This window comes from Nesoenas mayeri (assembly GCF_963082525.1).
Source record: "Nesoenas mayeri genome assembly, chromosome: 22".
NCBI classification, from domain to species: Eukaryota; Metazoa; Chordata; class Aves; order Columbiformes; family Columbidae; genus Nesoenas; species Nesoenas mayeri.
This window is the reverse complement of record NC_137572.1, coordinates 2,406,899-2,466,896: the sequence shown is the minus strand read 5'-3', so window position 1 is coordinate 2,466,896 and position 59,998 is coordinate 2,406,899. Positions and strand designations below refer to the sequence as shown.

General features: G+C 53.3%; 3 protein-coding genes across 5 annotated transcripts; all 3 read right to left on the bottom strand.

The window, feature by feature from the left end:
• Positions 1–3,989: 3,989 nt before the first annotated feature.
• Positions 3,990–7,894, bottom strand: SC5D (sterol-C5-desaturase). 2 transcript variants are annotated; one of them, XM_080357959.1, is made up of 5 exons: positions 7,834–7,894; positions 6,952–7,169; positions 5,863–5,995; positions 5,533–5,633; positions 3,990–5,354 (listed from the first exon to the last, which is right to left on the bottom strand). In XM_080357959.1, the coding sequence occupies exons 2-5, from the start codon at positions 7,159–7,161 to the stop codon at positions 4,929–4,931; spliced, it is 870 nt and encodes a 289-aa protein (XP_080214085.1). In that variant the 5' UTR covers positions 7,162–7,169; positions 7,834–7,894; the 3' UTR covers positions 3,990–4,928. The 2 variants fall into 2 exon arrangements, with proteins under 2 accessions (XP_080214085.1, XP_080214086.1); XM_080357960.1 differs by lacking the exon at positions 7,834–7,894 and adding an exon at positions 7,490–7,547.
• A 6,064-nt stretch (positions 7,895–13,958) lies between these two features.
• On the bottom strand, positions 13,959–37,693 carry TECTA (tectorin alpha). Its single transcript, XM_080357825.1, has 24 exons — positions 37,602–37,693; positions 36,650–36,714; positions 34,180–34,313; positions 32,927–33,214; positions 30,832–30,969; positions 29,970–30,135; positions 27,603–28,015; positions 26,119–26,689; positions 24,687–25,279; positions 23,964–24,537; positions 22,847–23,457; positions 21,976–22,537; positions 20,827–21,026; positions 19,766–20,149; positions 18,849–19,135; positions 18,483–18,763; positions 18,211–18,321; positions 17,701–17,903; positions 17,343–17,506; positions 16,979–17,227; positions 16,360–16,522; positions 15,793–15,880; positions 15,239–15,355; positions 13,959–14,797 (listed from the first exon to the last, which is right to left on the bottom strand). Exons 2-24 carry the CDS (start codon positions 36,711–36,713, stop codon positions 14,697–14,699), a joined length of 6,462 nt encoding a protein of 2,153 aa, XP_080213951.1. The 5' UTR covers position 36,714; positions 37,602–37,693; the 3' UTR covers positions 13,959–14,696.
• Positions 37,694–37,846: 153 nt separating this feature from the next.
• On the bottom strand, positions 37,847–54,963 carry TBCEL (tubulin folding cofactor E like). Of its 2 annotated transcripts, XR_013923154.1 has the most exons (10): positions 54,830–54,963; positions 54,010–54,159; positions 52,283–52,422; positions 50,103–50,284; positions 48,989–49,245; positions 46,806–46,932; positions 46,294–46,410; positions 42,440–42,772; positions 38,609–38,758; positions 37,847–37,962 (listed from the first exon to the last, which is right to left on the bottom strand). XR_013923154.1 is itself a non-coding variant. In XM_080357824.1 (8 exons), exons 2-8 carry the CDS (start codon positions 54,140–54,142, stop codon positions 42,454–42,456), a joined length of 1,275 nt encoding a protein of 424 aa, XP_080213950.1. In that variant the 5' UTR covers positions 54,143–54,159; positions 54,830–54,963; the 3' UTR covers positions 40,594–42,453. The 2 variants fall into 2 exon arrangements, 1 of the variants encoding a protein (XP_080213950.1); XM_080357824.1 differs by lacking the exons at positions 37,847–37,962; positions 38,609–38,758 and having other exon boundaries at positions 40,594–42,772.
• Positions 54,964–59,998: the final 5,035 nt, after the last annotated feature.

The window sequence follows — 59,998 nt, the reverse complement described above, 5'->3', positions numbered from 1 at the left end:
CAGGTGCTGTGGGCTGAGCCAGCACTGGGCCCTTGTGGCCAGGAAGCCAATGGGACCTGGGGTGGGTTAGAAGGGGGTGGTCAGTAGGTCAGAGAGGTTCTCCTGCCCCTCTGCTCTGCCCTGGGGAGACCACACCTGGAATCTTGTGTCCAGCTGTGGCCTCTCAGTTCCAGCAGGACAGGGAACTGCTGCAGAGAGTCCAGCGCAGCCACCAAGATGCTGCAGGGAGTGGAGCATCTCCCGTGTGAGGAAAGGCTGAGGGAGCTGGGGCTCTGGAGCTGGACGAGAGGACACTGAGGGGGGACTCATTCCTGGGGATCAAGATGGAAAGGGGCAGTGTCAGGAGGATGGAGCCAGGCTCTTCTCGGTGACAACCAATGATAGGACAAAGGGTAATGGGTGCAAACAGGAGCATAGGAGGTTCCACCAGGGATGATGTGGAGAGTGGTTCTCTGCTGCTCGCCTCCATTCCAGAGCCGTGCCTTGCCTTTGTGGAAGGCAAAGATGTGTTTATGGGTATAGTGATGCAGCTGAGAAAAGGCCTCACCAGTATTTTGCCCTTGTTCATTGCAGAGGTGCTGGGAGCACTCTCAGGCAGTGTTTTCTCTGCCTCGAGAGCCGTACTGGCATTTCTAATGCTGTCTGGAAATATTTACGGTAAAAGGATGTCACTTGGCAGCAAAAGATTTGAACCTTATAAATCCCAGGGACAGCATCAAGGCGGCCGCACTCCCCCTTATTTTGTTTGTTTTAGTAGCAGAAATGTTGTCCGGAGCTATCCCAGAGGCGCTTTCATCAGGAAAAGTAGTCCGTGTATTTCAGTATTTGAGTCAATACAATTATAAGGGCTCCTAATGAAGCTTTTAGTTATCTCAAGTCAGCATAATGTCCCTTGGGAGGACCGGAGGTCACCATGGGTGAGGGCAGAGTCAATAAAGGAGCCTTATCGTGCAGGAATCCCTAGAGGGGGTCGCTCTCAGTTGCAGACGTGGCGGGCAGGTGAGAGAGGCTCAAAAAGGCTCGACAAAAGCACCATCGCGTCTGTGAGTCCATCCTACTTTCCACAAAATGACCCCCTCTGCCCCGCCAAATAGCCCTGACAAGAAGGAACAGAGGAACGAGGGAATAAGAAAGAATTAGGAAAGAGGAGCTGGCTCCGTAGCAGTTTCTAAAGGGAGGATCTCAATGCGACAGGGGGTTCACTGTCCTCTTCTTGGCCTCCGTTTTGCGCTGAGAGATGCAATAACTCTCGCAGGGATCGGAGAAGGGACCCCCGTCCCCCCCAGGTCCCCACAGAGGCTGCCAGGGAGGGGACGGTCACGAGGACCTTTCAGGAGAACCTAGAGCTGGCAAATGCTAACAGATGAATAGCTCTTTCTTTGCAGAAGGAAATACGTTTCCTTTGTCAAGGTATTCCGTGTGTCTTGTAAAAAGCACCCGTCTCCTGCCGTAAAGGGGAGGGAGCACAGAGCAGAGCGTATGTTAAGGTACATCTGGATTTCATCAGCAGCAAATGCCGTGTACTCAGAGTGATGCGAGGAGCCCCTTGGCCCCCAGCTTTCCTTCCTCTCTCCCCCTTGCCTTTCCCCAGCACAGCCCCGCAGGTCTCGGAGGGTTCGGAGGATTGCAGGAGCCGGCGGAGGCATTTTCCACAGTGAGAGAGATGATAGAGTCATTTGAAGGAAGTGTTGCATGGAGTTGGAGCCGAGCTGGGGAGCAAAGCAGCTCATCCCACCATCAAGTCCAATCTTACAGAGAGTCAGGGTGCGTGTTGAGCGGGCAGATCTCAAATCAAGGTTTGCAATTTGCTTTTGTTCTGAGTTGTCTGAAGTGCCAGAGTGTGGCTCTTCCGTGAGAGCGGTCCCTTGTCGTGGGGTTGTAGGACAGAGCTTTCAAGGAGCAAATCGTCTGGTGTCAGCAGGACCTGCCTTTGAACCACAGGTCTCAGGGGACAGGTCCTCCAAGCCTTCTCACCCCCTTTGTGCTTTTGGGATGCCACATCTGCCAAAAGAACACAACTCGAGGAGCAACCCTGTCCAGCATGGCCAGGCGAGGGGCACAGAAGGAGGATGCGGGGCCAGACGTGGTCCCCGCCGCAGCTAAAATGCCAGCATAGGTATTCAGGAGTGCAGATGGATGTGCAAAGTCACTCTGGAAATGATGGCCAAACCCATCAAGACAGACACCAGGGTCAGCATCTCGATGGCATTCACACGCCACCAGGGGCTCGAGGTCCAAGGCAAAGTTCGCCCCGCTCACAGACACAGTGTCAGAGCCTTCATTGGAGGCGGTTGGCCATCTTGAGGTTTTGGTTAAGAAGTTCCAGCAGTGGCGTCTGAGCGCTAAGCTGGTGCGTCGTGTGTCACTTGTCGTGCCCGAGGTCTTTCGGAGAAGGGTGGTGTGTCGTGTGCGGTGTAGGGGACACCGATGTGTCTCTAAGGGGCCACCTTGTGCACGTCCCCCTGCAAAGCTGCTACTGGGAAGCCGCTCTCGCCATTGGGTTCCATGCTTTTGGGGCAACGAGGAGGAGGAAGGGAGGAGGAAGGCTGTCCTCCGAGGTGCGGCTCATGGTGCGACATGCCACGAGCAACATCTCCACCTTGTGGTGACAGCAGCATCAGGGTCCCAAATTCAGAATCGTGCCTGTTCACGGTACGGCGGCCCAAGGTGACATGTCAAGGGAACGTGGCTCTCAGGGTGCCCCATCAACGTGTGTGGCTGGAGCTGTGTCAGGTTAGAACGCGCGTGGGTTTGTCCCTGTTTACTTCCCTTCAGAGCCGTCCTGCCTTGAGAATGTGACCCACATACCGTGCGTGCTCCGAGCTGTCATCCCATCCTGTGCGCAGTTGCAGGGAAGAGCAATTAAACATCAAAACAACGGTTCAGCCACAAGTTGTCAAATAGCCGGTCAAAGCGATGTGTTTTGTAGAGGGTCATTGCCTCCCCACCCGAGGGTCAGGGTCGTGCGTGCACGGCAGGTGCCATGCAGGCTGTTCAGAGAGGCGAGAAAAGAAGGGGAGCTCAGAAACCAAGGATGCTTGAGGCATCTTAATGGGTGCAAGCGACAGCATTGCTGAGCCACCGTGGGGAGCCAAGAAGGTCCGGCCACATGTTCACCCATGTGAGCATCAGCAGCTGGCCGGGCATCGGCAGAATGAGCAGGGAGGTAGAGGAAAACACCACTTGCACAGTGCATAGAGGCACAGGCGTGAGTGACGGTAGAAATTAGGGGTTTTGTCATGGCCAGATGGAGCCACAGGGGTATGTCAGACCTCTGTTCTATGGCATGCAGCCAGTCCCCAGGGTTTTCCAGCCAGGCAGGTCACCCATGGGAGGGACAGGCGGCAGGGACATCTCAGCTCTCGGCATGCACAGCCGGGCCGGGTGATGACCATACCAGGTTCACTCCAGGTTGTGATGTCTCGCACATCTTACCAGGGACAGCGAGGCCCAAGCCAAACACATGCCAAGGCCCTGGCCGTCACAGCCAAGGGTTTTGGGCACACGGTGTTCCGGCATCGGCCTTGCTGAGGCTCAGAGATGGGGCAACAAGAAGCCTTGGGGCTCATCCCAAGGCCCTCGTGTTGGGTTAGCACAGTGGTTTGTAAAGGTCAGCAATGCTCACCATGTGTGCGCTCTGGGACTTGCCTTGACCCTGGGCAGTTTTTGGGGCTCCAAGTTAATCAGTAATCAGAGGGCAGGGCTCCTGCACACATGGGGCAAATCAGCAAGGCAATTGGCCTCATCCATATCCACGTGAAGAGGGGACGAGTCCTTGCGGCCGATCCAAGGGAGGAGAAGTTCAGGGAGCATCCCTTTTGCTATTTTGGCAAGAGGGGAGCGGGGCGATGTACCCAACACTTGTCAATGCGGCGCAGGGTAAGCCCGTCACGGGTGTCATAGGGGAGCAAAAGGGAGCCGCGTTAGGCTTTGTACAGCACGGGGAGCGAGGGCAAAGCAGCAAACAGCGGCCAAGTTGGCAAGTGAGATTTATTGAACGCGATCCCAACCCAAAGGCAGAGCAACCGCGTTCCAGCAGGACGTTAAAGGGGAAAGCCGGCCACGAATCCTTGAACAAGGAGAAGCCCCCACCCCTCGCCTTTGGGCTCCCCTACCTCCCATTTCCGCCCCCCAGAGTTCACGGGGAGCCAGAGGGACCCGAGGGACTCAAAGTACATCTTTGTCCTTCAGATTATTCATGGGAAGCGTCCGGTCAGCACTATCCCCCAGCAAGAGGAAGACGGGGAGCGCATCGAGGAGCCGTCGGGAGGGCCCGCGCCGTCACCACAAGGTAGGAGGTTGCTTTTTCTTTTCACGAAATACAGCATCAAAACAAAAAAAGTGGCATCGTCAGCCTGTCAATTCAATGAGACTCGACTGGTCACGACAGAGTCCGGGACATCGATGGCGAATTGGCAAGGACGGCGCGCAGCACGGACCGACGGAGACCACGCCACGTGCCACGTTATTGTTCTATTTGTGCCACAGTATTGTTCTATTTGTGCCACATTATTGTTCTATTTGTGCCACAGTATTGTTCTATTTGTGCCACGTTATTGTTCTATTTGTGCCACGTTATTGTTCTATTTGTGCCGTAGTACTTCTCTTTTTGTGTGCGCCACAGTATTGTTCCTGTTGTGCCATGTGTTGTTTTTATTTTGGGTAAAGCACTAGCACAGCACCAAAGCGGGGCAGGGAGCTTTGCAGAGATCCAAAGGGCTGGAAGGGGGAGCCGAGTCTCAAGGCATAGAGAGAGTTTGTAAGTAAGCGGCGAGGCCAGATGCCACCCTTTTGGGAGCACCGACCGAGCGTCCTCCTGCGCTTGTGGGGTCGGAGGCTCTTCATCCCGTCTCACGAGGCCGGGCAGGAAAGGCAAGAGATCCAGCCGGGGAACCTTCTACCCGAGAGCGGCCAGACCAGGGGGAACCCTACTCGGTTTTGGCGGCCGGGGGCCCGTTGGGCGCCCCGGCGCCTTTTTCTCGGAGCTTGCGCATGTAGTCGTGGGGGCCTTTTCCCTCGAAGGACGTGGGGCTCTTGTAGGAGCCGCCGATCTTGTCCCAGAGGGTGAAGTACTGCCCGTAGTTGTAGTCGAAGTACAAGTGGTGGTCGGTGTGGTGGGCCGAGCCGTTGATGATGTGGCGCAGGAAGCGTGGGACGCGGTAGTCACCGTCGTGAATGGAGATGGTCCAGACGTTGACGAAGATGTAAAGGCCCAAATAGGTGATTTTGTGCAGGGGGAAGAGGAAGGGGTAGATGTGGTAGGGCAGGCTCTGCATGAAGCCGTCGACGGGGTGGAAAGCGTGGCTGGCGAAGGGAGTGGCGATCTTCCAGAGGTGGTGGGGCTTGTGGAAGCGCTGCGGGGAGAAAACATGCCGTTTAGGGGGTCACCGTCACCGCCACAAAAGCGGGAGAGGCACACGCATTCAGAACGGATCCTAATGGGCTCTCCATTCCCGTCGTGTTGGAGACCAAGCCCCCCTACCCCTCCCAGGGCGGGCGTTCGCGGGGAGGGGCGGTGGGGCCGCGTCATACCTTGTAGAACAGTCTGTGATGGAGCCCGCGGTGTATCCAGTAGATGCCCATGTCAGTGAAGAAGAGGAAGGACAGCATGCTGAGGAAGACACCCGACCAACCTGCAGGAAGAGGGACAGTAGGGATGATGTTGGCGAGGGCCAGAGAGGAGCATGGAGAAGACTGGGAGGAGCCCTCCTTGCGCGGTCATGATGGGAACATGCAACCAGGGCAATTAGAAGGGAGTTGCTCGAGGCAGGGGGATTTGATGGGGGCTAGTCTGAGTTGTGCTATGCCGAGGTGAAACAGGGGGACACAGTCAGCCAAAGGAGGCAATGGGGAGCGGCTCACCGTACGGGGAGTCCTCGATGTTGTCGTACAGCTTGCTGTAGCCGCGCACCTCGGCGAAGAACAGGGCGACGGTGGGCACGCTGATCCAGGGGAGGGAGCGCAGCGCGAAGGTGATCTCCCGACGCACCTGGTTCTGTGGGAGACAGGGGTCATGGGGAGAATATAACAAGAGCAAGTGTAGGGTTTTGCATCTGGGTAGGAACAACCCCAGGTTCCAGTATAAGTTGGGGAACGAGCTGTTGAAGAACAGTGTAGGGAAAGGGACCTGGGGGTCCTGGGGACAGCAGGGTGACCATGAGCCAGCACTGGGCCCTGGTGGCCAGGAAGCCAATGGGACCTGGGGTGGGTTAGAAGGGGGTGGTCAGTAGGTCCGAGAGGTTCTCCTGCCCCTCTGCTCTGCCCTGGGGAGACCACACCTGGAATCTTGTGTCCAGCTGTGGCCCCTCAGTTCCAGCAGGACAGGGAACTGCTGCAGAGAGTCCAGCGCAGCCACCAAGATGCTGCAGGGAGTGGAGCATCTCCCGTGTGAGGAAAGGCTGAGGGAGCTGGGGCTCTGGAGCTGGACAAGAGGACACTGAGGGGGGACTCATTGCTGGGGATCAAGATGGAAAGGGGCAGTGTCAGGAGGATGGAGCCAGGCTCTGCTGGTGACAACCAGGGACAGGACAAGGGGCAATGGGTGCAAACTGGAACACAGGAGGTTCCAGTGAAAGAGGAGAAGCAACTTGTTGGGGTGAGGGTGGCAGAGCCTGGCCCAGGCTGCCCAGGGGGGTTGTGGAATTGGGGTGATTGGAGTGGATGATCATCCGAGGTCCCTTCTAATCCGTGAAAGCCTGTCATTCTGTGATCAGAGGAAGGAGAGGGGTGTGTGATGGTTGTATCTGGCAGGGCCAGGCAATTATCAGGTAGGAGGGTCAGCCCCATTTGGAGCGAGAAGGCCAGGTGTCGTAAAGACCCGATGTCAGTGACGAGCTCTGAACTTGTCTCAGTGCCCCTGCACTTTCTGTTGTTTTCTAGGGGTTCAGTTTGACAGTCAAGGGGTTCTCACAGGCACAGGGAGTCAGGGGGGCCAGCACGGGGAGCACCCACCTCCAGGAACTGGGGATGCTTCATGAGTTCATGGTCAAAGACGAAGTAGTAGCTGAGGGTGGCGCAGAGCAGGTAGAGGGCCAGCGCGCCCAGGTTGGTGATGACGAAGAGGCTGAGGAGCTGGCGGCAGGGCTCGTGCTCGGGCCAGCCGGCGGGGTACACATAGGGTGTCAGGAGGTGCCGGTCCGCGACGTCCAGCACCAGATCCATGGCGGCTCCTGCAGGAGAGAGAAAGGGTCAACAGAACCGCTCGCAGAAGGGGTGCAGAAGGCGTCTGTCCCTTGTGTGTGTTGCCACTGGGGTCGCAGGGGCCTGGTTCAATGGGCTCAGAGGATCGGATGCTCGTTGGATGCCAGGCAGGGCAGGTCACCATCTGCGGGACTCACAGGCACGTCAGGTTGTGGAGCAGAAAGCGTGTGTGTTGGAAGCTGCAAAGGCGTGGGGGTCAGCGTACCCCCGAGATGGCACATTCAGCGGGGTCCCACACCGAGGAGCGGCTGGCAGGGAGACACAGGTTTTGGGGGCCAAGGTCTCCTACCGGGGCAGCCTGCGGGGCACGGAGACCACGGCGGCAGCGCAGTTTTGGGACCCGTGGGGCAATTCCGGCGGCGATTCTCGCTGGTGCCGGTGCAGAGACCCGACAGCAGGGGGGCAGAGAGGGGGCCCGGGGGGTCAGAGAGAAGGCGGCGGAGAAGCAGGCGGGGGCAGCCCGGTGCAGGGGGGTCAGAAATGGGGCGTCCCGCAGCTCCAAGCCGGTCGGCGCGGTGTCGCTCACGGGAGCGGCGCCGGGGACGCGACCAGCGGCCAGAGCCGCGTCCCAAGGCGGCCCCGCGGGGCTCCCGAGCGGTGTCGCCCCCCGCGCCCCCTCCCCGTCCCCGGTACCTGCGTGCGGGTCCCGTCGCGGCGCTTTGCGGGACCGCGGGGGCGGGGAGGCGCGGACGGCGCCGCCCGATAGCGCCACGCGACGTCAGCAGCGGGACGTCACGGCGGGGCGGGGCCGGGGACGGTCCCCGCGGTGTCGCCGGGGCGGGCGGCGGGGCGGGACGCGCCTCCGTGCACGGGGGAGCCGCCGGGGCTGTGAACGGGGGGAAGCGCCGGCGGTGCCGCTGTGCGAATGGGGTGAAAGGAATGAACGGGATGGACAGCGAGGAGGCGACCCCGGGGTTTGCAAGGGGCCGTGAGAGCGATGTCAGGGCTCAACCTATCAATGAAGGTCTGGACAAACAGACAGAGGGACGCAGAGGTTGTTTCTGAAAGGGTCCTGCTGAAACATTAAGAAGCAGAGGCTATGGAGAACTGTGCAGCCGGGTTTAGAGGTTCTGAATGGAGCTCCTCACTTAGCCTGTGCCTTACAGAGCTGATCTGAGGCTCTGTATGGTCTGAGCGTTGCTATCAGCAATCAGTTCATGTCAATGGGTAGAGATGCAAGGCTGAATCAGGAAAGCAGAGGTTCTAATGAATAGTAATGAGTAGCCACATGGATGGTTAATGTGTCACTAGAATCAGTCTTGGCCTGCAATTCATGTTAGGAAGGCCAAAGCAGTTATGGCTCCACTCATTTGTGGGGCAACTAGAGGGCTTGACAGCCCAACCCCGGCCTTCCTCTCCTTCAGATTGTGAACCAGTTTGCCACCAGTCCAATCCAGGAGCTGAGCAGCCTTGTTCTGCATCATGGTGTGAGAATCCCATCAGATGACGGGCGAGATCTGTGTGGGCATGAGAGCTGGAAAGATGCGGAGGTGCCCAAGCGTGGCAGGCATCCACGGCAGGCATCCCTGGCACGAACTCCGGCATTCAGCCCGTGCCACCAGCCGTGGAGGTGGGGGCAGCTGTGGGAGAGCGGCACCCATCAGACGCGGGGCAGGTGGGGTCGCCTCGGCTCACGAGGCCAAGCGGCTCCGTGGGAAGCGTCGCGGAGGCAGAGGACGGACGTGGAGGCAGCAGGGCGGACCGTGGGACTGGGGCTGCCCCAGATATTTGTACGCACAGCAGCCCCGCAGGGTGTTGTTATTGCAACCTGGTTCCAGGGAGCAGGGAGACAGTTTTTGGGAGGAGCAAGGTCACCATACTTGGTGGCATGATTCTGGGCAGTGTGGAGGAGTGGTGCTGGCCCGGCAGCCAGCGCATGAGCTTACTGGCTGTGGGCCAGGCTTGTGGCTTGCACAAGCTGTTTGCAGCGTTTGTAATAACGGGTTTGCAGGCAGCAAGCGAGGCAACGAGGCCGGGAGACACCGGAGCAACACACAGTTTGTTTTGTAGGATCTAAAGCGACGACGCTGTCGAGGTCTCATCAGGGTTCCTGGCTCCCTGTCCCAACACCCAGACTGTGGGGCACACATGTGGGCAGCGAGTCGCCAGGGGATTCCGAGCAGGCTCTTACAGGCCCCATAGCTTTTTGCACGGCAGGTGTGGAGCCCAGCGAAGGAGTCAGCAGCAGCCCCTTTCCCCCATCAGGTTCGGGGGCTCTGGACAGGTCAGGCCCAGGAAGAGGCAGCGTTAGGGTGGTGGCACGGGTGGGGTGTGGGCACAGGTGTCGAGGGACAGCGATTGCGCAGGTGGCTACGGTTGGCATTATCTTGTGGGACTGTATTTGTGGAGGAGGACGTGTCAACGTGAGTGCGACGGCCGGCATCCCTGTCCAGTGCATCCATGGGATGAAGGCAGAGAGGGTGATGCTGCGAGATAGAGTCTCCGCACAGAGAAGCGTTGGGGGACGGGACAGGAGGCAGTGAGGTGTGGTCGGCCATCACTTGGGAAAGCAACGGTTTTTAGGTCACTGTGGGGGGAATTGTGGCTACAAGGTCAAGGGAGGGCACGTGTTTGCTGGGGCCTGTGTGTCCTAAACCTGACTGGAGGTCTCCACCCCATCCTGGGCAGATCAGTTCAAGAAAGACCCAGGCGAGCGTGCATGGAGGAGAAAGAGGGACTTTGGATTGTGTTGGACACGGTGGGCTCGGAGGAGATAAGGTTTTTGGGAGACTGTGGAGCGGCTTGTCTGGTTTAAAAGGTGCTCATGGGAGGGAGGTGGGGATAGAAGCTATCAGTGTCGCTGGTGGGAGGACAAGGGTTTGTTGTTGTCAGATGTTGAGTGCATGGAAGCACAAATGGCATACAAAGCATCGCCTGGAGTCAGAAGCTCAGGGAGCTCAGCAAAGTGGGCCAAGTTCCCATCTATGGGGGCTGATGAGTATCTTGGTGGGTAGGAAAGGAAGGACAGAGTGTGTAGAAGAGTGAGGAAGTTGGTGTTGTGGTAAATACGGAAGGTGTGCAATGGTAAATATGGAAGGTGTGCAGTGGTAAATACAGAAGGTGTGTGGTGATAGCCTGGTAGGAGTGAGCGTAGAGCACCTGGAGGGTAATGGGCTGTTTTGAAGGAGTTGTTACCATGGGCAGTAGGACATGGCGTTGGTGGTGTGGAAGGCAAGGGGGATCTCTGTGGGTCCATGATAGCGAGACGGGGAAATCTTGATGTATAGTAAGATGGTGGAGTGGCGTGACGGCAGGAGACCAGCTCGCGGTGACGGGGAGCTCCTCTGCATTAGGAGAGAATTTGGAAGGCTGTAGCAGAACCTTGGGCAGAGCAGAGATTTGTTGGGTGAGAGCATGAGGAAATCTGCGGTAAAAGCAGGGATGAGGAAAGAAGAGTGCTAGGAGCACGGGGAGGGCAAAGGGCCGTAGCCAAGCGACCGCGAGGGCACACGGACATCTGATAGATTGGGAGGAGGCTGAGGTGGGGCCGGGTAATGTACATCGCAGTCTCCAACTGTAAGGAGGTCAATCAGAGACCGAGGGTTCTGTAGCTGGATGAGCGTGGCAGCTAACGTGGTGACTTTGTGAGCACGAGTGCTACCTTTGTGAGGGTCTGCTGGGGTCTTGTATAGGGGATGGAGGGGACGTGTGTATGGCCAATGGAGGAGCGGGTCTGGCCAATGTCAGAGGCTGACACACGTCTGCATTGTCTGCACGGTTTGGGAAGCTCCTGGGCAGGGTGAAGGGATTGAGGAGGCATTGGGGGAGCTGGTGGATGAGAAGCCGAAGAGGAGCGAGCAACGTGGGGCTTAGAAAGCCATCCACTCTATAAGGGTCCCTAATCGGAGCAGTGTTGGGTTGATGTAAAGAATGGTCTGAATAGACATACTTACCTGTGAGACTTAATGTGAGGGAAAATAGGATGCAAATGCTATGGGAATGATTGACAAGCAGACAGGAGCGGGGTGAGGGCCGAAGGAGGGTCTCCCCTGGAGTGAAGGGGTTCAGAAACAGACCCCCATTTTGATAAAGTTATTTGCAGGCGGGAGTTTGGCCATGGCAGGCTCTGAGTGAAATCCCAGAGCCAGGAAACAGTTTTAGTTTAGCAGACATAGGGAGTAAAGGCAAACGGGAGAGGGCAAACGTGCGCAGTGACGGCCAAAGGGATTGACACGTGGAAGTGATAACAATTCTCTAGGGCCCCGGACTCGGTCGTTCCAGAGTCCACATCCCAGGCCTCTTGAAGCAAATATATGGGCAGGGAATGTTAGGGAAAGAAAGCAGGTAACGGATTAGCAGCAGGGTGGGCTCCAGCCAAGCAGCCCTGTGGAGGTACCAGCCAGAGGATAGAAGTGTCAGGGTGAGTATAGCAATGTATTCGTGTGTAGCTTATCGGAAGAACTGTGGCAGAGTAACGCAGAAGGGAGCCATGGATAGCTTAGGGTCAGGATTCCCTCTCCATTGCAGACCGGCCTCGAGGTGGCATAGCCGTAGGCATCAAGGATGGTCCACGGCGGCTCTTTGCTGGCCTGGAAGGCGCCATTTATATTGTTTCTTACAGAGTGGCGCAAGGGTGGTTGCTGGCTCGAAGACACTCTGGTCGAAAGACAAGTAGCAGTCAGTAAACAGGAAATGTTATCAGTAGAGCTCAGGGCAGTTTCAAAGAGGCTGTGAGTTTCTCGGTGTATATGCCACCTATTAATTTAGGAGTACCATGAGCAATGTACTGCTCAAGGGTACTGTTTGCATTACAGTTGAGAGAGATGTGATGTGTTGTGGCAAGACACTAGTAAAGACCAGTGCACCTTTCAGAATGTCCGAAGCCTCACGTTTAGTAGGGTCTGCAGGTTGCAACTCAGTGTTTTGCAAACGTCGCTGTGTCGGTGAAGGGAGCAGACTGTCCCACAACGAAGGGGGTTTGCAGGGGAGGGCGTGAGCTCACACAGAGAGGACGTTTGGGGGCCAGAAGGGTCTTTGCAGGGTAATATCTGAGGTTTGGTGCGTGTCGCTGGAGAAGCGAGATGATGCTGTTGGGTGTAGCGTCAAGAAGCACTTACTGGCAGTGAGGCTGGTAGACTGGATGGTGGTGGCGGTCAAGCGGAGCTCTGAGATGGTAGGTTTGAGTATATGCTTAGTGCCGTAGTGAAGCATCAAAGGTTGTGGGTCGTGGAGCAGGAAAAGAGAGGAGGAGAGTTGTCGGGTGGCGGCGGGGAAAGGCGGGAGCAGTCAGTCATGCCAAGAGGTCGGTGTCTGGGCGGGAGTTGCTTTGCTTGTGATGGAGGAGTGGAAAGGCTTGGTTGTTAGTTAGAGTTTGGTTGTTAGTTAGAGCATGGCAATGGAAAGGATTGATGGAGAGGAAAGCAGCGTGGGAGCAGCAGGGGTTAGGCAGGAGCAAGGGGGCTCACCATACCTGTCGACAAGGGATGGTGTGCCAACATGAGGGGGAAGCGTAGCACCGGGTTTGTCTGTGTGTGGTGAGGAACATGTGTCATATACGTGCAGTGAGGCTTTTGGGCAGGCCTGGGCATTATTTTCAGCAGTCTGCAGTCTCAGTGTTGGAGATGATAGTGGTCAGGTTGTTGCCTGCAAGTCTGCCAGCACACAGGTAGTGCGGAAAGCGAATAGAAAGAAGAGCATCGAGGGGCAGTATGCAGCACGTGCGGTATGATGGCAATACGAGTGAGCTCAATGTAGTACAGGGAGATGCACAATGTAGTATGTTGGTTCTGATGGAGTCGGGCCAGTCCGGATGCAGGCCTGAAGTTAGCATAGCAGGATGAAAAGTAGCGGGCACTGTAGACAGAGCATTCTCACTACTTGGGGCAGTTTTAAGGAGTCCGTCAGCAACACAGCAGGGTTGCGCTTTCCAGCATCTCTTTAGTGTCTAAGGAGCCATGTTAAGGGTAAGGACAAAGTATTGAGTAGTGTAGAGATAGAGATAGAGAGCGGAGATGCAGCCAGAGTCAAGCAGGCATGCGGGTCTCAAGAAGGCTGAAGCTGCCAGGGCTGCAGCGTCTGTAGTTTGTGAGGCGTGTTTAGCAAGTCCATATTATTCTAGTCAGAATAATGGGAAACTGAAAGGAAGGGCGTAGCGTTTGGTTAACTATCACGTTCAGGATTGGGGCTGGAAAGCAATAAGGACAGCGGAGGCAGAGGAGGGGAACACGAGCAAAGGAGGGCTTTACGGGTGGGATTGAGCGGCTCCAAGGTGAAGCCAGGGGCCGAGGCGATGGAAGGGAACGCAGGTTAGGCTGGCTATACGGTGGGCCATTGTCATAGCTGTTGGCATTAGGCGCCGTCCAGGTTGGGGCAGGGTAGGAGATCAGAGTCTAGCAATGTGGGTGCTTGTGGGCACATCCTCGAGGTCTCATGTCTTTAGAGGGTTGTTGACAAAGAATCTGAGAGCAGCGAGGCAGAGTCGAGTCGGTAGCTGGAGTTTGGAGCCATATGGAAGTTCCAAGAGGGAGTCGTGGTGTGTGGGACTAGTCCCGTGTTTAGAGGAATGAAGCCCACCCTCACCTCCTCCCTTCACCTCCAGCCCAGACCCTCACCTCTGCTGTTCCCCGTATGTGGCCCCTTGCCCTGAAAGCCCCTCGCTCCCCGCAGCTCCCAGACCCTCCTGCCTCGCGCCGTCCTCGACCCCTTCCCAGGACCACACTGCTTACGGAGGGTTACAACACTTTTTATTCCCACGCAGCCGTTTCAGAGTACAAACACAAGAAAAGACACCAACGCAGACAGCTCCCCCAGGTCCCCTGAGGCCGTTCGCGACCGATTCTCCCCGCACCCATGGACCCCGATCCCGCTCTCAAAGTCTTCTGCTGTGGTGCACCACGCAAACACAGGAGGGAATTCTGCCCCCCATCGCTCCTCCTTTCCTTGTGCCCAGCAGAAAGCACCTCTTTCCAAACACTGGGACCAGCTTCTCGCTACCACATTGCACAAGCAGTCTTCCCAGACCCGCACCTGCTGACAACGTGCTCCCAACATGACGTCCAACGATGACCCCGTGGCACGACACCCACCTCGATCCCAGCCCGTGTGCTCCCGAGACACCGACGGTGGCTGCCGATGAACTTGGAGAGCTGTGGGCGCTCTGTCCCGAGCCACGCGACCGCCCGGGGTGCGAGTCCCCTATGGTGCAGGCTACGAGGGACCGCCTGGGAAAACACTGCAAAAAAAAACCCCTCAAACCCCACATCTATGATGACAACCTGTAAAAAATATCCGAAGTCACACATTGATGCCAGAAAGCTGCAAAAAAAAAAACCCAAGTCCTGCTTCAATGCTGCTAAATGTGCAGCGCTGCCTTGCTTTCATGGTGACTGCCACATTCTGGGTCCGTGCCGGCTTTCACTCCAGGTTGAGTCCCTCTCTTGCCTCCACACCGTGGGACGGGTCGGTGGTGGCCTGGCTGCTGCGGGGATGCTGTCTCCTACCCTACAAAGACACTGGCTGGCGTGAGAACAGTCCTTGGCTGAGCGGTGGAGCGGTGCCTACGAGGTCGGTTCCTGCGGAGCTGCGCGCAGCCACAGCCACAGCTGGGCCGCCAACAGAAGGGTGGCTGGGGCGCGGTGCTCCCCTGAAGAGCTGGAGGCTGCCGACAGAAACGGGATAAACGTGAGCTGGGTCCTGGCGCTAACACAACGGGTGACTCTCTCCTCCTTGATGCCCGGAGGCCCTGTGGGCTTCACCCATCTGGCATCCTCCTTGTCTTGTCACCACGCTCTGCATCCCACAGTCCCCTTAGCTGGTATATCTGATCCTGGCCTCTGCTCTGCCCCCATTCCACACCAGTGTACCGTTACACTGCCAGCTCTACAAAGTCTCAGTCTTTGCAGCGCTCAGACTTGACGCTGCCAGGCGCCTCCATCCCTTGGGAACAGCACGCACCCGGTTCCCTGCCCTCCACCTCTGTGGCAAGCAACATAATCCAGCCGTATTCCCTGCACGTCTCCCCCCACAGCCCCTCGGCTCAGGCACAGAAGCCTCCTGGTCCATTCGTCCCCGCTCCTCCTGCACCGACCCCGGTACTTGCCCCTGCAGCTCTTGCCGTCCCCTTGCAGCGTCCCCGTCACGCAGCTGCACAGCGGCCCGTCCGCCCGACTCGTGCAGATCTGTTCGCATCCTCCGTTGTCCTCGCACCAGTCCGATCCTGGGCACCAAGAGCAGAGGGGAACGTGTGAGCGATGCTCTCAGACCTTCACACCCTGACCCCTGGCTGCCTCAAACCCACATTCCCCACTACAGCAAGAGAGCCCACCCTTTGCTTTCCCAGCAACCCCACAGCTGTACCTAGTCTGATGCTCACAGGGGCATTTCGGGAACTCCAAACACTTGTGCCCACAGCAATGTGGACCCCAACATGAGCCTCACCTGCCAGCACCCATGCAGCCTCTGCCCTCAGCAGAAACCCCTTGAAGCACTGTCTTGCACTTTTCCCAAATCCTGCTCAGAAGACCAGCCTCTCTCCACAAAACACACACACACACTCCTTCACCCCGGAGCTCCGGGATCCCACAACACATGGCTGGCCTTGAATTGGATGACAAACAAACCCCCACAGCCTTCCTTGGGGTCACAAACACTTACTCTTCCTCCTAATAGGCCCCACCGAGATGATCTGCTCCTTGGTCTCCTCGGCAAACGCGCTGGCCATCCTCGTGTGCTGAGGGCAGTTCTGCACAGGGATAAACAGAACCACAGAGCGTCAGGGGTTGAAGGGCCCTGAAAAGCCCATCCAGTGCAATCTCCCCATGGAGCAGGAACACCCAGATGAGGTTACACAGGAAGGTGTCCAGGCGGGTTGGAATGTCTGCACAGAAGGAGACTCCACAACCCCCTGGGCAGCCTGGGCCAGGCTCTGACACCCTCACCCCAACAAGTTGCTTCTCCTCTTTCACTGGAACCTCCTGTGTTCCAGTTTGCACCCATTGCCCCTTGTCCTGTCCCTGGTTGTCACCAGCAGAGCCTGGCTCCATCCTCCTGACACTGCCCCTCTGTATGTCCTGAGGTGTCCTACCAGCAGCAGGGCTCTCCTCCCAACACCTTAATGATATGCCACCCTCCCAACTCCTCCCCACAGCTACATCTTTGGCCACTTCTCTATGGCCATGTTGACCAGGCAAATCCACGACCCACAACGCTTGCCCCACTTACTATTTTGCAGGAGTATTTCTCCGAATCACAGAGGGACACGGCGCAATGCAGGTGAACTTCATCGTAATCCCCGATGAACTTGAAGACGGTGACGTGGAAGCGACACGTCAAGGACACCCCGTTCTCCTCTATGCCAATGGTGTTGTCCTTCATGTTTTGGCACCTGAACGAGGCGGTGAATCTCACCCCAGCCCTCCTGTGACTGGGACCCCTCCTCAAGGGATGGTGCTCGACCCTTTCTCTCTAAGGCCCCTTGCCCCACGCCACTGCAGTAGCATGTCCTGTCTCTAAAGCTTGTTCTCTGGCATGTTGTAGGTATCCAAAGACACCTCTGCCATGATCCATAACCCCCCATTGCCCACAGTCACCCCAACGCCCATTGCATTGACAATTCTGGGAAGGCTGCAGCTCTCCAGCTAAGCGTAAAAACTCCTCCACTAACTCTTCACTTCCACTAAGTCCTCCACTAACACTTCACTGTTCCCCTCCCTGTCCAGATCTCCATCAGCCATCTTGCAGAGTGAAAGGTCCCCTTGACTGATGCTACCACTCCTTCAAGTGCCCTTCCCAAAGGACGTGACCCTAAACACGCCGAGTGGCCCGGCCCGCAGTCACTCACCCTCCCTCGATGATGAAGTAGCGCAGCTTGTCGTTGCTGTCCCGAGACGGGGTCGCGTAGCACTTGTTCAGCATCAGGATCAAGTGGTTGGAATCGGCCCCGACGACAAACACCCCCACGTAGAGCACGTCGCGGGTGGTGAGCACCACCTCGCCCTGCCGGTAAGGGTGCTTGTAGGAGGAGTTCTTGTACAGGGCCATCTTAGTCGTGAAGCTCCCTTCCTGTGTCGGCACCGTCAGGTTAATCACGCTAACGAGGAAAACAAAAATATAAGCTCAGACAGAGGAAAGACTACAAACCCCCAAGTCGACCACGTCACTTCGGACCCTCGTCACCTGGCCGCGTGGCTCATCCCGGCTCCTACCTGAGCATTGGCCGCACCACCGAATCCAGGGAGATCTTGATGTCCAGCTCGTAGGCGCAAGAAAACTCCACGTTGATGGTCCGATCGCGGGTGATAATGTTGCCTGTGTTGTTCGCGCTCTCGATCCACACCGTGTTCTTGTACACTATATGTGTGCTGTTCGACTGCCAAAGGAACACAAGGCTTCACTAGAGACTGGCCGTCTCTGCTCCCCTGCTCCTAACCAACATCTTAGCCTCTAAAAAAGCCACATGATGCCACAACGGGTACGCTATGGCAGGATGAGGAACAGCTCACGTGAATGAGAAGACACTCAGGGTGAGCAGGCCGGCCCTATGTGCCCCATGCCCTGGCTCACCTGCACCAGGTTGCCGCAGTTGCCCTTGGTGTTGTTGATCTGGAAGGAGATGAAGTCCTCCCCTTCGATGCCGGGGCAGTGGCGGTCGTTGACGCGCACGCCCTCGCGCTCGAAGCCCAGCTGGAAGAGCTTGCACTTGGAGATGGACACTTCCATTTGGGCGGCTTTGCAGGTCACCTCCGCATCGATGATATCTTGGGTGGCTACAGGAGAAGACGAGACAGCTTCCAGTTGACAAAATGGAAACACTAGCCCAGGCCTGCAGCCTCCCCACCGACAGAAACAACACGATCGTCTCCCGCGGCGCACCCTGCCCGTCTGCCCCCCCTGCTGCTCAAGGTGCTCCTGATGCACAGACACCCATAATGTGCTTCTCCAGAAAAAATGCTCCATAAAACCTGACCACGCTCTCACAACTGTGTCTGGGCAGAGGCCCCGGCCCTCGGCACCTCCCTTCCCGCAGCCCCAGCGCAACGATGGTCCCTCGTGCGCCAACCCCGGAGGACTCACTGTTCCCGTAGGGCGGGGGCTCGATGCAGCCGCACAGCTCCCCGCCGTTGTCCAGCTCGCAGCTGCGGTTGGGGCAGTCGGCACCCACGCAGGGATCTTCCACCACTCCTGCTAAAGAGCACAAGATGGAGCGCAAACACGATCATTACCTTCAGACCACGGGGAGGGCGCCTCCGGCCGCCACCTGCCAACCCCGCGGTCCCCTCTCCCGCCCGTTGCAGTCCCAGCGACACGTGGCTCCCCCTGTCCATGTCAGCCCCCAGCTCTCTTACAGCAATTCTCCTTCTCGATCCACTCGGTGCCCAGGATGCCAAAGGTGCGACAGGCCTCGCCGTAGGCGGCCAGCGAGCCGCACAGCTGCACCTTCTTGTGGTTGTAGCAGCCGTCCAGAAAGCAGGACTCGTAAAAGGGCAAGGGGTCCAGGAGGCCGTAGCAGGGCTGGAAGAAGCCTTTCATGTCCGTCAGCTTCAGGCAGTAGCTGTCGCTCTGCAGCTCCTGGATCTGGACGTTGTCGCAGGAGGCGGCGTACTGCGAGTACTGCAGCTCGTTGCAGCTGTGGGCAGCGCACACGTCACGGGGGCTCCCGTGGCGGCCGGTCCCGCTCCCGCCCGGCGGGGAAGGGCCGTCCGACCGCTCACCTCTTCTGCATGCCGTTGGTCTTCCAGCTCTGCGCCAGCACCACGCTGCTGACCGCTGGCTTCCCCCGCAGTGTCGCGTAGTCGTCCGTCCGGTCGCCGTTGAAGTTGCCGCAGAGGCCACACACCTTGTTCTGCAGCCGCTCGCTGATGGTGATTTTGATGACGTTGAAGCCGTTGTAGCGGATCTGGATGTCGGGGCTGGAGTCGATGACCAGGAAGCCCTCCTGGCTGAAGATCTTCGTGGAAAGCCCCGTGACAAAGGGGATGCTCACGAGACTGCCGTTCACCTGGTTTGGGAGAGGACACGAGACTGACATCCCTCCGTTCCCCCCTGCTTTATGCATGCAAGCGTGAGCTGTCCCTAAACAGGTCCGAGACCTCCTCCTGCTGTCCCTAAACAGGTTCAAGACCTCCTCCTGCTGTCCCAGCCATGAAAACACACCAATTTATCTTTGGCAGGGGCAACCACATCCCCCTGCTTTCTCCAGCCTGACAAATAGCTCTGAGCGGACCAACTCCCTTACACGCTCGCGCAAGGTCGCACTGCAAAGGGAACTCAAGGCTCGAGCGTGGGACTTGTTGCCCACCAGAAAAGGGCGCAGATGGTGCCCTGAAGAGGCCAAGTGACACCACAGCGATAGCCAGCCCTCTGTACTCCTCCATCTGACAACACAGCTTCACCTGCATCACCGAGACGTGGATGGGTACGAGACTACAAACTCCCTGTTGTCCTAGCTGGTGTACCTCTGCACAGCCCGACAAACAACAGCCACATCCTTCACCCATAGAGCTGCCTTGAATCGGACACAAAGCTACTGATGGAACCTTCTGGGGCCCTCGCGGAGATCAAGTGCCATCCTCTTCTGGTCCCCTGCCACCTTTCCCCGCTCCAAAGGATGCCCCTGACAAGCCCTTACCTTGACGGTATTCCTGTCACTGATGAGGATCTGCTCCTCGTTGATGTAGAAGTACACGGGGGAGATGATGGTGAGGTTGGGTGAGGACCACTTGTCGAAGTTGATGATGAGCTGGAAGGAGAAGTCGGGCAGCTTCTGGCAGATGGTGGAGAGGACGAAGGCGCAGTTGGCGGGGAAGCGGAGGAAAGCCCCGTCGAAGGTGCGGAAGACGCCGCCGCCCGCCGCCAGGCAGTAGGAGCTCCTGGTGCTGAAGCAGCCGCGGACGCCGTTGCGCAGGGCGCACTCCTCATCCGACTTGCAGTGCCGCGGGTCGCACTGGATGAGGTTGCGTCGGAAGCAGCGGCAGCGGCGGGTGCAGTCCCCGTTCCAGAAGAGCTGCTTGGGCTGAAAGAGGGACCTGTCACCAGACGGCAGGACCAAGGACCCCATCCCTACACTCCGAGGATGCTCGGGCCGAGGCTTGTGCCCCTCTCACATGGCTCGCAAGACCATGGCCCATCAAATTGAGGCTTCTTTCCTTGCTCTTTGCCAGCCTTCCTCAGACCACAGCTCTGAAAGAGCAGCTGTGCAAAACCCTCAGGCTGCAAACAAGACTGGCACAGCAGATGTTTAAGCCAGCAGATCCAAGTGCATGCTGGATCAGCGCTCAACCCGGCCCCAGCAGAAGCAACAGTAAAATGCTCTGCAGCTCAGAGGAGGACTTGGAGACCGCAGGACAGCTTGACCCCAGCACACATCCCACAGGCCACGGCTTTGCTACAGACCCCGCTTCCCCTCAATGGACATCTGCCTGCTCTGCCCCTTGCTCCCTGCCCTCTCTTGCTTAGTGCAAAACTACAGAATTCAGAGCAATCTCCGAGCGTGGCCACAGCCAGCAGACATGCATGATGCCAATGAAGGAGAGGACCTGTCCCTTTAGGTTCTCTGTCTGGCAAACAGACCTGGCACTGCACCCGGTACCTGCCTGGCCAGACCATCCTTCCCATTCAGAGCACGACACGCTGCCCGGGAGTATCAGAAAAAGCACCAGAAACGCCGAGAGAAGGACAGGAGTGGCGTACCTCGTAGTATTTGCCATCGGAGTAGCAGCCGCAGTTGTGGGGGAGGATGCAGCTCTTGCCGTTGAGGACGTAGCCGGGGTCGCACTGGCATCCCTCCACGCAGTAGTGGCTGCAGTCGCTCTTGAGGCGGATGGCGGCGCATCGGGGCTGGCACAGCGACACGCAGCTCTCGTAGTGGCTGTTGGGGGGACAGCTGACGGCTGCAACGTCACCAAGGGGACAAAACAGACACTGATGAGCTCCCTGGACAAAACCAATGCTGGGGACATAATCCCTGCTGCTACTGTCCCGGCTGAGGTGGTTAACATGGACTGTGCTGCCCAGAGAGGGACCCAGAGCTCGCAGCCTTTGTCCCTCCATCCTACACCTCTTACCAACTGCCTCCTCCAAGCTGAGCAACACTTCTCCATCACTCCCCACCGTCTCTGAGCTCCCGGACACCAGTTTCCCCAGAACCTTTTCCCAGTGCTCCCTGCAAACAAGCCTCCTCGCTGACACCACAGTAACACCTCCGTCCGGGAGCAATGCCCATGCCGTGGGGCCTTCGGGCAGCGAACGGAGCCTCTGCACCGTCTGCGTGGGGACACGTTTCAGGGATGTGTTTTGGCTTGGCCGTTGGAGCGCAAAGCCTGTGAGAGCTGAAGCCTGTGCTGCTTTTCTTGGCGCCCCAACAGGGACCATTTTGGACCCAGCGTGTGGCCTTGCCACCCTGGGCCCGCGAGAGCGGTGCCTTCTGAGCCACCGGTTTGCTTGTTAGAAGGATGAACGACATAAATGTGATTTTCAGTCTTGTTAGCAAAGACAATTACTTCCCATCTGATTTGCCAGATAGATTGGCTGCTAGAGAGCCTCATGGCCCCCATCCTCGTCAGCCTAATTGAACATCGCATCGTAATCTTATTGACAGAGCGTGCAGCTTCATTAAACCAAACACACGTACTCCTGGCTTTGAAACCGACTAATGCAATTCCTGATGAACAACAGAGGGATGGCTGAGACCTTTAGAACTAGAGGCTTCCCCGTTTCCATCCCTGCTCCCGCTCTACCACACGCAGCTCATCACAACTCCACAAGAACGCAGTTCCCTAGACCTGGTCCCACAACCCCACACCTCTAGGGAAGAACCACCCGAGACAGGGTGGTGCTTACAACACGACGTGAAGTTCCTCCAGCCGGTAATGGCGATGCCCTGCGTTTGGCACGTGCTGGCGTAATTCTGCAGCCAGCTGCAGGCCGTCTGCATGGCTCCCCCGTCGACGCACGTGTCAAAGAGGCAGTTCTTGTAGAAGAAGCCAGGGCTGATCTTGCTGTGGCACTTGGCAAAGACACCACTTTGGCTCGGGATGAGGCTGCAGAGCTGCTGGGGTTTCCAGAAGCCTTCCACCTTCCCGCAGGCGGGGCAGCGGTCACCGCAGCCCACGCGGCAGAACGCGTCTCGCTTCGCCCAGCTCTGCACGAAGTCGGCGACGGTGGCAGCCGGCATGCCGCCCGCGGCTACCAGGTCATCCTCGGGGTTGCCGTTGTAGCGGCCGCAGAGGCCGTAAGTCAGGTTCTGGAAGCTGCGTGGGACGGTGACTGAGAGGAAGGTCTTCCAGTCGTACACCACCTTCAGTCCAAAGTCGGTCTCGACCACGATGTGAAAGCCAAAGGCGAAGATGTTCACTTTGCCCTGGCCCAGCTTCAGAGGCAGGTACAGGCGTTCGTCGTTGACCTGCGGAGAAGAAAACGGGGCATGTCGTGAGTGGGAACGATGCTCGGAGGACGTGAAGGAGGGTGGCTTGGTGCTCCGGGAGCACGGTCGCAGCCGGTTTCACCTCTACATCCAAAACAAGGCAGCCAAGTTGGAAGCCCTCTCCAAAAGCTGTGCCTGGCAGCACGCTGGGGACAAACCTGAGCGCATGCCCTGCCCTACCCCCAGAAAGCCTTGGAAGCTGTACGGCGTTGTGCATCGGGACTCACTCCATGGTTTGGAAACCACAACAGGGAGAAATAACCCCTGCCCTTGTGGCCCCGCACTCACCAGCACAGTATATTTGTAGGCACGGTGGATGACAATGTTGTAATTGAAGACCTCCACTTCGACTTGCTTGATCCACAGAGCCAGAGAGGTGTCCCGATCCTCATTCTTGGCTGTGACGGTGAACGCTGGGAAAGTGTCCGAGCGTTCCGCCCTGGGCCGGGAGATCGTGGTGCACAGCACCAACGCGCAGCTGCTCTGGAAGTCGAAAGAGTAGCCGTCAAAGGTCAGGTAGTGTCCGTAACCGGAGATGATGCAGGAGGCGTCGGTGCGGACGTGGCAGTAGTAGAGGCCGTTCTCCTCCAAGCAGTACTCGTCATCCTTGCAGGAGACGTTCTCGCAGTATACGCTGTTGTCAGAGCCGTTGCAGTAGCAGAGGAAGTGGCAGGAGATGTCCATCCAAAAGGTCTGGTTGGTGGCCAGCTGGCGCCCCTCGAAATTGCAGCCGCACTCTCCGCGGGGAATGCAGCGGGTGCCGCGGAGCGCGAAGCCCTCGTCGCACTGGCAGCCCTCGGCGCAGCTGTCTGCGCAGACGGGGCCCGTGGCCAGCGTCTCGCAGGTCTCCACGCAGCTCATGCACTCCTCGAAATGGCTGTTCTCCGGGCAGGCGAGAGCTGCGGAGCCGACAGACATGGAGTGTGAGTTCCCAGCTTTGGCCGCCCCACAGCAGCGTGAGGTGAGGGAACCGGCAAAAGGTGGGAACGGGGTGAGCAGTGACCAATTCAGGGGAAAAAAGGCAAAGGGAAAACAGTCCCAGCACCCTGCTGGCCACCGGCTCTTTCTCTCCCCTTTCCAACCCCTTCTCCTCTTGGCCATCACCCTCCTCACATCACAGCCCTGTCCTGACATTTGCTGAGCGACACCTGTGCCTGTGGTTTTATAGGGAATGAGGCCAAGGCTCCTGAATGATGCCTCCCTCAAACCTCCACGTTACAGGCAACAGCTGCCCGCCGGAGATGAGGGAGAAGCGGGTGGAAAGCGCCTGCGCTTTTTAGCATCCCGAAGAAAAGCAGCTCTACCTTTGCACACCCACGAGCTTGTGACGAAAAACACTCTGCCTGAGGTCAGTGGGGTCTACATCCCCTTCTGCCCACCCCAAAAAAAGCTTTGGTGGACTCACGGCAAAAACTGTGGCTCCTCCACTGACCGACGTCCACCTCGGCGTTCTTGCAGGCGCTGGCGTAGCGTGCCACCGAGTCGCAGAGCTCCGAGCGGTTGCCTCCGCTCTGGCAGAGGCGGAAAAGGCACGTCCTGTAGTAGGCGGAGACGTTGACCACGCTGTGGCACTCCAGGAAAGAGCTGTTGGTGGGGTCGTTGATGATGCCGCAGTTGGAGCGGCTTCGGTAGGACTTGAGCAGCTCCGAGTCGTTGTTGCAAGCCTTGAGGAGGTCCCCGCACTCCCCGTTGCAGATCTCGTCGAACGTGGTCCAGCTCTCCAGGAAGAGCTCCAGGTTGTCCGTGCACTTGCCCTTGGGCAGGCAGAATTCGTCATCCGCGTTGTCGTTGAAGACACCGCACAGGCCCCCCGTGCAGTTGAAGTAGGTGGTGGAAAGGCGGATCTCCAGGAGGCCTGAATCGTAGTAGGCGACAGCCAGGAGCCCCTCTGACTCCATCACGGTGCCGTTGTCACTACGGTAGATTTCCAGGCGGCCAGAAGGATGGAAATAGGGCAGCTCCACATCATAACCGTTCACCTACAAGTAGCAAGTGGGTTGAGATGTGTCAGGGAGGGTGATGTGACTTTGCACAGACATTCCTGTCTGCTGCTCATGTTAAATGCTTCCTGATGCACACCCCACCCTCCAAGGCCTGGGATGGACCACCGGGACATCGCCACCTTTACCTTGATCTCCGACAGGCCGGTGCCTCCGATCTTCACCTCCTGGCCGACCGCCTGGATCCGCACGACGCGGGGCCCGTCAGGCGCTGACCCGGCCTTCTTTTGGCTGATGTCCACCTCGATGAAGTCCAGTGTCTCCGCGCATGTTTTGAGGAGTATGTAGGAGTGCTCCAGCGGATAGGGGAAGGCGACGCCATCAAACGTCCGCAGCACCTCGTTCTGCCCCACCAAACACACGGTCTCCCGCTTGGGGTAGCAGCCCCGGTAGCCATTCTCGATGGTGCAGACCTCTCCTTCGGGACAGGAGGCGTTGAAGCACCTGGCGTCCCCGCCGTCCTCGCACCGGCACTCCACCGTGCAGTCCGCCGCCGCCCAGAAGGACTCCCCGACCGCATAGTAGCGGCCGTCCACGTCGCAGCCGCACTGCTGGACAGGAACGCAGCGGTCGGTGCTGAGGACGTGGCCCTGGTCGCACTCGCAGCCCTCGGCGCACGGGGAGGTGCAGGACAGCGGGGCCGTGAGGTCCGAACACGTGGCGGGGCAGCTGCTGGCGCACACTGAGTAGCGGCTGAGCTCCGGGCACCGCACGGCCGTCACTGTGGGTGCAGAGGGGAGGCAAACAACAGGAGAACCCTGTTATGGCACCATTTGGGACTGATTACCTCTTTGTCATTGACCCACAACAGACACACAGAATCCCAGAGTGTCAGGGGTTGGAAGGGCCCTGGAAAGCTCATCCAGTGCAATCCCCCCATGGAGCAGGAACACCCAGATGAGGTTACACAGGAAGGTGTCCAGGCGGGTTGGAATGTCTGCACAGAAGGAGACTCCACAACCCCCTGGGCAGCCTGGGCCAGGCTCTGCCACCCTCACCCCCAACAAGTTGCTTCTCCTCTTTCACTGGAACCTCCTGTGTTCCAGTTTGCACCCATTGCCCCTTGTCCTGTCCCTGGTTGTCACCAGCAGAGCCTGGCTCCATCCTCCTGACACTGCCCCTTTCCATACTGATCCCTATGAATGAGGTCACCCCAATGACCCAGGAGCCCCACGTGACAGTAGAATTGTCCTCTCCATTTCTTTCATGCAAGCAACAACTTCTCAAGAACATCCCCAGTGCCCTCAAGCCGCCCACAGCTATTTAATCCTGCAAGCGAGGAGGGTGGGCTGAGAAGCGTGCCGTTGGTCAGTCCCTATTCTGATCCTGCCTCCATCACTCATCACGCAGCCACCCATCTGCAGAGGCTCCCGCCTGGCGCCTGACTCCTGCCACCCTTTTGCTGGCATGAGAATCCAGTCCCACGGAGAGAAGGAACCGATGGGCTCTCGCCCGACTCCCTCAGCATTGAGCAAACCCCTCCCTTGGATTTCTCCACCTTCATCTCACCCTAAAATCACTGCCCTCCTCTGGTTCCATCACGAGCTCGCCAACACTTACTGCATCCCGCCTGTGTGCGCCACTCTCCCACCGAGATGCCCAGGGCCTGGCACACCGCGGCGTACGCCTGGACGGCTTGGCACAGCCCGGTGCCGTTATCCCGCGCGCCGCAGAGGTCGTAGACGCAGCTGTGGACGAAGGCGGTGGGGTCCACCACGGCGTTGCACTCCCACAGCGGCCCGCCGCTCTTGTTGATGAAGCCGCAGTACTCGGAGGTGAAGTACAGAGACTCGGTGGTGGCGTCGCAGAGGCTGCAGTTGTACAAGCAGCCGGACGAGCATTTTCTCTCGGGATGCGGCACTCGCCAGCTCTCGCCCAGGTCCGGCGCAGACGAAGCCAACCTCCCGTCCGAGCGCAGGATGTCGTCCTCGGGGTCCTTATTGTAATTTCCACACAGACCACACGTGGCGTTGATGTACGTGCCCGGAACGGAGACGGAGGCGTAATGTTGTCCGTCATAGGTCACTAGCAGGCCGAAGTCGGTCTCCAGCGCTGTGGACAAGCCGCTTTGGTAGATTTTTATTGCGCCCAGTTCGAGGGATATAGGTAGAGACACCACCAAATCATCCACCTGCAAGAACAACAGCAGATGACTGAGGTGGCACAGGTCATAGCAGAGGTCTTATACAGGGACAGGAGACATACGGCCCCATTACAGGGTCTCAGGGTTAGGAAATGCACGGCAGGACAGCTGGCAGAAAGCCACAGGCATTTGCCACCAGGTCTGTCACCTGTGTCCCCTTGCCTGAGGGACACGTGGGGCCCAGAAGTGCTGTTGGGGCACACATGCGGAGCAGAGGTTTGCTGCATTTTGTCAGACAGAGGCTGTTTATTTGCAAAGATTAGGGTAGCGGGGAGAATGAGGGCACCCATCAGAATAGGACACGGAGGCCACCTGAGCAAGGTATCAGAGGAGAAGAGGGGGCACGAGTCGGCCCCACAACCTCCGTCACAAAATCCCAGAGCACCAGGGGTTGAAGGGACCTGGAAAGCTCATCCAGTGCAATCCCCCCATGGAGCAGGAACACCCAGATGAGGTTACACAGGAAGGTGTCCAGGCGGGTTGGAATGTCTGCACAGAAGGAGACTCCACAACCCCCTGGGCAGCCTGGGCCAGGCTCTGCCACCCTCACCCCAACAAGTTGCTTCTCCTCTTTCACTGGAACCTCCTGTGTTCCCGTTTGCACCCATTGCCCCTTGTCCTGTCCCTGGTTGTCACCAGCAGAGCCTGGCTCCATCCTCCTGACACTGCCCCTTTCCATCTTGATCCCCAGCAATGAGTCCCCCCTCAGTCTCTTCTCCAAGCTCCAGAGCCCGAACTGGACAGAGCAGAGGAGCAGGAGAACCTCTCTGATCTACTGACCACCCTCTTCTAACCCACTCCAGGTCCCATTGGCTTCCTGGCCACAAGGGCCCATTGCTGGCTCATGGCCACCCTGCTGTCCCCAGGACCCCCATTCCTTTCCTTCCAGCGGGGCTCTTACCTTCGCTTTCCCAAAGCTGCCCTTCGGGAGCACGATCTTGTGCGAGTAGACCTCCACAAAAATATCCCTCAGCCAGGAGACGGAGGAGCCGCCTCGGTTCTCGTTCTTGGCCTCCACGTTGAAGTAGGGCAGCTGGGAGCCTGGCCAGCACTGCCTGGCGAGGAGGTAGGAGCAGGAACCCTGGAAGTGAAAGAGGAAGCCGTCGAAGGTGTGGTAATGCGGATCTCCGAACACCACGCAGGTGCTGCTCTCCACCGGCACGCACTGGAAGAACTTGGTCTTCAGCTCGCACGCTTCAAAGGGGCCGCAAGCCACCTCCTGGCAGAAGATCTCATTGTTGAAGTCCAGGCAGCGGCACTTGGTGGTGCAGTTGGCGCTGTCCCAGAAGATCTCCCCTTGACGGAGAAACTGTCCTAGAACGACAGAAAGGAAAAAAACCCACGCTACATCACTACTCTGAACAGAGGAACGCGCTCTGACCGCATCGCATCGGTCCTCGGAGGGGTTTGATGGCCATATAGACAGGAATGTGGCCAAAACATCCTGCTGTGGGGCTTCTTGGCTGCTTTCTTTCTGCAGACTCCCGTCAGGAGCCACTTGGCAACACACTGTGATCGCAAGCTTCATCTTCCACGCACCGTGCGTCCCCTTCGCGTCCTACCTGTGCCACAAGTCTGTGGGGTGGTGCGACCACTGTCACGAGTCTGGGGCTGGTGCTGCACCATGCAGGCTGGCTTCATTAAAAGCTATTCCCTCTCTTTTGGACGCCCACCAGCCTAGTTCTGCTTCAGAATCGCAGGACACAGGAGCCGTTTGGGCTGTTTTCTCAAAGGGCAAATCCACCAGTAGAGCTCACGCCTTCTGGGCTCCATTTCCAGTGCTGCCACTGTACTTGCATCGTCTTGCAGCATTGTAGGTATCTATAATTCCCCCGTTCACATAATTTTGCTGGTCAAATAGCGACTCTGCTGGACTTAGCAGTGCTAGGTAAGGCTTGGCTTTGCTGATCTTGAAGGTCTTTTCTGGCCTAAACATGGCTCAGTGGCTCAGAAGCAAGACGCTCTCATTCCAAAAGTGCTCGTTGGAGTTATGAAACCAAAGAGCTGTTGATCGGTAACTTCCACACCACACACCAGCGAGAAGGGGAAACGCTGAGTGATCGCACAGCAATAGACCGAGCAGACTTGTTACACGGCGCTACTATAAAGGGAGGCAGGTTTGTCTGGTGAGAGACATGAGAGAAGACGGGAGAACCAGGGCGGCAAACACCCGTGAGAGATTCCCTCTCCTCCATATGGCCGCCTTTCACACTTCTTCCGCCGTGCGCGCTGCCTGAATTACCCTCTCCTAAACTTTTTGTTCTCTTCCCTGCCTCCTACAAAAAATAAAAAGCTATTTTCCACTTGCCTGCAACATGCAACATCTCCTTTTAGCGAGACCCACTTGTGAGGGCTTCCCCGTTTCCCTCCGGTGCCTCGTGCTGCGTCTCCTCTCGTGGAGCGTGACCCGATGTCCACCGTGAAATGCAAATCCAGCGGTAGGATCGCCACATGCTGCAGTTATCTGCAAAGCCAGGCTTTGCAAAGTCCGGCCTTTCTTCCTGGGGTCGGCAGCTGGAAGAAGCTGGGGCGGTTGGACCCAAAACCTCCCCTGAGGCTGCAAGAGCCTTGGGGTCTTGTTCAGCCCTAAACTAGGACATAAAGCAGCCACATGTCTCGGAGCGGTGACACCTCTGGTGTCCTTCAGCAAGTGACAAGTCTCTCTCACTAGAAAGACTCTCCGAGCACAGCGAATGCTCCTGACAGTTTTATTTGTCAAATGATAATGCAATAATCTCTCTGCAGCAGAGTCCCTCTGCAGCCGCTGTGTGCATTTATTATCCTCTTCATATCCCCACGCTGCCAGTGACACACGCACCGAAACCAGTACAGGGACATTTGTCCTGCCTGGAGAACCTGCTATTCCTCCTGCAGTGACAAGGGAAATGGGACAACACCATCAGCTTTCCCACTCTGGGGCCACAAGGAAATAATCATCCCCAGATCCTTCCTATTGCCACCGTCAGCGTCACAGAAAAGAGGCTCGGTGGCATTTTATCCCTGTGAAATACTCGAGCACCACCTGCTCTTGCCTTCAGGTTCTGGGGCGCAGAAATGGAGGCTGACAGCAACACCACACTGAGAATTCGCTGCAAATAGTCCTCGTGAGCCAGGTCTGGCCATCCGAGAGCGTGATGACATCCCCTGGGGTGACACATTGCCAACAGGGACATGGGGTAAATGGCAGCCAACAATGGCTTCTTCACGCACGCTGCCAAGGATGCTCTCCCGCTGCACTGCACTCCAAAACAGCCGTTTTCCCCCTTACCTCTCAGGCTGCAGCCATTGGCCGGATCTATTTCTCTGCCATCTATTTTGAAAGCCCAGCGCCCGGGGACGTTCACATTGGTGGTTTCTTCGATATTGACTATATCTGGGGTTCTGGAGCCCGGGATGCTAAAGAAGTTGGTGATATTTCCACCATTGAAACCAGCCTAAAACAGAGAGAGAGCAAATTTCATCGCACACCTTTGCTATGGAAAGCATTTCTGCACTCCTCTGCCCCCCACAATAACTCCTGAGCATATCTTCTTTCGTTTTAAAGTCTCATTTCAGTTATCAGGTAGTTTGGATGCAAGCGAAAAGCTCTACAGGTCCTACAAGCAGTATGGATGGATATTTACACATTTATGTATGCATATATAGATAAGATTACGGGTGTATGTATTGAGCGGCCACTATAAAGTGAGGAAGCGACAGAGGGTGGTTCCCCTTGCACAGCAGCACTGGAAGCTGAATCTGAGCCCTCCTGACCCTTCAGAGATGCGCTGGGACCATCAAGGAGAAAGGGTTTGGTGATGGAGCGGGACAGAAACCACCCGCAGTCTTACTTAGCATAGAGTAACTTTGCCTCCCAATGAGGCGGAGCGCCAAGGCGCGATGGGCACGGCAGAGCTCCAGGGCACAGCAAAGGCAGCTCTAACGTCTTCAGCATTTTGGACACATCAAGTAAGCAACCCCAACTCCCCAGGCAGAGGAACGGGCTGTGGCGCTGCTGCTGACGCCCCATTTTGGGGTGCTCGTCCCACCGTGCTGTGCAGTGCGCTTGCTGGGAACATGAATGGCATAAGCAAGATATGGGCAACCATCTGAGAGCTCCACAGGGGTGGATTCAGGCGTGAAAACCTCACCTGCGCCATCACCCCGCCCAGTCCGGTCAGGGGGTCCCCTCCGCTGGCCGTCCCCGTGGTCCAGCTGATCTCGTGGTAGTTAAACAGAGCAAAAGACGACACTCCATCGGTGATCAGGACAGCTTGGAAGGTGTTCACCTGTTGGAAGCGGTGAGCGCAATCAGGAGGCAAGAGCCATTCTCTCACCCTGCCCTTCTGCTGCGTTCGTCTCTGAGCCCTGCGGTGAAGCCACATGAGACCTGAAACATTCACCCTCGCTGCTGTGGTTCCACCAGCTCCCGTCCCCACCGCCAAGGAGGACAAGATGACTGTCTCTGATCCAATTTAATGCCAATAGATGGCAGCACGAGAACAAGCTCAGGAGGAAAAGGCAGTCGGCAGGATTCGGGTTGTTGTGACCTGTTATCTTCCATTACCCTACCTCAGCTTTCCTCCTCGCCGCATTATCTTACCCACTTCCCTTCCGCATTCATATCCTACAACACTGTTAACGTGGATTACATCCAAGTCAACCACGGATATTATGCGCTTTGCTCGGCTGCCAAATCCCTCGGTACCTGCTCAATCTGCTGCTCGCGTTCCTCCTCTCGCTTGAAATGACTCTGCATTTCCAGCCCCCAAAACCCCAGATATATTCAGGCGAGTGCCAGCCCGGGTCCAATGTGAGGAGGACGTGCTTTGCCACCGGTGAGGGTGGCATAGCCCTTTTGTGGACGCACAGAACGACACAGAAGGCCTTTCCCCTGGAGATATCCCCTCCATCCTGCAGATCCAGCGGCAGAGGTCACCACTGGGAACTAACGATCCATTACTTCCTTCAGCTTTTGGCGCTTTTCTGTCCTTCGCGTGCTCACCCACCCTAGACCACGCCGTGACGCGCGATTCCTGCCTGCGAGCGAGCAGGATTGCAGCCTGGGTGGCCCCTCTTTTTAGTTATTCCAGACCAGCCACCTCGGCTCTGCAAACTGTGAAGGAATCTGCAGAAACGCTTCTCAGCCGCTACGGCGAAGCGCGCGGATGGAACCACCTCAGGCGAGGAAGCGCTAGCCCTGCGTCACCAACAGTTCCCGTGTGCTGCTGGACGACGAGAACACTCCGAGGGGCCGGGGGTCACTTTGCAGCGCTTTACATTCCCATTTACATTTGAATATTGGCACTGAGGTGGGCACAAGCACCTCAGGATTGAGGAGGGGACCCGTTCCTGCTCCTGCATCCTTTCCCTGGCTCCGGTTTCAGCTCCTCAGCATGCTCGCTCACCTTTTCAAAGTCTTTTCCCACCGCTGGGAGATCAGAAGGGACTAACACATAAAGACACTGTTGCTTTGGTCGTGCAACAACGATGTTTCTTCAGTGGAGCAGCAAACCCTGCTCCGCTCAGGTCCCTCCGGTGGGCGGCAGGAGCTGCCGCGGTACCGGGAGGTTTAGGATGCACTTAAATGAACAACAAACATCTCCCAGTTCGGTGCTCGTGGCCAAATGTGCGTTGAGCACCCCAGCCATCGAACGTGGCGCTCGGAAACCGCACCTGTTTGCTTGGGTGTCATTGAGAAACGGTAACCGCAGCGTCCCCAAGGCCACATTCATGGGATTGTTTACTGCAGCTTTTCTGCATTGCGATGAATTTCCTGCTTAAGTTGCATCGTGCCATCCCACGTGCTAACCCGGAGCCCCGGTCGCTATTGACCAGAAAGGCTGCTCTATAGCAAAATAAATTGCATTGTGTTGCAAATGTAATTCTTCAGGCAATACATGAATCTCTATATTGCTTGCTGTCTGCAAATATATATGTATGTGTGGCTTTTTTTTCTGCAAGCGCTGCCAGGACTGGCAAAAAATATGCATTAAATCTCGAGCCTCTCTAACAAATGGAAAAGAGCTGGACTGTTTATCAGAGCCAGCTCCTCCAGACAGAAGCTCCTCTGCCCAAGAGAGAACTGGGGAGAGAGAAGACAAAGCAACTCACTCTGTTTTACGCACAAAGGCCAGGACAGTTCTATATATATATATAGATATATATATATACGGACATATACTCAACCAGCAATATATACAGACATATACTCAACCAACAAACACCACAGCCCATGGCTCTTACTGGAGTGGTGCTGCTCCCTCCATAGAAAGTGACTTCCTCCCAGGTGACGATGAAGACCCAGACAGCAGAGAAGGAGGACATGTCTCTGAAGTGCTTCCGCACGTCTCTGGACGCTCTCCTCAGCAGCTCGGGCTCGCTGCTCTCTCGGTAGTAGATCTCCCCGCGGATGCCGTTGTGCACGTCTGCCCAGAAAGGCGCGATGAAGGCTCGTCCGTCCGTCAGAGGAAACGCTTCTGGCGTGAACTGGCTGACCAGCGCGTTGAAGGAGATCACGCCGTTGTTGTTGACCTGCACAAAGAGATCCCCGCGCGCCTGAGCGAGCTGAAAGCTGCTGGTTTATCTGAAAACGTGGGGTGAGTGGCTTTTAGGCCATAAATTGGCCTAAAATTGACACTATATTGGCTAATATTGGCTCATAACATTGACACCAGTTGACACAGCCTGACCAGCTCTCTTCAGTCATTGAAAACTCATTCAGTCATTGATAACTCATGGCATTGAGTTTGACCAGGTACATCTTTACAAAGATGTATCTGATGCAATTAGAGATGAACATGTGAAAGGAGTGACGTACAAAAGGATTGAAGATCTGGAACAGTGTATTCTGCGTGGGGATGAAATCTACGCTGCACTAAACCGCTGGGTGAACCACAAGAAGAAACTCCTCCTCATTCGGCACAGAATCAACCTCATCCCACCAGTGGTGGCCAAAGGCTGAGCACAGGAAGCCCCACATGGGAGAAAACCCTGAAAAGTCTGAAAACGGGGCTCCTACGGGACAATGCAGCCGGGGTGTCCATCAGAGCGACGTGGCGCTCGGCTCAGCTGGGATCCTGCGTTTGGAGACCACCGGGAGACCTGGTTGAATGACACCAGTGGCCATCTGAGAACATCCTTGTCTTAGACACTTACATACAGGTCCAAACCATCGCCCTTTATTTTGCCCTGTATGTTCTTGTATCTTGTCATGTAACAGGAATAATGTTCCTTGTGTCAAGGCCTTAGCGTGGCCGCACCATTTAATCACCTACAAAGAAAATTTATTGCCTTTTATATTCTTCCCCATGAACATTAGCCCATTAAATATACCTTTGACTTTCTTAATCATAAAACCTATCAGTTCATGAAATCTAAGAACCTGTCAGGTAGGTGCTAATAAATCTTGCGGTTCCTGATGACGGGGAGAGCAGGTTTAAAATGCAGCTGCTAATTGCAGGGAAAAGAATAAAGGGAAGGTCTGCTTCCCCACTTACATAAACACTTCTGTATGGGACTCCAAAAAAGATGAACGGGACGGAGATCTTGATCTCAGGAGAGCTCCCATCATCCACTTTGGGTGTTTTCGTGTCGTTCTGCCAGAATGGGTACAGACTCGCCATGGTGTGAGCTGGAACGAGAGGGAGAACACAGTCCTCATGGCAACGTCCCACCCTCCGGGCTTGGGGTTACAGCCCGAGATGTCATGACTGCTCCTCATTTCCTGGCAAAATAAGGTTTCCTGCTAAAAAACGCTGCCGGTGAATGTAACTGTCTCTCCTAAAAATATTTCAGAAGCAGTTTTGATGCGTTTCAATAAGAACCTGACGCTTTCTACCAGGCCAGGATCCAACAGCTTGAGTCGCAGGCGGGCACTTCTGGCCCCAGGGCACGTGTCCCCCTGCCAGATCTGACCCCGGATTTCTGGCCGTTTGCTGCTGCTGTGGCTCCTCGCAGGGCAAGCGGGGATTTGGCCATGTTTTCCTTCCCGTCCTCCCCTCTTTGATGTAGGAAAGCAGTGCCCTGTCCTTACAACATTCAATCCTGGCCAACAGGAGCCTCTGCTCTGTTCACCTGGATGTGCTTTTATCTCCTCGGTCCTGCCCTGCGCTGCTCGGAGCCTCCAGCCAGGACAGCTCACCCTGCACCATCATGGATGCAGGACGGGCTCTGGGGATGCTCCTGCCCAAACCTGCCTGTGGGCTTCACATGCACACCCGGCCTAACTTTCCTTGGAGATAAGGACACTAGGGGAAGCCTGGCCTAACCCATCCTGACTTCCCAAGACACACACGCGTGGCCTGAGCGCCCCGCAAGACATAAAGGGTGACGGCGTCCGAGCCACGAGCCTGGTTTCACAGATATATCCGCAGGGCCGCAGCGAAGCTCCTGGCTGCCAAGTAGTGAAATAAGCCATTTCACAGCTGTTACTCACCCGATAGCTGAGCCATAGGTAGGAGACGTGGATTTTGCTTCTTTCTCACACAGAACACTCAGAAAAACTGCTCAATGCCAACACTTCAGCACTGCTCGTGTGACACCTTTGCATGCATCGTGTCACCCAGCCAAGCAGCCCAGCGGCTTCTCCTGATTGGGACTTTTGTCCCAGGGACATTTTTCAAGGATGAGCTGGTGTCCTCAGGAGGAAAAGAGACCCCCAGCTTTTGCCCGAGCTGGCAAATCAGCAGCTGAACGGGGAAACATCTTCCAACCTTCCCAGCTCTGGGCTTGCTCACTAGAGGTCCTCAAGCTGGCCACACATACCAACCATGCACATCTGCACATCTCCTAACTAGACGTTCCTCCTGCCCGTACCAGCTCTGCATGCCCTCCTTTGAACTCAAACACGACAAACATTAACTATTCCATGAGGCTGGCGAGCTGTTCCTGTGCGTTTCCACAACCAGAGCACAGACGGGGTCCCAAAGCAGCGCTGACCCCTTGGTGGGAGCGGGCTCAGCACCCCAGGAGAACTTCCCTACCCAAACCCCATGACGTTTGCCTGTCGCTCACCCACTGCCCTTCACTGGCTGGATGCTGGTCAGCCTGCTCAGCCGTCACAACAGCATATCTTCCCTTGCTTTTAGAAAATAAATCCCTTGTCAGTGTAACTGCTGATGCGTCTTTTCCCGTAGAAGCTTGTGGTTCAACGTTAAACCAATAGCACGTCAAAGAATAAAATAAGGTCATTTCTTGTATGTTTTCTTATTTATTATTAGTCTTGTTCAGATTTGGGGAAACATTGTGGAGTGAAAATAGGAAGAAATGTTGACTCATGTAAAGGAATAAGAGTAAGATCTTTAAATACCCTGGTGCGCTTGTGCATTGGCTGGGCTGCAGTCTGGGCTCTCAAACAACCTTACTTTAAAATAAATGCTTTAAATGTTATAAATATTTCTGTCTCTCTTCTGCAATACTTTACAGACATTATCTGTTCTGCCGTTAACTCCCTGATGCGGATTTCCTAATAGAAAATTTGGAGGATTCTTCATTATCTGAACCTGAAATGTTGAACCTTTGAAATGTTTCATAGCAACCTCTGGAACACCCCATGCGCGCACACACAGCCGTATAGATGATATATGCACACGTTATGTAGAACGCTCACCGCAATCAACAGCTTCTTGGCCTGTCTACCCTGCCGGCTTTGCCAGCATTGTATTGAGCTCCTCGGTCAATGTCAACGACCATCGCGTCATTGCTCCCAATGAGCCGAGGCCCATTTGCACATGTTGCCGATCCATCTCCCGCAATGCAAGTTGTCACTTGGACAAAAACAGCACCGCAAAGGTGCATTGATTCCCCGCTTCGTGCTCACCCTGAAATCAGCCGTTTCTGAACACCATATCACCCTGGTGCTTGTCCTTGCGCCCACCAAGGGAGTGTTTTCCGAGCCCTTCTGGGGTCTGTGGGCGCAGCACCGCTCCAAGGTGACCCCCTTCCCAGCACCCAGGCGGAGACACTCACCCCTCTGCCGCGCCGTTAGCACCAAGAGGGCCACCCAGGTTCCGAGAAACGATCGCTTGTTCATCCTGCGGGAAGGAGGGAAACCCAGACACGCATCACAAACCCCGGGAGACGCCAAGCTGCCCCGTTGCTGCCGACACTCGCATGTTTCATAGCTCAACTTCTGCACCCACCACACAGACCCAAAATGGTGCAATAACACTTCCCTGCTTATAGCAGCTGCAGGTGTCGTCAAAGCAAGCCCATAACCACAAAGAGCTGCTGCTCATTCCACGCAGCGTTTTGGAAGCTGTGAATAGCCTCGATGGTTCAATTCCCCGATGCACTTAGCATGGGGATGGATTCTTCTGCCAGGCTTCAAGGGGAACAGCTTCGTGCTGCTCCAAACGCCAGAGCCAGTGAATGGCTCTCAGACTTAAGGGGCTTCAGACACTGCTTCGACTAATCCTTTGTGCTGGCTGCTCTCACTACGATCACTTACCGTTCCTGAGGAGTGTGGAAGAAGCACAAACATTTACAGAGCTGGGCAACTCCTTGCTGAACAGGAATCAATGACAGAGAGAGAAGCAGGGAAAACGAACGTGAAATCCTCTGCCAGCTTTAATTCCTTCTGTGCCTAATGCAATTTGTTACTCATTATTAATCCAATAGAAAGGATCGCTAAAACACCTGCTTTCATTTCTTCGCCGATCTCTTCCTCTCATTACACACGGGCAGAGCTCCCAGGAAGATATTGTGTGCTCAGCTTCAGACACTATATCCACATTACTTATATATATAGTTTCAACACCAGCCTCTCTGCCTTCTCAGCTTTATATAAGGCAACGACTAGTGGAGACTACGGCAGAACAAGAGCGAGACTGGCAAACATGACAGACAATAAAGAATACATTACTTCGCATATCATATTCAAAAATACAATTTTCTAGCCATGGAAAAAAGAGTTACCAACCTGTTTCGTAGACTAGAGGAGCAATCGGGGCTGAAATTTTAGACTGATCTCGGTAGAGCGGGGAGAAATCCTATGTCAATGGAGAATGCATGCCGGTCCTCCTTTGGCAATCAGCGCTGATGACTGAAACGATGGCTCGGTCCCCTCGCAATTGAAAAGCCCGTTTTCTTCAATGCTGTTCCAGGCTGAGTTGCAATCGCAACCTCTGCTGATAACCAGCAAGCTAATCTGGAGATCAGATTTGGGTTGGAGAGGGAGAGAGGCCTCTTTCTTCCCCAAAAGCTCGCTCCTTTGAGCTGGATTCAGATGGCAATGCCAGCGAGCCGGAGCTCACCCTTGTGTTGCGCAGCATCGCTTTTCGCTGAAGGAAAAGAAAGAAGAATTGAGCCCCTTCCTCCTTTGTGTAAGTGAAAAAAAAAAAGCCCCATCTATATAATGTTACAGGATTAGCATTAAACTGCGCTAGGCTTAAAGGCAGCACCCCAGCCGTTCAATGGAGTTACTTTTCCATCCAAGTCTTGCTTTACTTTCTGTAGCTTCTGCTTTTACAGGTGGAAGAGGAAACACTTACCCAGCGCTCCCCTCCCGTCAGGAACAGATTGAGGACAGGGACGCAAGAAGCACCTAAACCCCCATTTTTCCATCACCCCAGCGCCCCTAGATGCGTGTTTAGTAAAGTCACCCCCAAAGCGCTGGGTCTTACCTTCGCAGTTCCTTTCGGTACATCAGGGCATCAGCAAATCCTTCTCTTTACCCTCCAGGAATGGCTTTGCTTTATTTTTTATGTTTTAAATTTACTTTTTCCCTTTTCAATAACTCCTTGAGGAGGGCAGGGGGATTATAAAGCGCTGATATTCCAGGGGCAGGTTACACCTAGCCTGCCCTTCCATGCACCTTGGCTCTTCCTTTCCCTCCCATACAGATTTAAACATTACCTGCCACAGGAAAATCAATCGACTCATTGTCTTTTCTAAGAATGAGAAAACTGGTGAAATTAGGTTTGTCACCTTAATACTCCGGTCCTGCTCGTGCTGGGCACGTCTACACTGATGAGGTTTGATGAGGCTTCGCTGTCTCTTTGGGGAAGACGTTCCCTTCGTAGGGCAGGGGTGCTCCCGTCGCGCAGTGACGTGTGCCGGTCAAAGGGAAACGTTTCGCTTCGGGGAACACAAAAGCGCAAAACTCAGGACACTTTTTACCGTGTAAAAACTTACAGAAGTTTATTGAACCGATCCAAACCAATTACCTATTTGGCCTGAATTCCAACTGCTAAGTCTGCAAGCAAACCAAAGGCAAATTGCGAGAGCGGAAAGTATGTTCCCCGCGAGACGGGCGAGAATAAAAAATGAGGCGGACTTACAGTTCTTCCTTTTTCCTTTAAAATTACATTAACAGAGAGCGAGAATAGATCTTCATGTTTCAATTATATTTGAAGCTTCCAGTAACTGCGGAAAAGCAATCACAGAGGCGAAGGCCCGAAGTGGCTGAGTTCCCTCTAACGCTGCCCCGGGGAAGGTGTCTCTCCCGCCCGCACAAGCGCCACATTGAAATGAGGCAGGAATACATATTTTAGCCTCTGGGCTGCTTTCTTTTTGCATTTTCAAATCTGCAGACGAGCAGAATCTAGAGAATCTCATTTACGAGCAAAACCGGCAAGCGAGGTTCTTATTGCAGAGCCGTTTAGGGCAAAACTAACGCCAGAAGCAACGAGCACCATTAGGTGAGGTTCCTCCGAGCAACCGCGGGCCGCACCGTCATCTGCGCGTAAATCCCAGCAGATGTGGTTACAAATCCCACCCCAGGGAACAGAGGACGGTCACGTATTTATAACATCGCCGGTTAAGCGATGGGCCTGAAATATCTGCTCAAAATGTGGATATTCGATAGGAACGTGTCCAAAAACACATCTAATCTGAGCACACTTTGGTATAGAGCTGTCGGCCCGGTCCGTCTGAGCCGGGTGCTTTGCCCGCTGTGCAGAATTCTATGCGTGAGCTAGCACTAAAAAACAAGGTGTTCTTGACAAAATGACCCAAAAGCTTGCAAAGTTATTCTGTTTCCTCAAAGGAACGCGACAGACCCAGAGAGGGTGACTAAAGCGGGTGTATGCCGGTAACACCGGGACGCAGCCCCTCGTGGCACCGCACCCATTTACATCAAACCCTCCCAGGACCTTCTCAGGCCAAACCCCCCTGTTCACCGGTGACACAGTGCACACAAGACCCTTTCCCAAAAGGTTTTGCTGGAGGAAAACAAGCCAACTTGGGATGTTTTGCCACATCTATTGTGCAGCATTTAGCCCTGCTTTTCAAAGTCTATCGCCTGGACGCATCCGGTTTTTGGACGTGACTCTTTCTCCCTGGGAGGCTGACCAAGAGTTTTGGTTTCCAGCCCATGAGAGCTTGAGAACACCTTGAGCGTGGCGTCCAGAAACAACCTTCGAGTGGTGCAAAAAATATGTACTCGGGTCTTTTTTAACACCCCATTCAGTTCTTTAATGGTCTTGGTTTATTTCCTCCCCTGAAAGCGAGACATTGAATTGTGCTGAGGAAGCTGGTCAATAGTTACAGCATCTCAATGCCATAAATACACCCACACAGGCAATTACTGCTCTACAGATTTAGGTCAGAGATAATTTGCATCCCCATCGGTCACTGACCTGTTGCAGCGCAGCTGGAGGGCAAAGGGAGAAATAGGCTTCAAATATTAAACAACCATATCTTCATAAAACTTTGTTTGCTTTATAACAAAATATCTTATTAAACACAACTTTTCCTATGCATACGTATGTATATATCATACAGAAGTGTTGGCTTAAGAGTTCTGGCTCCGTTTCCCATCGCTCATCTCGACGGCGCCAGGACGCTGACATTTTTGGCAGGGGGATGAGGCACAAATTACTAACTTGTCTTAAATCCTCCCATTTTTAATCCTTACTCCGGATGCAGAACTACTCCCCTCCAAACAATCCCCGCATCCTGAACCTGAAGACTATGAGTTAATATTTCATCCCCTCCCTATCCTAACCCACCCCGCCATCTAGAGAAAATATGAAGAGAAACACACCACTCCAAGAATAGAAAAGGAGCTCGGGGATGTGGACAAAAGCATCCAGGGCAAGAAAGTGCACGTGGGGTAAGGGAGCATTGCAAAATTAAGGTCAGGAGTTCACGTGTAACCAGAGCCCTCACTGCGCAGCTTCGGAAACTTCGATGCGGCTGCTTCTAAGTAGGAATTCTGCAAAGTCTTCAACGTGTCGGGAGGACAGAGGAGCAAGGGAGGATGCAGGAAAGTGAAACGAGGTATAAAGGAAGGAGGGTTTCATTGCAAAGGATTCAGTAGAAAATGGGGGCTATTTTAAGCAGTGGCACGCGACTCCTACAAGGTGCATGTGGGGAGAAGATAATATAGATAGTGAAAACCTGCTTTACATTAAGTCTAGTTGCTTTGTAACTCATCTTGTGGAAACTGCTCCGAGCCAACACGTTATCCAACACGTTTGGACCCTAAACAGGGAGCCAGGACCCTGGGGAAAGTGCTTGGTTGTATTTCTGGTGCAATAAACACAAACTTCATCACAGAATATGAGGGGTTGAAGGGCCCTGGAAAGCTCATCCAGTGCAATCCCCCCATGGAGCAGGAACACCCAGATGAGGTTACACAGGAAGGTGTCCAGGCGGGTTGGAATGTCTGCACAGAAGGAGACTCCACAACCCCCTGGGCAGCCTGGGCCAGGCTCTGCCACCCTCACCCCAACAAGTTGCTTCTCCTCTTTCACTGGAACCTCCTGTGTTGCCGTTTGCACCCATTGCCCCTTGTCCTGTCCCTGGTTGTCACCAGCAGAGCCTGGCTCCATCCTCCTGACACTGCCCCTTTCCATATTGATCCCCAGCAATGAGTCACCCCTCAGTCTCCTCTTCTCAACTTTATTCTCTCTTCCAGGAGAGCGATTTGAGCCGTTCCGCTTCCAGCACTAACTGGTACACGTTAAGTGCCTACGGGATGATCTCCTCAGCATCACAGGGATGATTCATGGGTAACGGGGGAATCTGGTCTTCAACCGCTTTGGACCTGTGGCTCTAAACGCCCTTCCAACGCAATGCCCATCCACTGCTTTCCAAAATTCACTTGGTGACATGCACAGCAAGGGGCCCTTCGCCTCCAGACTGCCAGTGCTACACTGGCTGAGACGAAACGGCAGCTTTTCCCACAAATCAGAAAAGGATATAGAGCGCACGTTTTAAAAATAAATGGTCTCTTTCTAATAAGGTCTCTTTCCTTCCCCCATTTTGTGCACTCCTACAAACCAAACCAGTGGAGTTCAGTGGATGCACTAAGTACCTGAGCTCTGAATCAAGCGGAATACTGGTTTAGATCTTTACAGTGAACTCGAGCGCGACAAAAGGTTGAGACAGCACCCAGTTGCAAAAGAACACTTGAGCAAGCTCGAGCTGCAGTAAGATAGCTAGGTCAAAACCTCAAAAACACAGAGAGAGAAAGAAAACAGATCAAATTTGGCACCGAGCTATCTTCTGCCCTATGGACCCTGGCATTCTTTAGCTTGAGCAACTGACCTTTCATGCCAAATCACGAGTATACCGGAGCATCGAAAAAAACATCAAGGTACTGCACACACTGAAACACACGCGGCGAAGTCAATTGTCACCTCAAGGCCACCTGCAGTGGATGGCGGGCATGGTTCTCCCTCCGGGCCAAGAAATCACCTGCTACAGAAACACAACCAAACCTCAACCAACCGACCGAAAGAAAAACCTTGCAAAAACTCCTTAATGCATGTGTGTGGGGGAAGGAAGGGCTGTGCACGCGCGTGCACTCACAGGCTCGAAAGAGGCTATTTCATTCTGGGCTCCACGTAAATTTTATCTCCATCCCGAATGCCGTAGGAATGCAGCGCTCGCGAGCTGGATTTCAGCTCCTCGGGACCAAAAGGAGCTTCCTGGTCCAAGTAGAAGAGCAGCATGTTGCTCGTTGACAACTGCACTACAGTTTTTAAGTGCTTCTTCAGTTCTGCCACAGTCTGGTCGAGCCGGATCGACATCTCTTCCACCTTATCCTGGAAGTGAACCTCCACCTTCGCGCTGCTCTGCGGCCGAAGATCCACGACGGCCAAGGGCTCCAGCTTCCCGTACTTGGTGACCAGCTCGTGGTACCTAAAAGCCAAACAAGCCCGGAGTTACGGTTCGGTTGCTTGTACCGTCAAAGCACGTCTCACAATCTGTTTCATGTTATACCATCCCATTTTAGCTGCGATCACCCAAGGCTGCAAAATACAAACACGTGCATGGAGAGCACAGTGACTGCTTGCACAAAGGATACGGCGCTCAGTCTATCTGTGGCTTCACAGTCTGAGCAAATTTCAGACATTCCTGCTGTCTGGGTCCCAAATGTTACACGGGATCACCGAATCAGGGGGAGCTGCTGCATGGTTTGAAAGGTGACAATAAAAAGGGGACAACAAAGAGGGGATTGGACCGGATGATCTTTTGAGATCCCTTCCAATCCCTGACATTCTGTGATCTCGCTGACTGATCCTTCACACCTCCTCTAAAACTACATGGGAATTTCAGTAGCATCTCCCTTGCCTGGCTGGGAAAGAGGCAAAACGGCCACAAAACCACAATGCGACTGGAACGACAAAGATCGGGAGTGCTGAGAAAAGGTAACGTTTCAGAGGCCCTCCGGTACGCGCTCTACAAAGAGCTCTTTTTGTTCCCCATCCGAGCCCGAGCTGAATGCGATCGGTGCCGTGTCACGGCCCCTGTCGAGAGATGATGGGACTTGGCAGGCTGGGTGACCCCAGGGAGTCCTGCTGAAGGCAGGAATGTTCCTGGAGAACAGCAGGGCCTCTGTCTGCGGGGAAATGAGGTAAGGGCCACAACGCACTAGGATTTCCCCAGTCTCACGGGCAAAACGAGACCTCAGCGGAGCAGAGGGCCATGGGTAGGCTGGTACCGCGTTCTCACAGTCGCCCGGGTGATAGGATCACGCTGGTCTATTTGGAAAAGCCATTAGTGCTCAGAGGAGACGACGCGCTCCTCAGATTTACCCGCCGTACGAGCGAGGGCTCGCCAACGTGTCGCCAACGGGGAGGATTGCGTTGCTGTAGACCCGCAACGATTTCTCACATTCTGATCAGAAGTGCTGCCACGATTCATGCGCTGAAGGAAACTACAGTGAACAGGGAAGGGGGGGACAAATTCCAAGCAAGCTGAGAGAGAGAAGCACCATGAGAGGGTTAAGATTGCCCAAATGCGTGCTGTAAACATGCGGAGGGTCAGGGAATGTTGTCCTAAATTTTTTCATGTGCAGAACAAGCTTTGCAAGGGATGCTGGGAGCCTGGATGACTGGCTTCCCTCGAATCAATAAGGGCGAAGGCACACGGCTCATACGGTTCTTTTGTACCCCGATAATAGGCACCCTGGAGACCTTCATAATCAGACGCCGGCTGCCAGAGCAGAGGATGCTGAAGAACTGAGCCTGGCTAACAGCGTCTCTGATACTCTGCAGATAAACAGCAGACCAGCCGAGCAGAGGGCTCATTAAAAACCAACAGACACAAAGACATCACTCAGGAAGACAGTCAATATCGGATTGTACACTCCTTTCTAACCCACGGCATCGCCGAAGAGAAATCATTCTTGCCATTTCCCTCCCTTTCTGGTGCATTTGAGCGGCGGACCGTGAAGACACACGGTTCAAGCAGGGGTTTGTCGTGACAGAGCGTGCCATTCGCTTATCGCACGATAAACCTCATAAGTTAACTTAAACTCCTAAGTTTGCCATGCCTGAGTTTGTCTTCTTCCCCGGCTTGAGGCAGCACTGCAATGCAGATGCCATACCCCCAGCAACGGCATGTCCTGGTTAGATTCTAATTACAAACCACCTTCGGAGACACCGCGTCGGATTTGGGAGCAAAGACGGGGAAGCTTTAGCTACAAACACAAAATCCCTCTGCAAAGAACACCAGGCTTCCCTTCCTACAAGGGCTGAAACCCGGCCCTGGGCACTAGGGACGCTCTCGGCCATCTGCAGCCTCGTTAGAAAACAGTCTGTGGTGGCACAAAACTCCTCCCGAACAGAACAACCCTCTTTAGTAGCTGCACAAGTCTCTTGGAAACGCTGCACAGATGAAGGGATTCAGACAAAAAGCCCATTGACCACAAAAAGGGCAGTAACAGCATTTAAAGGTTGAGAAACCAGAGGGGGAGGTAATTCTCCTGTATCTTACCAAAATAGCATCGAGCCAGCGTATCGGTCAAGATCAGCGCAGCTTTTTTGGATGATATTGGTCATTTCTTACAGGAGCTCCCACCCGGAAAGCGACCCCGGCTGCATGAAGTGCAGTGTAACTGTGGGTACGCACAGCCCCTGTCCTACTGTAGCATCACGTGTGTCTAAAGCTGCACCCCACTGTGACCTTCTCGAGAATATAGGGGTCCGGGACAGCTGTTGGCTCAGCTGCCCCCTATTCTCCCCTTCTCGAGCCATGAATGCAGAGACACAAACCACTTTTCATCGAAATAAAGCATAACGGGAAAGAATCCCCATAGGGAGCAGTGCCACGAGCTCGCTGTCCCGGTTTCCCCTTCCCCTCATCTGCATTCTCCACCTCTTCTGCTATCCCTTCCAATATTTCTTTCAATTTTTCCGCTTCAAGGGCTTCTAAAATTACAAGCCAGGACTTGTCCTCAGAAAAAGGCACAAGAGGGATCACCAGCTGTCTTTTCTCCCTGACTACATTAGCACCTTTCGCCTCCGGACTGACCCGAGTACGCCTTTAACAAATAGTATAATTGCTGGACCTATTAGTATTCATCCAAAACGTCGTGCCCTTGTTCCCCACTGCAGCCTTCCTGTGCCCTTATGGTATTGGCAGGTCAGATGCGCAACGCTTTCGAAAAACAAAAGATATTTTGCCTAAGAGTTAAGCTGGAAGAAGCTCTGGCCAGACACAAACACTCATCCTACCCCCTTTCTGTAAAGAAAGGGCTACGAAGCTTTGTTGTCTGAAAAGCGCAGAGTGTTCTAGGGCAAAAGCCGCATAAATGCAGTGACTCGATGCTCCGTGACCCTTCCTCAGCCTATTAAGAAGCAGTAAGTAGATGCTGGCATGGAGAAGATATGGATTGAACAGCATCTGCCTAAGTTCATTAGTTTACCAAGATTAACGGATCATCGGGCATAGTTTTTTGGCAAAGAAAAGCCATCAGGCTCGTGATTTGCGAGCCTGAAAGTGAGGGGACAGCTTCCCGTTGCCAGTCACATTCCGCACAGCAGATGGTCAACAGAATTAGACGCCCTGGCCTGGCACCGGAGAGCACGATCTGTACTGGCTTTTGGGGACCCCCAAACACGGGTGGATTCTGAAGCCAGCCATCGGGGAGGCCAGCGAGCAATGAAGATCATGAACTGAACGGTCATGTTGTTTAATGGCACTTGACGCGGACACTTGAAGACTAAATTAGACTCAGAAGTGATTCTACAAGTCATCAGACTACACTCCAGGATAACGACATTAACTGAAACAGATTGAGGAAGGCAAGACAGGAGGAAGGCGAGGGATGGTTTTGTTCATGGAACAGCTAGCCCAGATTTCCCATGTAACATCATTTGTTCATTCAATTTTCCTTTTGCCTTGCTGCTCTCTGCTCCATGACAAAGAAACCCCACCTGAACGGGACCTCCTCCTCCGGGAACTCCATGTAATATCGGATGAAGAACCGCTCCGAGTCCTCCCGCTCCCCATCGGCAACGATGCTTCCATTGAGCTTGACGATAGACGGCAACCTGCGTGCAGACACCCAGAAATATAGTCAGCAAGACGGGAAACCCAGGCAAGGGGATCAACAAGACAGTCACCATCAAAAGTGCCACAACATCATCACCAGGCGTAGCTGACACCTTGGTCCCCTCAAGTTCCACGTGGTTTCTCCAAGCGCATTCAAAACTAAGCGTTTTCATGCATGCATCGCATGTGAGACTCAAAAATTCTCCGACAAGTAGAGAAGTTTTACTTAATATTTCCACTACTCCTGCGTTCCCACACAGCAACAGAAAAGCTCAACTATTTTTGAGCGGTGAATTCATACAAAACCCTATCTCCTAACAGGCTCCTCCTGCAGTTACCCAGCCGTTCATTGCCATGTCACGCTCCTGCTGAGTGGAAACAACAAACAACAGACCTGGCTATTAGCAGCTTCCTGCGCTCCTCGGTGGTGTAGGACTGCAGCAAAGGGATTCCCAGCAATTTCACTTCCTCCAGCTTGGGAAAAGAATTTAACTTGTCAATGTCTTCCCAGCAATGCAGACCTGCTCAGAAGAAAAGACTCGCTTAAACAAACACAGACAATACGTTATGTATCCGAGATCATCAGACACAAAGAACATACGTGACAGGCGAGCGTCAGCTGCTGCTCCTTTGAGAAGTCAGCTTTTTGCTCACGATGTGCTGTAAGAAAATCTACTTCGGTTGCTTGCAATACAAGAGCAGTTTAAATTCTCTCCTGTTTTGTAAGTCTAGAAGGATCATCTCCAAGGCTGATTAGGGAGCTTAGTGTTTTATGGCCCATTCGGTCTTTGGCCTCACTAGCACCAGTTATGACGGTTGCACCTACAAAGGGACGCTGCCTGAAGTTGTATTAAAGTCACCATGACTTCTGTCATTCTAGGAATCGCTAAATAGCCAGCAAATGGCTCTACCTTGCACACATTGGGTCTCATTTCCACCCATGACCCGACAAGAAAACAGTCCCAGAAGCCACCCAGCCATCTAATGAAAAAGGCTTTAACTCAATTTCAGCCCCCTCAAGCCCTGACATTAGGGATAATAAGGCAAGCAGAGAGGGTAAAATGAAAAAATCTGAGGATTGAACAGCAGTACAGCCCTGATTACATGGCAAGATCAACACCACTTGTCTTCGCTTCCGTTTGCTGCGAATGCAAAGCATTTACCGCGATGCTTTTCCGATGGCTGTTCCTGACGCACACACTGGCAACGTGAGTTAGAAAATGGGCGTTGCTGAACAACATTCAACAGCTTCACCCGCACAAGACAGAAAACATGAAACAAAAATAAAACCAGACAAATTATCGGCTCAAACCAAAGCAGGGGTCTGACGTGAGCTAGGGCTGTCAGGAAAAGCCACGTTCAAGCCCAAACCGTGTCCCAATCGCGACTCAGAAGAGGCTCTTCTCAGAGCAGAAACAAAACTCCTCTAGGTATCATGGCACCCAAACACCTCTGCCAAGGTCACTGATGCTTAAGAGGATTTCTGCTTGACTTTCAGCCCCCAAAACATCAAAATGCAAGACTGAATCCACACTTCTTAAATACCTGGCATCAGCATTGCAAAACTACTCACCGCAAGAGCGCTTGCTCCTCAACCAGACAGTGCTTTCAAATTCAGCTTAACAGGCTTTCCTTCCTCTAGTTAACATTAAGCTTTTATTATAGGGATTCCTTGATGCTTACACTGTAGAGCATGTTAATAAAGATCCCTGTACCTTGTCTAACACCTATTGCTTGCACAGCATATAAAGCCGTAAAGAACGGAAGATGAGGATGCATTAAGCGTGCCTGCAGAACTTCTGGCGTACGTGTCGTCTCAAACACGACCTGCCCTGCAGCTCCATCTCTCCTGGTGCCCTTCCCAATACACCAAATGCTGCTTCTCCTTCTGGAGTGTTGGCTGAAAATCCCCCGGGGCTGAGTATAACTGGAGTAGAACTTGTGGTGAGCTTCTAACAACCGAGCACAGAGGACAAACAGCTTTTGCTGGTGGATGCTCAGCCCTCACACGCCACGTACCTACACATACGCTCGTTTTACCCAAGATAAAACAGGGAATAAAAGGCAAGTGGGATCCTTTCATCCCCTCCACTGCCAGACGTTTATTTATCCTTCTCCAGCCAGAAGCACCTGAGGCAGGAACAGGAAACAGAGGGAAACTACTAACGTAAAATCCTGTGCCAGCTCGTTTTGAATAACTGCCAGGCCATGCTACTCTGAGTCATCTTTTAGATAACGACAAACTACCAAAAGCTGCAGGTGAAGGCCACAGAGACAGGTGAACTGATTTCTTGCCTGTTTTGCCCTCCTAACGCTACATTCTTCAGCTCAATGCACTTCAGCTCACCTGCTTGCGTGGCCCTGCATTAGCACCATTAGGAAACTGGACTCCAACATAACATTTCTCAACAGCTTTCTGGTTCTGCAGGCTACTCACAGCTCTGCCCACACAGCGACCGTCCCAAAGAGCACAAAACAAGCATGTTTAAGGTTTAGAAACTCAGGAGGAGAGACGCCGATCAATCACTGTCGCTTGTGCTGAGAACAAAAAGCCTCGTCCTGCTTCCAGGCTCTCACCTGACTTGTGCAAATTGATGGATCGCAGGTTGGGGAACAGCCTCGCTAGGGAATCTTCTGACTCTTCAATGGTCGTGAGGTTGTTGTTGGCCAGGATAAGTGTGTCCAGTGATGGAAACATAATTCCCAGTTTCCGAATTTCAGTCCAGTCTTGAAGATTATTGTCGGTTATGTGGAGTAACTTGAGAGACTGACAGCAAACCGGAGAACAAGACACTGTTTTGTAGTCATTAAGGCACAGGAAGAGCTCCTCCAAGCTGCAGGGGGAGAAAGATCGAATCGTCATCTCAACACCGAGAAAAGGCTGCTCTCTAGATACAGGGACATGCGTATGTGATTCTAACAGGACCTTCTGTGATATCTCTTATGCAATTTGAAACCTTGGTGTAGAGAAGACCCTTGGAGTGTTTCTACTATGCCTCTGCTCTCATCCGTAAATATCCCCCACAGATTAAAAACACCTCAAGGCCCTTCTCAAGCCTCCCAGCATTAATCGTGTAACAGATACTGTGGTGTTCCACATTTGTGCCCAGCAAGCCGCCAACCAAACTGCAAAGGTGATCGGTACCTGCTCTTCAGTGCTCACCACTCGTTATTAAAAGGTGTTTTTACACAACACAGGTGACGTGCTGTTAATTTTTCCAACAACTAAACTATCTCTCCTAATCCCAGGGAAGCACACGTCGGCCAAGCAGGACATACTGCTGTCACCATGTCCGCTTGCAAAGCCACACCAAAAGGAATCTGTAATCAAAGGGAAGCCACAGAGGACACTTGCGGAAGCAGAACACCACTGCCAAGGTGGACCGCGGCCAAGCCACAGAAATCAGCACTTTTGCACAAAAAAGCACGCTGAAATATGACTTGACAAGCAGCCAGACCCTCAGGCTTATGTTCCATTCAAAAGCTGTTAATACAGGTAAGTGCTGCCCCAGTTGTTCCGTGGTGACTCAAAGGAAAACGTGTCACCTCCTACACTGTGAGGGTGATGACCTGCCTCTGGTATTTAGATCTGGTCAAGATGACCCACACAAGACAATCTCAAGCATTCACCTGGCCAGTTTCTAAGCTCCCAAAGGAAGAAATTCCCTCTTTCTCTCCCGATGATGCTTACTCTGGTAACTCCTGCAGGATCGTGTGGACCGTTTCCCAGGAAGCTTTGCTGTTGTTGAGCACGAGTTTGCGAACACCAGCGAAAGACCCAGCGCACCTTCGCTCTAAAACGGACAAACTGAGAGGGTTGGAACTCAGGTTTAGAAACTCCAAGTGGGGAACGTTGGACACAATTTTACTGACCTAAGCGAGGAGGAAAAAAAAAAGATAAAAAAAGAAATGTATATCAGGCAGTAATCAGACCTTGTGCCATAATATCCCCTCTCCTTAAAGAAGTTCCTTCGGAATCACCACAAGCTGAAGAAATGATATGGGGAAAAAAAGCAGCTTTCTGGATAACTACCTGTAATTCATACTCCAGCTATTCACTGATGTAGATTGATTGGTTTATTGCTCATTCCTCTCAACAGTTCATTTAATTCCACTCTCCAAGCAGCTTGATAAGAGGCAGCTGGTCTCTAGGGAGAGGTGGTAAAATCCACCTCGATGCCGAGCACCACCCAGCACCCCGTACCCCTCTTTAAACTCGGAGCAATGGGCACGTCTTGAGTTCACGGCCAACACCCTGATCACCCGCTCAGCTCCCCAGAGCTCCCAGAAAAGACAGATAGAAGTTCCCTGTACCCATGCAGTGAATTTCTTATTCAATTCCACTAGAAAAGAGCAGCTTATAATCAATCCAAGTGTTCAGGTAACTCTGCTTGGGGTTAGCTTCTCTTTTTGTGCACCTGAAGGCAAAGCAGCAGAGAGGGAAGGGAGAGAGAGCGAGAAAAAGAAAAGCCCGAGACGTCAACTCTACAGCTCTGCAGAATGGGATACATGTGTGATCGGGGTAGGTGCTGACCTAGATACTGCTAATACACAGAAGGATATGGAAACAGGTTATTTAGATGATCAATTTGTAGTCCTCTTATGATGATTAAGTGAACTGGAGGTAATTAGACTTCACACCTTGTCTTAGGCGTTGCCAGGTTTTGGGTGCTGTGCCTTAGGAATGAAGCGGACAAACCGGAACGACATCCGGGCAACAACACCAACACAGGGTTTAGAAAAAGCGGCCTATGATGGGCGACTGGGAGAAGTGGATTGTTTCAGCGTTACGCTAATATTGGAAAAGGAGACACAAAAGCTCTTCTTCGTGGGTATAAAAGGCTGTTGCGTAAGGAACAGCGATGAACGCTCCTGCTTAAATTGCAGCACGGGAGACTAAAGTTACGTAGTTTATGCGATGGGGTTATTAACTAAGCATGGGACAGGCCACCTGGGGATCTGGAATCCCCATCACTGGCAGTTTTAAGAGCTGGGTGGATACTTATCTGTTGCAGGTGGCTTTAATCTCAACAGACAAGCCTAAGGTCCCTTTCCCATCCACCGAGGCTAATGAGGAAATAAAGGGAACAAGGAAACCTATCCCACTTCTGGCTTCGCAGCCCCTGTGCCGGAGATGGGACAGTTCTGCAAACACTGTGTTCTCCACCTGTTTTCAGACACAGGAGTTTCATGCAACAGAAACACATGGTAGTTTTTATGCTGCACGTCCCGTTCTTTTCCATGTATTTTCAACAATAAACACTATCGCCACAAAACCAGAGCGTAAGCCAATGGAGAACTGGTAACGACACTTGAACAGATTGCCACTGTTTTACTCGTATTACAGCGCATTTATCTTGCATAATTCATCTAAGCACTTCAGAGAATTTTACAATAGCATTTAACATTCATTAACGAGGCCTCGGAAATATCCTTGGAGGTAAAGGTTATTAAACCTGCTTTGCTGATAGGGAAACAAAAGCCAAGAGAGAATAAATCCTTGCTCAGCATCATGGAATCAGTGGCAAACTCCCATTACTTCTTACTCTGCTGAAAACTACACTTCTTATTAACCTCTTGATGTTAGAAATGACGGTTCTGGTGCTTTGCACAATAATAAAAAACAAACATATATTTGTCACCCACAGGCCAAGATCACAAGTCATTAATTAAATGGAGTCAAATGGGTTAAATTAATCACACTTATTGCTGAAGTAAATAAGCATCAGCTCCAAAGATGAAAATGAAGCCACCAAAATGGAAATCTCTCCCCTTTAAATGAACAAAGTACTCTTGTAACCTGCAATGAGTTCGCATTTGTAGTAAGAGCCACCAAAGTTATTCAGGAAGATGCACATGTGAATGCTTTACCTCGTGCCAATCTTCCAGTTTATTGTCAGAAAGATCGAGCTCGGACACGTGAGCACAGAAGGCAGCGATTTCGTTCTCATCCCCCGCGCAGGTGATGCCGCAGCTGTTCAGCACCAGCACGCTGGGCAGGTTGAGCCGATCTGAAACGAGGGAAAAGAGAAGACGCCCTCTGGTCACCGTCACATCGCTCAGCCGCAGAAGCACAAACAGACGTGACATTCGGCAAAAGAACAGATCGACCAGTCAGCCCACAATTTACACACGGTCCTTTGTGGTTTATAGTCTGTCTGATATCAGTTCTTGCCAGAATTTATGCTCCTCCCCAGGCATCTGCTGGTGCAGATAGGAAACAGGACTAGGCTGACCTTATTCTCTTATATTTAGCCCACTTTGGGTCAGGAATAGCAAAAACAATCCATTTCTTTTCTAAGCTTTCCCTTTTGAACCATGTGGAATGTTTAGCGTTCTTACACCCTGGAAAAACTTAGGTCTCTATTCAGCCTTTTATGTTCCTGCTTTGTTTTTGCTCTAATTCCTTCTTGCGCAGGTCAATGTCCTCAGCAGGTCAATGTCCTCACGGCTGTTTCACAAAGGGTGTGGATCTCAATCACACCCTGATTTGCTGGGGTCAAGACAAAGCTAAATGCTGTGGATTTGTAACAGGAAACCATTCCAACACTACAAATCCACATTTCGGCATGAGTCTTGCACTCTTTCACACACAACACAGCTCTCCTATCTCTGCGGAGTATCAAAACCTGTTAAAATTTAACACCAAGCTTCTTCCTGAAAAGGTGGCCCCTTTTCTCCTTACTACTTGACAGCTACACGACTAAAAAGGGATTCTAGCAGAACACAATTATCCGGAGTGATCTGAGTTTTCAGGTTTCCTGGCTCGTTAGCATTTGGTTTCTTTAGAAGATAATGTTGTACTTGGAGCATTAGTCACGATGTGCTCCTAAGTCACCTCTCGGTCACATTTTAAGACAAACGTGCCCTCTTTTCAGCATCCAAACAGCTCAGGTGAGCAGGAGAGAGGACACTGACTGAATATTCCATCAGGCCAATTTTCTGTCCGTGTTAATTTTGAGCGACGTGTGGTAGATTTTATCCTGAGCTGAACTCAGGCCCTTTTTCTCCTCTGTCAAGCTCACTTACTGTAAACTGCATCCTGCTGACTTCCGTGGCTATTTTCCCCTTTGGGGCTGCTTATGATACAAATGGACCTGACGGAAATTTAAACTCCTCTTACGGATCAAGATGGGCAAGAGGTGACACAAAGAAGAGGCAGTTCTGGTGGGATAAATGTGAATCTCGTGTATAAACCAAGAACCAAACGCTAACATCGGAGTCGTGTGTTGGCTAAGCTACCTCTGCCAAAATTTATGTTGTTGCCGCCACTAATAAAATAGCCAGTATCACTATTCTGAAGAAAATAAGCTCCAGAGACTGCTGAACCCCCAAAACGCAGCACTGCAGAGGGTTTATTTCCAGCTTTCCTTGACAGGATTCTGATTCTGTTAGGCTGGCAACAACAGGGGGAGGGAAACTTGTATTTTACAGTACCCACTTCTATCACTAGTTCAACTTTCTGTCCTCGTTAGAGTCGAGTCTCTCAGCTTTTCAGCAAGAAACACATTCTAATACATCACGATCTATCTTTTGGTTAATTCAGGGCAACTCGTCTTTCAACATAAGCAAGAACAACGAAGAAACCAGAACCCCACCTTTCATAGGCGAACCCTGGGGGGTCGCGGGGACGTGCACCCCCATACCAGGTCCACGGCGATACGGGAAGTTCTCGGGGCTGTATTTCTCACAAAGAACTTGCATGAAACTCCTCCCGCTGGGCTGGTCCATGCTCCCTTCTTGGACTTCTAGTTCATACAGAAAACAGAGCATATAAACAATCAGCAACTAATAAACACCCCCAGTAGTGGCCCTTGGGGACATAGGACACAAAGGGACCAGCCAGGTCATTTCTTATTGGTCCAACAGCTCATATTTCAAACCTGGAAAGAAACCAAAATCAAACAGCAGGCCTGAGCTCCACAAACACGCGCATACCCTACGGGTATCTCCTTGCCCTTCCAGGACCGTTCCCAGGCTGCAGAAAGCAACTCCTGTACTCACGGATATTCTCAACCGCATTTCCAGGGCAGCCTGGAAATATTTTCATCCTGTAACTTTAATTCAGAACTTTGGGTCAAGACCAGCTTCTCAGATGGAGAGAAAAAGGATCCACAGCTCCCTATTAATAAAGAAACGCTATGCAAAGCAGGTTATGGTTTGGTTTTGTACAATCAGGCCACTGCCTGAATCTTTTGTCTAAACCCAAACACAATGGTGAGTGAAACTTCTTTCCTCTCAAGTACACAAAATGGTTTTCAAATACAATAAATACCATCTACAAAACAGATTCATCACACAAGAAAAGTATGTTATAAATCCTAAAATAACAAATAGTGTTACTTTTCAGATTTTCTATCATTCAAAGGGTCTATTTCTATGTATTCTTCAACATGAAAACCACCCAGAACTACTTACTCCTGTTCCCTGTGTAAAACGGGCAATGACTTTGGCAGCTGCACGTTCACCCGGCTCGTAGGTGCTCATGACTGGAGACAAAATAGAATGAGAACACAACGGCTGCGTCACAAAACGCTCTCGAGCACATCACTTGGCCGGTCCAAAAATAACGTTTCGCCAATTCGATTTCGCAGCTGTTTCGTGTAACTGGAAGATAAACGTGCCCACCATATCTGCACATGTCATAGAACGGAACAGCGCAGGAAAAAGGACTCGCCACATCGTGGGCTGCAACGATATCGAGTGTTTCCTGCATGTACAAAGTTTACATGTCACAAACAGGGACTTAAAGGATTGGTCTTCCTTGAAAAAAGAAAAAACAAGCCACCTTTTTCTGCCCTCAACAACTTGGTGACTTTTTGTCACTATCTAGAATTGAGAAAAAGATGGTCAAACTGAAGATTGTGTGAGGAGCAAGGCATTTAATTCTATGTTCAAACATCCTGCATGCGACAGGAACAATTTGCGTTGACAGCCAAGGCTTCAGGCTGAAAAGCATCATCCCAGCGTGGCTGGGGAGCTCAGCACTGCAGGACAGACGGATAATGGTTTCTAAACGCACATTCAGACATCCCCGTCTGGAAATTCCAGAACTCCCCCATGTATAAAGCATTCGTGTCGCTTTTCTATCAACTCCATTCCTCTTTATGCCCTGAGCAAACATCAGCTGGAAAACCCACATGAGAAAGTCACCTTAACATCACGCCAGAGGCAGAAATGGTGTTTCTAGCTACAAGAGTAATCCAGACCAGAGACAAAATCCTAATGACATTCACATTCGACATTGAAGCACAAGCATTTTCTTTCCCAAGCTTTACTCTTGCAAACCATAAGACAAAAACGTCGAGGGGCGGGCAGTGACCTTTTCCGCTCCCCTGCTCATCCGATTTCACGTTAACTATAATAATCTGTCACGCACGTGCCTCCTCTGAATCACAATAGCTCGAGAGCAAGGATTATGCAAAGAAATCATGACACATTCCAAGTGAATGCTGTCTGTACAAGGGCAGGACAGGATGAATTGCAAGGTGCCCATTTCTGAGTGTCGTCTCACTGACCGCACAAGGAAGAACTCATATCCTAAAATAACTTTGTTTTTTTCCTCTAAATGACAGCACGGACCACAAAAGAGGCGCTTGGTCTTTGAAAGATGTCAGCAAACAGCCTTTGTTGCCTATAATTAAATGCTCTGCTGGAAGAGTGTGGCCCCGGTGACAAACAACACGTCAAGTGTCTGCAAAGAGGAGCACGACCCTGACTTGTGATCCACGGGAAACCCAGCGGGTGAGAGAACTGAAAGGAGAACGAGAGAAATGACATGAACAATATTACCACCCCTGTGCTATCAGCTCTAAGGAGAACAGGAAACCCTTCAGGAGAATAACATCATTAATGACGTTCTAATTAACTCCAGGGCCACTCGAACGCCTAAGCAGTTGCACATCAAATGCATTTTGACACATTTGAAAAGAAAGCATAAGGAACAGATACAATAGAATAAACATCTGTCTAAAAGAAGCTGGTACGTCCTTCTCCTGAGACGTGATTCAGGGAAATGATTCCTGAAGGGGTCTGGACAGACAGACGCACAAACACGACCAGCCTTTCCTATTCCACTATTCCCTATTCTCAGTAATGCCGTTAAAGTCAAGTTACTGCTCACAGGCAGACCTGAGCAGGAATGTTTTCTAAGACAAGGGTGATTTCTTTAACCATTTCCTTTAAGATGATATAACAACAGGGGCTAAATATACCCTCTTAAATTTAAAAAGAAACAAACCAAAACAAACCCCAAATAAACAAAAAAAACCCCAAACAACGAAACCAATAAACAGCATTTCTGGGTTAAGATAAAACTGCACATATTTCCAGTCACAGAATGGACAGTTCTTGGCTGTATTAGAAAGACATAAAGAGAAAAATAATTCCTATTGGTGAACTTCAGATATCATCTAGGATCTGAAAATGAATAAAAAAAGGGGGGAACTAGCTCTTTCACGACACTAATCGCCCAGAAACCGCCCCGCGGGGGCGGCCCAAGCGCGGGCAGCAGCACCGTGCGGCGTCCCCTCAGCCCCGGGATGGGTGTGAGGGAGAACTGACCAGCTACCGCCTTGTGACGCTCCTTTCCGTGCCCCCCCGGCTCACAGCGGCTTCTCCGCTCCGGCAGCACGCCGCAGAGGATGCCGGCGACCAGAGGGGACAATAAGGGACAACAGGGGACAACAACTAGGGGACAATAACCGGGGGACACCCGCGGCCCGCCCGCCCCTAACGCCCCGCTCACCCAGGCCCGCTGGCCGCGTCCCGCATTGACCCGGAAACAGCAACACATCACGTGACGGTCCGGGCGGAAGCATCCTGGTATCCTGGTTACCATGGAGACGGCGACGCCCGCCCCCCCCGCCCAGCGGGTCAAAACAGTGTTTTCTGAGGTTATCTGACGTCAGCAGTGACGTCAGGAAGGGAGATTGATAAGTGATGCTAAGAGCACGGGGTCCAGGGAACAGTTCTGGGGGCTCCCGTAGGGCTGAGGCGCTCCCAGGGCGGCTCGGTGACTCTGAGAAGGGCGCGCCCCCCCCCCCCCCCTCTCCACACACACACAGCCCCACAGGTGGATGGACAAACCGCACGTTGTCCAGTGTTGCATGTTCTTGGCCAAAACGCATCAGGTCGTCCCTCAGCGGTGCCCCTGTCCTGTTCCAGCCTGCCCCTTTCTCTCCTCTTTCAGGGCTCAGTGGTGGCACCATCATTTCACCAGTCATGACCTCAGAAGAAAGAATCACACAGAACCCCAGAATGTCAGGGGTTGAAGCGCCCTGGAAAGCTCACCCAGTGCAATCCCCCCATGGAGCAGGAACACCCAGATGAGGTTACACAGGAAGGTGTCCAGGCGGGTTGGAATGTCTGCACAGAAGGAGACTCCACAACCCCCTGGGCAGCCTGGGCCAGGCTCTGACACCCTCACCCCAACAAGTTGCTTCTCCTCTTTCACTGGAACCTCCTGTGTTCCCATTTGCACCCATTGCCCCTTGTCCTGTCCCTGGTTGTCACCAGCAGAGCCTGGCTCCATCCTCCTGACACTGCCCCTTTCCATCTTGATCCCCAGCAATGAGTCCCCCCTCAGTGTCCTCTTGCCCAGCTCCAGAGCCCCAGCTCCCTCAGCCTTTCCTCACACGGGAGATGCTCCACTCCCTGCAGCATCTTGGTGGCTGCGCTGGACTCTCTGCAGCAGTTCCCTGTCCTGCTGGAACTGAGGGGCCACAGCTGGACACAAGATTCCAGGTGTGTTCTCCCCAGGGCAGAGCAGAGGGGCAGGAGAACCTCTCTGACCTACTGACCATAAATCACGCTGTGGTGAACGTTGCCCGTGTCCGTCCTTGCCGGTATTACATGGTAAGAACCAGATACGGCCTGAGACGTGGCCTCTTGTTGGAAGGTTAGAGGAGAGCTGCATTAGTCATGGCTGAATAGCCACAGTGCATCTCCACGCTCTCTCCAGCCTGTAACATCATCGGGACAACTTTATCCTGTTACTTGCACACCCTGATTTACACACACTCCAATACAATGGCACCATTGTGTGCGCTACCCAGGAGGAAGACAAGAAAATGAAGAATGTGTTCAGCATCAGACTGGTTTAACTCCTGCTCTGCCATGTGTCTCCTGCCTCACTTGGGACTGATGTTGCAGCCACAGATTTACAGCCAGGAGACTAAAGTGAGAGACAGACGACTCAAGGGTAGGAGAGGAGACAATTCTGAGCGCCCCGGAGCTAAACCTGTTCCACTAAGGGCATCTCAGCAGAAAATTTCCATCCCAAGCAGCACTGGCAAGGTTAGAGCCATCAGCACATCACGTAAGCACTGCAAAGTGAAAAGCTATATCAAGCTTAATCAGAGGTGCTCCAGAGTATTACTGCTCCCAAAATTCGCCTACTGCCTCCCGTTCCCGGCTTCTCCTCACTGCCGGGACTTGGTTCACGCACAGCAGCTTTTTAAACAGAGCGTTGTGTGCGTATCTTCGAGACTCCGGTGCAAAAAGGCTGCCTGGCTTCACCATCTGATGATGAGAAATTCACATTACTGCTGTGCATCCTGGGGAGAATTCTGCCATATGTGAAAGGGTTCAGGGTTTTCAGGGGGCACGATCCACATCACACACACTGTCTCTGTGTAACTGTGCTGCGTGCCACCCTGTAATCCCCAAAAAGGTGTGCATGGCTTCCATGGGCCTCATTTCCCCTTAACAGAGCGAAGAAACACTTTAGTGTTCTTTCTCATTACCCTGTTGACACAACACTGGGTTTATGTTGTTCCTGCGCAGGCCAGCCCAGATGAACATTGCCTTGCTAACGCTCCATATAAAAACATCTACCCGCATGCTCTGCATCGTTTATCTGTCTCTTTTAATAGATTCCGGAGAGAGCTCTGTCTCCTTTTTGTTTTCCTTTCCCCCTTACTTCTCGTATCTTTTTCAGGGAGATAAAGAACTCCATTGCATTCAGAGGCTACGCTCTTTCACTAACGATCTCATGGGTGTTTTTGCACAGCCTACCTGTGCTATTTAATTGCTAGAAGGCAGACAGAGCAAACTTCAGCCACTAACTGGCCCCGCTTTGATTGGAAACACATTTCAGTTGCTGCCTTCAATAGTTACAGATCAACTGGATATACCAGATGTCCATGTTGCAAGTGTGAGAAAGTGACCAGTGTGTCCCCTGGCCCACATTAAAGGACATTTCAACTATAGACCGGACAAGACGGGGAATTGTTAACACAATATCGTCTTTCACCTCGAGGGGCCGGGTTGAATTCAGCCCCAGCAGAATGAACGTGCTTATCAGCTCTTGGGTGCCTCATTGTTCGAGAGAACTCGGTTTGATGGGTCCTAATCTGCTCCTCCTTGGCAGACAAGGATCCGTCTGCCAACGTGACCCTTTTGTGGCAACGTGACCCCTTTTTCCCGTCTCCCGGATCAACCAGACCATGGGAACTGGAGTCACCTCTTGTGTCCTCGATACCTGAAAGAATTCCGGTCGCCATCCTTCCATCATCACTCACGCTCCTAATGCAACACAAAGAAACGTCACTCACCGTCCATGCAGGTTCATGCGTTCGTCGATAC

What these genes read in the sequence shown, in the direction of transcription:
- TBCEL (XM_080357824.1), bottom strand. Translation starts at nt 54,142, where the DNA reads ATGGACCAGCCCAGCGGGAGGAGTTTCATGCAAGTTCTTTGTGAGAAA. An exon ending in AACTGGAAGATTGGCACGAG is followed by an intron (nt 50,285 to 52,282) that starts GTAAAGCATTCA and finishes CTCCTCGCTTAG; the next exon opens with GTCAGTAAAATTGTGTCCAA. An exon ending in GAGGAGGAGGTCCCGTTCAG is followed by an intron (nt 42,773 to 46,293) that starts GTGGGGTTTCTT and finishes TTTGGCTTTTAG; the next exon opens with GTACCACGAGCTGGTCACCA.
- SC5D (XM_080357959.1), bottom strand. Translation starts at nt 7,161, where the DNA reads ATGGATCTGGTGCTGGACGTCGCGGACCGGCACCTCCTGACACCCTAT. An exon ending in AGCATCCCCAGTTCCTGGAG is followed by an intron (nt 5,996 to 6,951) that starts GTGGGTGCTCCC and finishes TGTCTCCCACAG; the next exon opens with AACCAGGTGCGTCGGGAGAT. An exon ending in CATCGAGGACTCCCCGTACG is followed by an intron (nt 5,634 to 5,862) that starts GTGAGCCGCTCC and finishes CTCTTCCTGCAG; the next exon opens with GTTGGTCGGGTGTCTTCCTC.
- TECTA (XM_080357825.1), bottom strand. Translation starts at nt 36,713, where the DNA reads ATGAACAAGCGATCGTTTCTCGGAACCTGGGTGGCCCTCTTGGTGCTA. An exon ending in TGGGCGGGGTGATGGCGCAG is followed by an intron (nt 30,136 to 30,831) that starts GTGAGGTTTTCA and finishes TCTCTGTTTTAG; the next exon opens with GCTGGTTTCAATGGTGGAAA. An exon ending in GGACGGCAAGAGCTGCAGGG is followed by an intron (nt 14,798 to 15,238) that starts GCAAGTACCGGG and finishes TTCTGTCGGCAG; the next exon opens with CCTCCAGCTCTTCAGGGGAG.